The sequence below is a fragment of the Aedes aegypti genome, chromosome 1 (assembly GCF_002204515.2).
Source record: "Aedes aegypti strain LVP_AGWG chromosome 1, AaegL5.0 Primary Assembly, whole genome shotgun sequence".
Lineage (NCBI taxonomy): Eukaryota > Metazoa > Arthropoda > Insecta > Diptera > Culicidae > Aedes > Aedes aegypti.
This window is the reverse complement of record NC_035107.1, coordinates 189348474-189409421: the sequence shown is the minus strand read 5'-3', so window position 1 is coordinate 189409421 and position 60948 is coordinate 189348474. Positions and strand designations below refer to the sequence as shown.

Here is a 60948-nt window from a genome sequence, read left to right as displayed (position 1 = left end):
TGAGCTCAATGACAGGGATCCAATCATGGACCGATGCACGAGTTCACTATCTGACTTTTGAGCGGTGCCGTGTTATTTACGTGACCATGGCAACGAGTGAATCCGGCACCGCTCAAACGTCAAATTAGTGAACTCGTGCATAGGTCCATAGCACAAATCACGCACGCTGAGATCGAAAAATAAGCATTCAAAATTATCCCACTCATTAAGATGGATTCAAAGCATGCTTGTTTAAATCTGGGAGTAGAAGGCAGGGTTGGGAAAAAATCTGAAATTCATTTTACAGTAGCTGAACAAAGCCAATCGCAGTCAGCGAAGCCAGTGAAACTCACTCCTATCGCTGCTGTAGGCAAAGATCCTTGAAAATTGCAAAACACCCGTTCCTAAGGGCAACCCAAAACTAGTGTAGAAAAATGTTCTATTTCCCGCTGCATTTCCCGCATTTAAAGCGTTCAATGACACTACTGACTTAAGAAATTCATGCTCCCAACATAGACTACTTGATGAGATTCACAATTTTGAACTACTGTATCAGAAGAGCCACGTGATTTTCGCAAAAACTCAAGCCTACTACTATTACCATTCCCAGCACTGGTAGAAGGATGCTTTTAGAAAACTGTCCACTGTCATCTCATGTCGTATTTATGAGTTTTGTTATACAAATTAGATGTTTTATTTTCAAAAACAAGTTTTCGAGACAATTTTTTGAATAGGACCTTTAGCGAAACAATAAGTTGTGTTATTAATGATGCATATAACCATTTATGCGATTAACGTTGTGCAAACCATTATAAATGCTAACATCATAGAACATAGAACAAAGAACATACATAGATATGATGATATAAATGATTTAGTGGTATTCAGTTATTCTCTGAATTATTTTTTAGCTATTTTTGATAGCAAATGGTTAAAAATATTGTAAAATTTCAAAAAGCTCTGAATTAAAAAAGTGCAAATTTGTGCAGCTAAATTCTCTACGATTCTCTAGTTTACATCTCAAAGTACTCTTGGAAATACATTTTAGCCTGGGACAACTTGGGACAAAAAAGTATGGGATGTGTAAAGTTTCGCTATAGAATCAAATTTTTTTTTCAGTGCACTCCCCGTATTTTTCCGATCTAAGGTACGAATCTTTATTGCATTTTGTTTTTCAAAGATAGCTTTTTGAATTAGCTTTCGGACAGCGTATAAAGATCTGTATAAAATATTACGATTATGCAGTATATCGTATTCAATGTGTACCTTGTGTTTGCGCTGAATTTTTCATTTTTCTTAAAAACTCTAACTTTGACCTACTGTATTAATTAAAATACAAAAAATCGTGCCCTGATATTCCAGTAATAACTTAATAGAAGTGTTTACTTTGGAATAATGTACAAGAAAAACCTATCAGAAGAAGTCATTTTTTCGATTATTGGCCACCTGATCGCCCATAGTGCTATCACATGGCAAATATTCAGTGTGCTGACTCATTTGTGTATGATAGCTGTGATTCCGATTATGGAACTTCGTATCATCTGATATGTAACTATCCAGTTTTCGTGCAACTGCGATTCCGATTAGTTGGTAAACACTTATTAAGTTGAACTGGTTTCAGAAACCTGAATGTACAGGACGTCCTGTAATTCTTAACCCGCTGTGGAAATGAGCTATAGGCTCTTTTTAAACTCATGCATTTTGCAGTGATTTTTTTGAGGCGCTGTTTGAATCCATTGTGGTATGGAACTACATGCATTCATTCCGCTTCTGCGATTTTTCCTCTTCAAGGGATCCCACCCCTATTTCCACCCATCTTTCCCTTCCCTTTCCACTCCCATCGGGTAGATGATGAAGTAGGCTCAAATAGGACGATGGCACAATTCTCCCAAATGGCGGGGAACGTGCCTCTGAAGACGGCTTACTGATTATTATTATTATTATATTATATTACACCAACAGACAACAATTGTCCCAATGATGCCTTAACCTAAACATAATTTGTTAACAATAAAAAATATAACACATAAGGATATCACTAATCGTCATTTAAATTGGAAAATAGTACATAGAAATTACGACGAACAGTTTCACGAGACAAATTAAAATCAAACACAGAAGCGGCCCTATTGAACGTCCTTTGCATGCCTATTATTGCGCTGTTCGTAATTAGTGCGTTGAAAAGGTAGTCTCAATAACGAATTATTTCGAAGCGTTCTAGGACGAACGTTCAAGTTCACCGCCCGTAGAATATCAGGGCAGTCAATCCGGCCTTGTAAAGTATCGGCTACAAATAGAGCTCTCAAAACGTCCCTTCGCACTTGAAGTGTGTCGATATGTATTAAACGACATCGACTTTCATAGCTCGGTAGATGGAATGGATCACGCCAAGGAAGTCGACGAAGGGCGAACCTGATACCTGATACCTAGTAAAAAATCACGATTTCAACAGCTTTTATTAAAAAAAAAAAATAGTTTTGATCGTATTATAAGGTGTTAATTATAGATTCAACCCTCTGTCTGAGCGATGAGAAAAAATTGACCCCAAAATCAAATCGTAATAACATCACGGAATTTCAATCGATTTTCGATTGTTCTGCTGTTTTGAAAAGATCGTTTAATTCAGTTTTACTTCAAAATATAAGAAAATTCAAAAGAGGGGGTGGGGGTTAGACTTATGCTACACACTTTTTGGTATCTTCTTAAACAGGACAGACGTCATTAGTGTGAGAAAAACCTCCGCAAATCATGCATTTAGCATCCATGTGACAATGTTTAGTATCATGATTCCACTTTTGGCACCATCGGCAGTGGGGTTCTGCAAATTTCTTCCAGGTTTCTGGAATTGTCACACGGACATCGAACATAAGCCTTGCTTTTTCTAAAGCTTTAACATTATTTTGATCACTTTTGTTAAGGTGAATTAATCAATATTCTCGAGAAAGCCCTTTCCGACGAATACCAGATTGAGTTCTTTATTCCATAATAATTACTTGGACTGGGGAAATTACAGTATATAAAGTAAATCATTTTTTTTAATGTTTGATCTCTTCAGGTGACTTAAAGTTACTTGAGAGACCGGCTTTGAACAAACGTTCGATTTTGTCGTCATAGGTGAAAAATTTACGTGTAGATTTTTTTTAATCTTGTTGAATGGCTGGTCGTTTACTAATCTGGACTCTAACTTGTTAAAAACTGGACTTATTCCTTTAAAAAATGTTTAAAAACGAATCATTTGAAAATATTATACTAAGGCATATGACAAACCAGATAACCCTTTGTGCACTAGAGATATTTCTTCAAAACATATTTAAGCAATCATTTTTATTCATTACATTTTATTTTATTTACTTTTGTCCTTAGTTTGTTGAGCTCAAAATACTTCTCAATTAGTACTGCGTTTGGTACATCTCTACGGCACAATAAACAATCACATGGCAAAATACTTAGGTATGTATGACTTAACCTAATTCTGCAACATCTCGATTTCGTCTAAATCGTCTTTGGATATATCTTTGTCACCGAAACCCCACACAGGGTCTTTATGCGCACATTCATCCGTCAAGAAACGAGTGCCATCGCCGTACTTGGCGGCTCGTCGTTCGATGATCTGAGGGGAAACAGATTTACCTAAAGAGAAAAAAATGTATGATTATTGATGAAAAGGACAAAATAAGGCGAAATAATTACGATCGTAGGCCCAGCCTAGTTTTGCAAAGGCGTCGATGAATCCAGTCGTTACATTGAACATGTAGCTGCCCAATTCACCGGTTTTGTAATCCCACGGGAACACGTGGTGATAGTTATGCCAGCCTTCTCCCATGGCAGCAATTGCGACCGAGAGATTCTCAACCGGGCTGATATTCCTAGAAGAAAAATCGTTTTCGATGTTGGTCATCACCTTCTATGAGGATAGCAATTCAACAATCATACTTATCGTACGGCCGGTTACCAAACATGTGAGCAACACTGTTCACGAAGAAAGCAATATTAAGGGTGGTAGTGAAGCGAACTGTGAAGCACACCCAGAATGCTATCCACACATTTTCGGACCAGTAGAGGTAAGGAACGAGCACCGGAATGCCAATGACCAGCAGGGCAAACAGTGGAATGTAGTATCTGAAATCAAAGAAAATAAAAATTAATTAGGGAGAAACTCTTGTTGATGGATTTTTTTTATTTTAGGTGTTTCACATGAAAAATATGTTTTGATAAAAAGTCGGAACAGATTGAACCGACTTGTAACTACTAGTCAATGGACATATCCAATGACGAAAAATCACTTGCCGTTGCATATTGTTGCCTATTTCGAAATCATTGTAAAGCTAGGCCGTATCAGAGCTGGCCTATGTAGTGTATGCACGGAATTACCGTTATTATCAAATAAAATATACCATCCAAACGGCAATCGGCAGTTGATTCCTGACGTACTTTAACTTGTTTAAACAACCAGATCATAATAAAATTTTGTAGACGGTGTTTATGATAGTGATCGCAATTTTCACACGCCAGTTTGTCGCCCTTTTTGTAAATAGGGCAAATAAGGCCTTGCTTTCACTCCCCTGGAGCTGTTCCGTCTTCCAGATTCTGATTATCAGACGATGCGAATGAAACTTTTGCGGGATGCGGTACAGCATCTATTGACTTTCCACCTCTTCCAGGCGGCTCTTCTTCCCCTTTTTCATCAGGCGGGTTTGTACCAAACATTTTTTTGAACTTTGTTCCGCATTTTTGAAAATGCTTTCGGCAGCTTCGTTAATGGATGCTTTGACTGTCCTTCAGAAGTCCTTGAAGAGACCCGTTTCTAGCTCGCCCTCATCCAGGAACGCTGCCCAAAATGCTGGCGCCGTCTGGTTGTTTCAGTTGCGCTAGATTGTACTGAGGTGGGCGTCAATATCGCCATCGTTGACAACAGATAGTTATGAGCGCAGTTTTACCATCACCAGATAGTGGTCGGACTGAATGTTATCGCCACCGTAGGTTTTGACTTCGGCCATGTCAGAGAATAACCGTTCATCCATCAAAACGTGGTCAATTTACAGTTCTGTCCACTGTGGTGATCTCCAGGTCTACCGATACGGGAGGCTATGCTGAAAATAGATGCTACGAATGATCATATTCTTCAAGCCGGCGAAATCTATCAGTCTTAGGCCGTTCTCGTTCGTCAGCCGGTGGGCGTCGAACTTTCCGAACGTCGGTCTGAACTCCTCCTCCTGGCCAATATGAGCGTTCAAATCTTCTATGATGAATTTGATGTCGTGGTTTGGGCAACGATCGTACTCACGTTCGAGCTGCCAGTGTTGATAGCGTCACACTCAAATCTCAATCAATGAGCTCTCCCGCGAGAGCACACTCATTAGATATCTGCTTCGCAAATCTCACACTTGAGATTCTCATGCAAAATAACTCAATATCATTGAAGCCGTCAAAAATGATTCAGTCATAAAACCCGATCACGTGACTTTGCATATCGCCCACCACGATTAAAATTGTTCCTAGCTCACGTGTCCTGCTGTCGCTCTTGTAGATTGTATGTCTACCTTTAAAAGTAAACACCATTTTTTATATATGGTAGGCAACGAAAAGCATCAAAAGCCTGGTATGTTGTGTGTTGTCACGGTGTGGGACTCAGGCGTGCTTAACCACTAAAACACTTTCCCTACTGCTCATGTGCTTTGATCTCTCCCGGAACTACATCACGCAACTTCATCGGGGAAGGGCTGTGTTCATGCACTTCGTCAGTCTTAGGCACTAGCTGGTGGGAAGCTTCGGGTTTACAGACGCCCGACGATCATATGCCGGTGCAACAACGCGATGTACTCGACTAGTCTTCGACGGTGAAACTAGCCTACTCAGGAGCTGGCAGATGTCGAGGTTGGTCCTGCGTTTCCGGTGGAGGGAAACTTCCGATTCACAGCGCCTCGACGACCATTTGCCGGTGCTGTTTTGCGAATTACTCCGACTCAACGTTGGTCGGCCAAGTGACGGGGTCGATTCTGCAATTCTTATTACGATTCTGCAATGACTTATTACCGATACTACGCTACGCCCGCTCTACTCGACGGAGGATCTAGCCCGCTCCACTCGCGGCTCGGAGCTCTCTGGCTTCCCGCCATTTCCATTGCAGTGACATAATTTGCGTTATCCCTCTGTCACGGCGTTCCAAGTGCTTTCATGCTGGCTCATGTTCTGCACGATGTTGTCCGGAGTTAGGACACTTGCGGTTTCAGCCTGAATCGAGGGTAGTCGAATATAACATGCTCCGGTGACTCCTCAGATATTGTCGGAAACTTCCATGGCCTGAGAAAAACTGAGTCAGGAAGAAGTTATCTTCTACGTGTTTTCTGGTCGTCCACACCAACACGTTACCAATGAGCCTGTGGGTCCACCTTCCTTTCTCCGAGTTATTCCACTCTTGCTACCACTTGGTCATTGTATCCAATTTGATGGTATTGCTCACATTTCTCTTGTCCTTTTGCTGTTAGCATGCTATGTCCTCAGCCAGAGTGATGCAGATGCGGATCAATCCGGCGGTTCCAACGATACAGTGTGGTAGGCACTCGATACCCCTATAGCCATGAGCCAGAATGTACCTGCCAGCTTCTCTCGATTGCATTTGAAAATTCATGTGAAAGTCGACCGTGCACGTTCTCATTCATATGATATATCATCCGGTGTTCCGCAGGGAAGTGTTCTCGATCTAGGAGCGTCATGGAATATGCAGTGCGCGTCTGGTCTCCATACCATGCAACGCATATGCTCAGAATTGAGAAGGTGCAGCGCTGTTTCATCCACTATTGTTTAAGGCAGTTACCGTGGAACGATCCAACGAATCTTCCCGACTATGTAAGTCGTTGTAGGCTGATAGATTTGGAAACATTGACGTCCAGCCGAACTAAGATTCAGCGATTATTTGTGTATGACTTGTTGTCCAATAACATCGACTGCTCGGAATTGACCTACGAACTAAGGTTTGACGCATCGACAAGGCAGCTCCGCGAGAGGCAGTTGCTGGTTATACGACCGCATAGAACGACATATGGACAGAACTGCCCAATGTCTAGTTGTTTGCGGGCATTCAATGATGTAGGATGTTATTTTGATTTTAATGTGTCCAAGTGTACTTTTAAACATAGAATTAAGTATTTAAATTAACAGTCTGGCGGATTAAGGTATTGATCCAAGACGTAGCAATTAAATAAATTAAATTAAAAGCTCAATTCAGAATTCCGTATCTCATTATGGACGATGAAACGGTCGCCAGAAGACGCTCCGTACTGCTTCTTGGTCCTCCAATGTTGAGCATGATCCTAGCTACAGTGATAGCTACTTTCGCTTCCATTTAGTAGGCTTAGTCTACATGGGTGTTTAGCCTATCATCGACCATTACTCCGTGCTGCTTTAGAGAGCGTTTCTATGCGATTGCGTGTCCTCCAACGTTGATCTCGAATTGATGAATCGCCATGCACTTGCTGACCAGCACAACCTCCGTTTTATGATGAGCCGACTCCAGTCATCGAGGACTCAATGATTTCTAGCGATTCCGCCGTCAGCATCTCCACCTCGTCTACAGTCTCGCCAATAAGAACAACGTCATCTGCGAACCCGACGATCTCGACTTCATTCGGCATTGTCAAGGTTAGCACTCCATCGTACACATATTTCATAGTGTTGGACCAAGTATGAAACCCTGTGGAACTCACGTCGTTGCTTTGGTTGACATAACTGCTTATAGCATCCGTCCCTGGTTTGTGTCGAAAACCAGTTTCCGATTCTGAAAGTAGCTTTGCAGAACTTAGCACAGCGGCGATATCAGGTGCGTCCCACTCGGGTTCAGCTTGAGTACCACTTCTAGTACAGCATTCGATCCTTGGTACTGCAAAAGGTTCCCAAGTTTTACAGTTCGCTGTACACTTTTCACGACATTCTATATATTGCTCTATTACCTTATGTGCCATAAAATTTTGGAAAACTGCAATGGACATGGAGGTCTTTATTTCGTCTATGGTGATACCCTCCCAACTGGCACTGTTGAACGCGTTCTTAACATCTATCGTTACCACTGCCCGGTTGCCTCTCCTCTTCTCTTTTTAATGTATTCGGATCCTTTGAGCAATAGAGAAAACAAAAAAAGAGATTGGAGTACCTTGTACCTTGTAGTTACTCGAGTAAATGACACTGAAGAAGACTGCAAGTGATAGTCGTAATACGCGTATCTGTCAAAGATAAGCAATTAGGGTGGAATTAAAAGGTATAAGTTACTCCAATCTACTTTTTTGTTATCTCTCCTCTTCTGCTTAGACGCTTTCTCCACGCACGCGATTACCGTCCGAAGAGCATCCACCGTCGAAGTATTTTTACGGAATCCGAACTGCCTTTTCGACAATCCTTTCTAGCATTCCATGTAGACCGTCAGCCTACCGAGAATGACCTTCAGAAATTTACCAAGAGTATCTAGCGAGCGTATTGGTCTATATGAAACAGGATATCCTGGCGGTTCTCCCGGTTTTGGGAGCAACACCAGCTTCTTCATCTTACATCTGTCTGGGAAGCGTCTTCCGCTAAAAACCTCTGCAACGCTGTCCTAAATATATCTGGGAACGCGCTACGTTAGGGACCATCTAGAACCGGGAGCATTGTTCAGCTTCATTCCTTTCGAAACCGTAATCAACTCAGCGAGAGAAACTTGGATATCGGCATTTTCTTCATCTACGTCAGCGTATGAAGTGGGTGGCCGCGCGGTCCCCTATCAACTTCAGTTTGTCGAGGTACATTTCAGGTGGTGTTACTGGGCCCTTGATCTTCGCCATCACTACTCGATAGACGTTGCCCCAAGTATTTGCGTCAGCTTTTCGGCATAACTGCTTATAGCAATTTGATTTACTCGTCGCTATCTCACCTCAACTGATCGATGTCTTAATGAGGATTAATATGGGGAAAAGCTCTTTTGCATGATCTGTAGTCCAATTCAAAGGGCGTAAAAACCCATATCTTTTCAAAACAAAATACAATGGAACGTCGTTGATTCTTAGGCTCCAAATTTCTCAAAATAGTTGCGTCACATTCTCTCGCCAACGCTTCTGTCAGCTCTCCTGCATCCATGTTTGGAGTCAACGGGCTAAAAATGGGAAACATCTCGTCGTTTACTACTCGGAGTGCTTCGATAAAAAGATCCTTGTTAAAATGCTTCGTCTTCCACCTACGTCCACACCGTTGCTCCTGTCCAACACACCAGAGTATGCGTGTACTTCCGCAGATCCACGTACCGAGTTTTCAATCGCTAGTCCATTTCCGTCACTGTGGTCTTTGCCTATTGGTCCTGTACATATACTCTCGCTGACGTTCCTGTGATGATGTACGTTTACGGTTGGCTGACACCAACCCCCTAGATTTCCGGAGGACTATTCCCCCAAAATGTGCGGAGGGCCATAGTGCACAGTTTAGCTTAGAGTCCTTCTGTGGCACTCGAACGATGATCAGCTGCCCTTGACATGAGGAACATACGCTGTTGTAAGCCACTTCTAATATAGAGTACAGACGCTCCAGAAGCAAATAGCACGCTTCCCTGTTAGTATACGACCAAAGTCCCCATGGGTTGGTTAGCCGATCTTCCATAAGGCTTCTCGTACCCCAATCAGTACCATGAGGTGGAAGGACAGGATTTGCTAGGTAGGAGGCTAAGGCACACACAAAGGGGTCTAATATTTTCCTTCATGTACGCAATGTATAAACGGTACGCTACGCCCAGCATTCACCAACAAATAGGATTTTACGTAGATTTTATAGAAGAAGTGTCTAGATCCAGGCTACCCAATGTACGGCCCGCGGGCCGCACCCCATTTTGTGCAGCCTGCGGAAGATTCGAAGATATTTCTCATATTTAGCCCGTTGATTATTTTAGCAACTCTGACTAACATGAGTTCCTTCAATATTCAATAAATAAGGCCTGAGCAAAACTTGTTGTCAAAAGCCTGTTTTAATTTTCAAACATGTTGTCACTGAATTGATACTTTCACAGAATCTTTGCTTTCCCAACATGATCACCAGCAGAATCTTTGACAGGATTATAAAACACAAAACAGGTTTTTCACTAAATCTTGAACTGGACTTTTGAAGAATTCTGGACAGGACTTCCACGGATAGCTTGGGCAAGATTCTTAAAGAATCTTCAACAGGATTCCATAAGCTGCTTGTCAGGAATTCAATACGTAATTTTCTGAAATCCTGGACAATGTTACAATATAACCGAATTAAAATTTTATTTTGACTAGGTTTTTTGAGCATTCTCAAAGATTTCAAGGTAGGAATTCGAAATGATTATTAAGTGAGATTCTGAAGGAAACCTACACACTATTCTTAAAAAATCCTAGACATTCTGACCAGGATTTTTGTAAATATTATTCAGGATTTTAAAACCTTCCGGATATTTATAAAAATACTAAGTTGAATTCTGACAGAGAGCGGAGTATATGATTTAAAAAAAAAACCTGGTCATTATCAGGGTTTAAAATTTAAAGGATTAATTCATCAAAATATTCTGGATTAGATTTTTACATAATTTTGAAAGGGACTCTCGCAATATCAAATAGGATTCTCAAGCAGTAATTATCAGTTTTTCGATTGAATAAAATTTGCCTCATTCACTGATTTTTGTCTGATTTCATGAACTTCATTAACTGACTTTTGTCAGACTTCATGCGAATGTTTGTGCATGTAAAAATGTGGCCACATAAAATTGTTTCAGCGATTTGGCATGTGGTTCAAAAAGGTTAGGCTGATCTAGTCAAGATTTACTGCGTTACTTTATTAATGGGCCAGAGCCTGCTTCTAAATTTCTTGTTCTTATCATCTTATTCATAATTATGAAGAAAAATATTCTGACGAGTACATTACGATTTTTCCAAGTTTTAGAATATAGCTTAGAACACTTAACTTTTCTACCGCTTTCTAAATTAAAAAGGCATAGTTTAACGTGCCTATTCTGCGCGCCGTGTGAGGTGACACGAGTCGAATGAGGTGACAATTGTCGACTCGCTCCCATTTGATTAACATTAGTCGTCTCACGTCACTCGCGGTGAGAGCGACTCGTCTCTACTCACACGCCGCGCAGAATAAGCACGTAATTCTTAGAGAACTTTTCCTTACCGTTTCTGCCACATGACGATAGGGTCTGCCTCCAGATCGCTCATGTCTATGATCTTCCGCTTGGCCACCACTTCCGGATGAGGAGTCAGAAAGACCCAGCCTACGTGAGCGAAAAAGAATCCTCGCTTGGCGTTGTGTGGATCGGCATCCGTTTCCGAATACTTATGATGCACGCGATGATCGTGTGCCCAAGTGTATGCATCCCGCTAAAACAAACGAGCTCAATTTAAAATCTTGATCATTATCTTTGGGTCAGTTATTCACTCACCTGACCACATATTGTGAACAGAAACATTAGCAGCAACCGCAGAGGCCATTTGGCTTTGTAGGATTTGTGCGACCACAGACGATGAGCTCCTGCTGTTATACCCAAACCGGAAGCCCAAACCAAAAATATTGCTAAACAAAAGAAAAACAAATTGCTTATGCTAACTTGAAACATATGAAAGAAAATACTCACTCCATAGAACGGTGTACAATTTCGCCTGAAGTGTCACTAAGTACCACAGACCTATAAGAAAGCCCAAGTGCAGAAACAGTTGGGCAAAAAAGTCTGGCCACCGGATCTGCGGTCGGAACTCCTCACTTGTGGCGTTTTCTTTTGGTTCGATCTGATTGTTATTGTCATCTTTGCTTCTGACTAGATTTGCTTTGGTATCGGAACTAACTATCCGTTGCTGTACCACTGACGGTGCTGTGCATGAGGTGGAAGTATTACTGCTACATTGATGACTAGTGGGATCCACGCTAGGATCTGCAATATCAGGGGCCATTGTTCAACCAGAAGGCACTTTTATCCGTTGCCGCCGATAATTTATGGTCTGTGAATGATAGAATAATCGATACAATCAATTGATGCAGGTAGAAGATAATCACATAAATGCAGAACCCGACTGAACGGGGACGAAGTGTAAACACATTTGTTGTAATTGCTATCGTGTTTCCACACAGGAGTGGTTGATCTTATCTACGATAGGGTGGACAAAGCTAATTGTATCATTAGAATCGAGTGCGGTATTGTGGTTCTTGGTCGGTAAACCGCATTAGGTTGGTGGTAAATTAGACCTGATGATTATCTTGTGCAGGACAAATACCGAATCTCGCAGTATGGATAGGTGATACGAATCACGTGCTTTTAACCGCATTGTTATAATACACGGTTAGCTAATATCATTCTGTATTAAAACCATGGATGGATATGGGTTATGAAAAGGGTCTGCGTGCACTGTTGGGATTTGAATTAGAAACTTGTAATCTTCTGAATTATTGGATCACCAACTAACTTACTCATAAAACAAAGAGGAGTCGTGGGCTCGTACTCCACCCTTTTTTTGGACTTCGTCCATTATTTATCCATTTTTACTATGCGTTATAAGTTAATTAATATGAAAGTTGACTCGATTTTTCTAAAAAATTACCGCTGAAAAACTGTTAGAGAGTGACAAGAATTTATCTTGACATTTATTTGGCAAAAATCTAAAGGATATTAAGAATAATCAAGAGGAGCCGATGAATAAAGAATGGAACAAACTAAATGGAATAGATAAAGGCATTATAGAGTATGTAAAACGTGAAAAAGGAACACCAATTCGTTCACAATTTTCTGGTACCCATATGCTGGTAATGCAAGATAGCCGAGCCTTAACTATAGTTTTGTAATTACATGTAAAAACATATTTGATTCATCCGCATGGAAAATTATGATTTTATGCTTATGAAAATAGAAAAATAAATTTTGCATAAAACTTTGTCTAAAAAATTTATAAATATAAATTCGTTTTTCTCACAGCAGCTTGTTCTTCAACTAACGACGGGCTTTTTCAACCATTTCGCAACTGTTGAATAATTTTCATACAGATTCACTGTGTTATCGATCAAATATTATTTTCAAGCTGTTTCACAGCTTCCGGCACTCAAATTCTGAGTTTAATGTTCCCAAAGTTACACAATTAGAATACCCGCCATAAGATCGAACTCACGATCTCTGCATCCACAAGTCTCGACGCTCTCCTTGCTGCCACCACAGTATACATAGAAAGCAAAGAAAAAACAACATTTCCTTCTACATCGAAAACGGTTCACGTAATATTTTAAAGTGATGTTATAACCATGCTTATACCACTTCATCAAGCTGTTAATGTGTAAGAAACGTCAAACGCAATGTTTACATCCAACAGGCTGTGTAGTTGCGTAACATATTCTAATTATATAGCTTCTCATTTATATATTAAGCAGCATAACAAGACATATTGCATAGAAGCAGTCAGATGAATGATGAAGACTTTTATTCCACAACATTAGATTGCTATTATTTAAGGTGTTTAGTTACAGCTTTATAAAAGCAGCAAAAGCGATAAAAACGAAATATATTCAGCTGAGAGTTGTTGCTACATAATATTTGCATTATTCAACTTCAATTCAACTGTTATACATCAGGAAGTAAATAATCTTAGCTTATAGCGGTAAAATTGTTAGTCAGGAGGTTTATATTTTTACACGATAAAATATTGAATGTATGGACATATGAACATCACTTCTGACAATGAAAACCTTACAAAAAAGATATATCTACTCTATTCTTAAGTGTCAAAATGTTTATCTGAGAAAAGGGCCCCCACAAGACAATGGCCCCAGGTCCGCACATTTGTAAATCCAGCCCTGATCTCGTCTGAATCTGCAATTTTGCTGAAAATATCATAAAGCTGTTTCTTCATGTTATGTCAATTACTAAATTAGCAAAAAATAGTTTTGTCTAATCGTTTTTGCTTTTGATCTCGTGATTAGAAAAATCAGCTAAAAACATATGTTGAAATTCAAATTATTTTGTGACTTGCTGTGTACTGAAATATCAATAAAATCAGGCCCATATATAACTCAGATCTAAGCCTCAAAAGTATACCATTTTGTATGGAAGATCGAAAAACTTGCAAACGTATTGTCCAATACAAAATAATTATGAAACATGTAGAAGCAGCATTATGGTTATAGTTGTCAAAGATAACTTATTACGAAATACGCTATAATTATTTTATTTAGTTGGTATTACATCAATTAATTTGATAAAACCTCGCTAACGATGTTACGCCAATTTACTCGGTCCATGGCTGTGTCTCTCCAACTTCGATTTTGGCCCACGTTCTCCAGATCTTGTTGCACCTGATCAAGCCACCTCGCTTGCTGTGCTCCTCGCCTTCTTGTGCCAACCGGATTCGACGCGAACACCATCTTTGCAGGATTGTTGTCCGGTAGTCTTGCAACATGCCCTGCCCAGCGCACCCTTCCGGCTTTCGCAACCTTCTGGATACTGGGTTCGCCGAAGAGCCTAGCGAGCTCATGGTTCATTCTCCGCCGCCACACACCGTTTTCCTGTACTCCGCCAAAGATCGTCCTAAGCACTCTTCGTTCGAACACTCCAAGTGCTTGCAGGTCCTCTTCCAGCATGGTCCATGCTTCATGTCCATAGAGGACCACCGGTCTTATAAGCGTTTTGTACATGGTACATTTGGTGCGAGGGTGAATCTTTCTCGACCGCAGCTTCTTCTGGAGCCCATAGTAGGCGCGACTTCCACTGATGATGTGTCTCCGTATTTCACGACTAACGTTGTTATCAGCCGTTAACAAGGATCCGAGGTAGACGAACTCATCAACCACCTCAAAAGTATCCCCGTCTATCGTAACACTGCTTCCCAGGCGGGCCCTGTCGCGCTCAGTTCCACCTATCAGCATGTACTTTGTTTTTGACGCATTCACCATCAGGCCGACTTTTGTCGCTTCACGTTTCAGGCGGGTGTACAGGTCTGCCACCGTTCCAAATGTTCTGCCGACAATATCCATATCATCCGCGAAGCAAACAAATTGGCTGGATCTTGTGAAAATCGTACCTCGGTTATTGAATCCGGCTCTCCGCATAACACCTTCTAGCGCGATGTTGAACAGCAGGCACGAAAATCCATCACCCTGTCGAAGTCCCCGGCGGGATTCGAACGAACTGGAATGTTCACCCGAAATCTTCACGCTATTCTGCACACCGTCCATCGTTGCTCTTATTAGTCTTGTGAGCTTCCCGGGAAAGCTGTACTCGTCCATGATTTTCCATAACTCTTCGCGGTCGATGCTATCATAAGCCGCTTTGAAATCGATGAACAAGTGATGCGTTGGGACTTGGTATTCACGGCATTTCTGGAGGATTTGCCGTACAGTGAAGATTTGGTCCGTAGTCGAGCGGCCGTTGATGAAACCAGCTTGATAACTTCCCACAAACTCATTTGTTATTGGTGATAGACGACGGAAGATAATCTGGGAAAGCACTTTGTAGGCAGCATTCAGGATAGTTATCGCACGATAGTTTTCACATTCCAGTTTGTCGCCCTTCTTGTAGATAGGGCATATGACCCCTTGCTTCCACTCCTTCGGCAGCTGTTCCGTTTCCCAGATTCTGACAATCAGCCGGTGCAGACAGGCTGCCAACCTCTCCGGGCCCATTTTGATGAGTTCAGCTCCAATACCATCCTTACCAGCGTCCTTGTCATTCTTGAGCTGGTTGATGGCATCCTTAACTTCTCTCAATGTGGGGGCAGGTTGGTTTCCGTCATCCGCCGTGCTGACGTTGCCACTTCCTCCGCTGTCGTGACCCTCGGCGCCTGTGTTCTCCGTGCCATTCAGGTGTTCTTCGTAGTGCTGCCTCCATCTTTCAATCACCTCACATCCGTCCGTCAAGATGCTTCCGTCCTTATCCCTACACATTTCGGCTCGCGGCACGAAGCCTTTTCGGGATGCGTTAAGCTTCTCGTAGAACTTTCGCGTTTCTTGTGAACGATGCAGCTGTTCCATTTCTTCACATTCCGCTTCTTCCAGGCGGCGCGTTTTGTCCCGGAATAGGCGGGTTTGCTGCTTTCGTTTTCTTTTATATCGTTCCACGTTTTGTCACGTTCCTTGCTGCAGCATTGCAGCCCGCGCTGCATCCTTCTCCTCCAAAACCTGCCTGCATTCATCGTCGAACCAATCGTCACATGTCCTCCTTTCCACGTACCCGACGATGCTCTCGGCTGCGTTGTTGATGGCTGCTTTTATGTTGCTCCAGCAGTCCTCAAGAGGGGCCCTATCGAGCTCGCCCTCTTCCGGCAACGCTACCTCGAGATGCTGCGCGTATGCGGCAGTGACGTTCGGTTGGGCCAGTCGCGCTAGGTTATACCGAGGCGTGCGTCGATACCGTACATTGTTAATGACGGATAGTTTTTGACGCAGTTTCACCATCACCGGTAGTGATCGGAGTCAATGTTAGCGCCACGATAGGTTCTGACGTCGGTAATATCGGAGGAGTGCCGTCCATCGATCAAAACGTGGTCGATTTGTGATTCCGTCTGCAGTGTTGATCTCCAGGTGTATCGATACGGGAGGCTGTGCTGGAAGTAGGTGCTGCGAATGGCCATGTTCTTGGAGGCGGCAAAATCAATCAGTCGTAGGCCGTTCTCGTTCGTCAGCCGGTGAGCGCTGAACTTTCCAATCGTCGGTCTGAACTCCTCCTCCTGGCCAACCTGAGCGTTTAAGTCTCCTATGATGATCTTGACGTCGTGGCTTGGGCAGCGGTCGTACTCGCGTTCGAGCTGCGCGTAAAATGCGTCCTTGTCATCATCAGTGCTTCCGGAGTGAGGGCTATGCACGTTTATGATGCTGAAGTTAAAGAACCGGCCTTTGAGCCTCAACTTGCACATTCTTTCGTTGATCGGCCACCACCCGATCACGCGCCTCTGCATATCACCCATCACTATAAAAGCTGTTCCCAGCTCACGTGTGTTGCCGCAGCTCTGGTAGATGGTATGATTACCTCTAAACGTTCGCACCATCGAACCTGTCCAGCACACCCCCTGCAGCGCTACGATGTCGAATCCGCGGATCTTCAGTACATCGGAGAGTATGCGTGTGCTTCCGATGAAGTTGAGAGATTTGCAGTTCCACGTACCGAGTTTCCAATCGCAAGTCCATTTTCTGTCGCTGTGGTCTTTGCCGATTGTTCCGGTCCGTATTCTCTCGTTGACGTTCCTGTGCTGGTGTATTTTTACGGCTGGCTTGCAGGGCCTGACACCAACCCCCTAGATTTCCGGAGGACCATTCCCCCTATATGTTCGGAGGGCCATAGTGCGCAGTTTAGCTTAGAGTCCTTCTCTGGCACTCGGACGATGATCAGCCGTCCCTGACATGGGGAACAGACGCTGTTGTGAGCCGCTCCTAACATGGAGTACAGACGCTCAAGGTTTGCAGAAGCAAACCCCCCCTTCCCTGTCAGCATACGACCAAAGTTCCCACCGGGGGTTGGTTACCCGATCTTCCCCAAGGTTACTCGTACCCCGGCCAGTACCACGAGGAGGTAGGGATAGGAGTTGCTGGGCAAGAGGCTAAGGACCACACAATGGGGTCTATTTTATTCCTGTAGGTACGCGAGGTACCAATGGTACGCCATGCCCAGCCATTTACCGTGCCAAATACGCTATAAATGCATGTCATTATTGTAGTTTCAATACAATACCATCACCGCGCATGATTTTGATTGAAATCAGAATTTTAGAACTGGTTAAAGTTATTTGAATGCTAATGCTGGAAAATGAAGCTCTGAGAGCTATGTTTTATTTAACTGTCAGCAAGGCATGCATTTTCATGATGCACATCAGAATTCAACCCAGTTTTTGTACAAAACTGTCGCTTACATATTATCCTTTATAACATTATATCTACATATCTTCCAATCAAAATCATCTGATTTAGTACGGTGACTCTTTCTGCCCCATAGGGAGTCCATTTTGCCTCGTTTAGTGTAAAACAACACCAAATTAGTGTTTTGCAAAAATGTTCACAAGAAAATTCTTTTTACCTTTTTTTTACAAAATACATCCGTGATGACAAAGAAGGCTCGGATAGCCGTAGCCAGTCGTGGGTTCGAGTCCCACCGGTCGATGATCTTTTCGGGTTGGAAATTTTCTGGACTTCCAAAGGTATAGAATTTCTGCGTGCTCGTCCAACGATATACAAGTGAAAAAATGGTCAAATAGCACAAAAAGCTCTCAGTTACTAACTGTGGAAGTGCTCATAAAACACTGCTACTCAGCTTCTGTCTCTGTTAAGGTGTAACGCTAGAAAGAAGAAGATGAAAGAAACCATCTCAAATCAATCTTGGGCGACGATTAATTTGTATTGTGTTTCTATGCTTTTCAATAACTTTTCTAGGTGACTCATACTGCTCCTATCGACCCTATTACTAGACAAACCAATTTCGTTTAACTGACTGACTGTTCAACCATGGAACTGCATTGGCCGCTACAAAAATCACGAGTCAGCCACGCTCCCTCTCTTATCTAGCCGAATTCAGATGGTAAGTAATGTCCTACAATCGCATGTAAGCAGCTGTAACAGACCATCCTACAGTTGGTAACGCCACCATTTGTCATTGAACACTATAGGCGAACGTTGAGCAGCCGGTGTCACTCATGATAAGGAAAACTGATGAGTAATCAACCTTCGTCAATAGAGCAACACACCTGTGTTCTTACTAACCAGGTGCCTAATTGCTCGGCCAACATAGTGGAGTGCTCACATCCTGTAGAAAACTGTTTGTCCGGATCGGAAGGGGAGTTCCCTCTTTGCCAATCCTTATCAGCATCGTGTCGTGGAAGATTTCGACGCTTTGCACACTGTCTGTCTAGACAAACGTTGACTCTTGACTTTTAATTGCAAGCGTGATAATAGCGGTGTGGAGAATAAACAAAACATTCAGTTATGCAAACCGAAAAAAAACGAACCATGCTGACTCAGATTGTGGCGGAAAGTGGTGATATAATATGTATTTCTCTGTTTGATAAGAATAAGGACGCGGTAATTTTCTTAAGCTTGCTTCATAGTAGGGCTTAGTTCTACTGCTTCAGAAAATTCAATGCAAATGGGAAGAGAGAATACTCTAACTCCAATCGACATTTCCAATACCCCTCTAATAGCTGATTTGCATCGTATATCATAATATTATAAATATGTAATGCTCGTTAGCACAATTATGTACTTATGAGACTTCATTTACCACTGACTGCTGAAAGAATCCAAATCACCTTAAACAAGTCATAGCCTTGCACTGAAAGTAAAAGTGATAGCATCAATAACCCATTATGGTACCAACGGAAACCTATGACTAATTGATTTTTTTTTTTTTTTTTTTTTTTTTTTTTTTTAAATTCTTTATTAGTATCATTCCAAACATTACATTCATTTCTTATATCTAGGTGTTCTGTGTTATTTGACAACACTATCATCCTAATTTGGTAAAACAAATTTAAGATTTAATTAACATTTTGTTAACAACATATTACATTTCATTTGCCGTAGCAGTTCAGCTATTTTTTACAGGTGAGTTGATGTCACCTGCTTATAAGAGAAAAAAAAATGTTTTTAATATACTTAACCTAACTTAACCTAAACATATAACGCATTAATCGTGGCAATAGAAGATTGTAACGATTTTTGCCTGAAATTATTAATGATTGTATTTGACATTTGTTCCAATGTTTCAACATTGGATATTCTATGTAACTCATTGGTACTATACCAGGGAGGAAGCCTCAGAATCATTTTCAAAATTTTATTTTGAATTCTCTGCAGAGCTTTCTTCCTGGTATTACAACAGCTAGTCCATATTGGTACAGCATACAACATGGCTGGCCTGAAAATTTGTTTGAATATCAACAGCTTGTTCTTAAGACAAAGTTTTGATTTTCTATTAATAAGGGGATAGAGACATTTTACATATTTATTACATTTGGCTTGAATGCCCTCAATGTGATTTTTGAAAGTTAAATTCTTATCTAGCATGAGCCCTAGATACTTAACTTCATCTGACCAATTTATTGGAACCCCTCTCATCGTGACAACATGTCTACTTGAAGGTTTCAAATAAAGAGCTTTTGGTTTATGTGGGAATATTATTAGTTGAGTTTTGGAAGCATTAGGAGAAATCTTCCATTTTTGCAAGTATGAAGAAAAAATATCCAAACTTTTTTGCAATCGACTACAGATGACACGCAGGCTTCGTCCTTTGGCGGAGAGGCCTGTGTCATCCGCAAACAAAGATTTTTGACATCCCTGAGGTAGCTCAGGTAAGTCAGATGTGAAAATATTGTATAATATTGGTCCCAAAATGCTGCCTTGAGGAACACCAGCTCTTACAGGAAGTCTTTCAGATCTGGAGTTCTGATAATTAACCTGAAGTGTACGATTTGACAGATAACTTTGAATTATTCTAACAATGTATGTTGGAAAATGAAAGTTTTTTAATTTTACAATCAAACCTTCATGCCAAACACTGTCGAATGCTTTTTCTATGTCTAGAAGAGCAAGACCAGTAGAATAGCCTTCAGATTTGTTGGAACGGATCAAATTTGTTACACGTAAAAGTTGATGAGTGGTCGAATGTCCATGGTGGAATCCGAACTGTTCATTGGCAAAAATTGAATTTTCGTTGATGTGGGCCATCATTCTGTTCAAAATAACCTTTTCAAAAAGTTTACTGATGGAGGAAAGCAAACTGATTGGACGATAGCTAGAAGCTTCTGCAGGATTTTTGTCTGGTTTTAAAATTGGAACAACCTTAGCATTTTTCCATTTGTCAGGAAAATATGCTAATTGAAAACATTTGTTAAATATATCAACTAAAAATGATAAGCTACTTTCTGGAAGTTTCTTGATGAGGATGTAGAAAATTCCATCATCGCCAGGAGCTTTCATGTTTTGGAATTTTTTAATAATAGTTCTCACTTCTTCCAAATCAGTCTCCCAGGCATTTTCGAAAACGTTCTCTTGATTGAGAATATTTTCGAACTCCTGAGTAACTTGATTTTCAATTGGACTAGTAAGTCCTAAATTAAAATTGTGCGCGCTTTCAAACTGCATAGCAAGTTTTTGAGCTTTTTCGCAATTAGTTAGTAATAATTTGTTTTCCTCTTTCAATGCCGGTATTGGCTTCTGAGGTTTTTTCAAGATTTTCGATAATTTCCAAAAGGGCTTAGAGCCAGGGTCCAATTGAGAAATTTTATTTTCAAAATTTTTGTTTCTTAATTGAGCAAAACGTTTCTTGATTTCTTTCTGCAAATCCTGCCATATAATTTTCATAGCAGGATCGCGAGTGCGTTGAAATTGCCTTCTCCTCACGTTTTTAAGACGGATCAAGAGTTTAAGATCATCGTCTATAATCACGGATTCAAATTTTACTTCACATTTTGGAATTGCAATGCTCCGGGCTTCAACAATGGAATTTGTTAAAGTTTCAAGAGCATTGTCAATATCAAGTTTAGTTTCTAAAGAAATGTTAACATCAAGATTGGAGTCAACATACGTTTTATATATATTCCAGTCGGCTCGTAAATAATTGAAAGTGGAGCTGATAGGATTGAGAATCGCTTCTTGAGATATTTGAAATGTAACAGGGACATGATCAGAATCAAAATCAGCATGAGTAATCAGTTGGCTACAAAGATGACTAGAGTCGGTTAAGACCAAATCAATCGTAGATGGATTTCTAGAAGAGGAAAAACATGTGGGGCTATCAGGGTATTGAATTGAGAAATATCCTGAAGAGCACTCATCAAATAAAATTCTGCCGTTGGAATTACTTTGAGAATTATTCCATGATCGATGTTTGGCATTAAAGTCACCAATGACAAAAAATTTTGACTTATTGCGAGTCAATTTACGCAAGTCAGTTTGGAGCAAATTAACTTGCTGCCCAGAGCATTGAAAAGGCAAATAGGCAGCTATGAAAGTATATTTACCAAACTGTGTTTCAACAGAAACACCTAAAGTTTCAAAAACTTTAGTTTCAAATGATGAAAACAGTTGATGTTTTATACGCCTATGAATGATGATTGCAACTCCCCCACATGCCCCATCAAGTCGATCATTACGATAAACAAAAAAGTTAGGATCTCTTTTGAGTTTAGATCCAGGTTTTAAATACGTTTCGGTAATAACTGCTATATGCACGTTATTAACCGTAAGAAAATTAAATAGCTCGTCCTCTTTACCATTCAGAGAACGAGCATTCCAATTTAAAATATTTAAATTATTATTTGGATCCATTAGAAAAACGTAATCCAATAACAATTTGATTTGTAAATTTTACACCTACTTGGACTGCTTCAGTCATAGTGGTGGCTTTGAACATTGCATCAATCATTAGATTCAATTGTTCAGTTAGAAAATTAAAATCAGAGGCAGACATATCATGTGATTTCCCATTGGAATTTCCGGTAGACGAAGAAGCGGAGTTACCTGTGGCGGTAGGGTTTTTTCCATTTGATTTGAAACAAGTAGAATGGGTACCCATGGATCGAACAGGGGAGGAGTTCCAATTTCCTGCTACGATATCGGCAAAGGATTTACCGTGGGTAGATACATTCGAAATAGAAAGATTCGAACGGCTACCCGACGGAATAAAATTAGTTTGTGAATGAGCATGATTATGATCTTCCTGATGGGTATGATTCATGATCAAGCGATCGTTAACTGAAAAATGAGCATTGTTCGATACTCTACCAGGCAAATTCCGGAAACGACCGTTATCGTAACGGATATTATCTTTCATCTGCCTGGCACGAGCCTCAATGACCTTTTTGCGTGAAGGACAATTCCAAAAATTGGACTTATGGTTAGCCCCGCAATTACAACATATGAATTTGGTGGTATCTTCCTTCACTGGACAGACGTCTTTGGCGTGAGAAGAACCTCCGCAAATCATGCATTTAGCATCCATGCGACAATTTTTTGTACCATGACCCCACTTTTGGCACCGACGGCACTGAGTGGGGTTCTGGTAATTTCCTCCAGGTTTCTGGAAATGTTCCCATGTCACACGGACATCAAACAAAAGTTTTGCTTTTTCTAAAGCTTTAATATTATTTAGTTCTTTTTTGTTAAAGTGAACTAAATAAAATTCTTGAGAAAGCCCTTTCCGAACAATGCCAGATTGGGTTCTCTTTTTCATAATGATTACTTGGACTGGGGAAAATCCAAGTAAATCATTTATTCCATTTTTATGACTAATTGATTAGTATTCCTTCCACACTACGCATGCATGTGACATCAACTATAACCCAACAGTTAGTCCTAGTGAACGAATGGTCCCCATTTCATAATACGAGTAACGCTTTTGTTTTCACTTGCGGCCGGGTTGCGATGGTCACTTGTTTTGGCTAACTTGGGGACAAATGAAACATTAAATTGAATCACGTTCGGCGATGGGTGGCTACCACTCCGAGCGACTCAGCCATCACTGATCACAGCTGGAGCACGTGAGCAAGTGGCAGTCCATTTTTAGGGCACTGTATTCTAAGGTAAGCGAGTTTACGTTAAGACAAAAGTTTTTTTTGTAGAAAACTATTGGTTGAAAATGAAGTTTGGTTGAAAATACTTTTTATCTCTCCATCCTTCTCTTCAAGCTCCAAGTGTTGGTCCAGAAACGGTAATTTTCTTATCAATACGGCTAATTTCGTCCGCCTAGAGAGAAAAACAAACAGCTACATGTGATTTATTCCCATTTTCTCAGTGAACGTGATGACCTGTTCCAACCGGGTTTACTACACATCAGCTTACCTTATCCGCACTAACTACTGCCTCAATAATGATCCAAATCTTTCGACACCAATCACAATTTTGTTTACTATCCCCACCCGCACCATCGACTCACCCGTTCCGAAACGAAACGGCAATTTTGTAGCCGTACGCTGAATTTAATATTTAATGAACAGTGTCATTTGATGCATACATTTATTGCAGACAAACAGACGTGACACTTAGAGCAAATTTCTTTAAAATCCTTCGCCTAGAGTTCACACCACTATCATCTAGTGTGAAAATTTCACGAAGTACTGTTTAGTGAAACAAAACCTGCAGATGGCGGTAGTGTGGAACTTCAAACATGAAACAAAACTATGTGAAATAAGTATTAAATGGGTGGTCAATGAAAGTACAGTGTTACGTCTGTTTGTCTGTGCATTTATTAACCGCCACCTATCGACATGCACGTGCGTTCGACGAAGTAACGGACGACGATTCCTAATTGCAATCAACAATTTATGATATTTGGGTTGTCGGCTCGAAGCGAAACTATTTCTGACGACGCTGCGCTGGAGAGATTGATTGCGCGGAGTTTGGGCCAATTCCAAATTTCGAAATGGATACATACATTGAAGCAGTTGTGAAAGGAACGGTTCTGTGAAAATCTAAAATATAGAGTAAAGCTTCAAACTTCAATTAAATGCAAATTTTAAGATGTGATCGAAACAAGATGAAGAAGCCTCTACTGTGGTGGACATCGATCTTGGGTTCAATTGGTGCTAATTGATGTTAACTGATATGCTGCGTGATTTGCTCTGAGCACGAGCTGTGACAGTCAATTGATAACGGCCGGTTGAGTTTGTTGTTCATTGCGATAAGGGAACTATGCACTAGGTGACTAATTTCAAAATATGTCTTCCATCGATAGATGAACCCCTATAGAACAAGTGACTGACGGTTGTTATCATTAAAAAGGGGATACGGTGCCAGCGTCATGTTTCAGTTATGAAACATCGAGCTCAAAACCGAACTTCGACTGACATTCGAATCGATAGTAATAAAAAATTCTATTAAACCTATAACACATCACGTGCTGTATGTCCGGATGGAAGTGATAAAAAATAACTGTGCTCACTTGGTAAACTGATGATAAGCATTCTTATCTACCATGACAAACTATCACAAGCGGCAACGATGTACACCTGGATTTGTTGAAACCTATTAACCACCTATCTCGCTACCCGCAGTGACTCATACAAAGTTGACACCGAAGAACGCTGTGGAACTTGTATTAGCGCCCAAGTGAAAAACAACATTTATACCGAAATGTGCTAACTAATGCCCATATCTGCAATTGAAGGTAAAATATTTACAAATTTGAATTACGATAGAAGTCTCAAAGGCAATGTACAGTGGTTCAATTTGATCTACGAAGCAGTCATAAATAATCTTAGACTATATTTGATTAAAAATGCCATCAGGTATCCGAGCATATAACGATCTAAGGTAAAATAGTCCTGGATATACTTAAGTTTGGAATTAATTATCCTTCGGATGCATTTGTATGAACGTGTGTGCACTCCAAAGCTTATGAGTAATTATTTTCAAATGCTCCCGTGATAGATTTTTCGCCCCCTTTCTGGATTTTTCGCCCTCCAAATTCTGGTTTACACATTTTCGCCCCCTTGAGACTGAAAATCGCCCACTTTGGGAATCCCTGCTTTAGCTCATTACCACAGCGGGTTAAGGCGAAGTAAACCGTCATTGAAATATGTACGCGTCATTGATGATTGTTGCTAATTCATCTCACGATTTCGAATCAAAGAAAATCAGTTGGTTTTGCACTGACACAGCTGACAAAGTATCAGCATACTTTATGCATGTTAGCGCGTACCGTTTTGATTCATATTACGGACACTTAAGGCCTGAATGAAGTATAACCCATCAGGAAGCTTATAAAATAAATCAATCTGTATGATTTCTCGGCGCTATTGAGGCTTCAAAACACATAGCTTTCGACTGGTGGGCGAAGATTTTGTTTCTGTTACATAAATAATTTTGGACTTTCCATGATTCTTATTCCGGACGCTTCCTTACTTTTGCCTCATACTCCGGACACTTAGATTCAAATTCCGGACAGCTCATGAAAATCATAAAAAGACCAGTCAAATCATTATTTGAAATTGGTAAACAACTAAAAAGGCGTCTAAGGCAGTTGAGTATGACAAATATCCATAGATATCTATAGAAAATTTTGATTAAAACGAGCCTTAAAAGTGTGAACTTTTGAATGGCCAACTATTGAAACATTTCATGCGAAATGTTTCCCATACAAAGTAGAGTGTCCGGAATAAAAAGCTGTCCGTAATATGAATCAAAACGGTACAGTGATACATTTTCAAGTCAACATAAAATATCAAGACTGAGTTTTATCACTTTGAAATGCAAGCTGAAAAGTCATCATTGTTGCCAAAACGAATGACGGGCTACTTAGCCTTAATAATAACATGATATCCTGAAATTTAGGTCTTCAGTATTAGTTTTAGTTAATAAGTGTTTGCCAAGTAATCGGAATCGCAGTTGCGCGAAAGCTGGACAGTTACATATCAGATAATACGAAGTTCCATAATCCGAATCACAACTATCACACACAAATATGTCAGTACGCTGAATTTATGCCATGTGAAAGTTGAGTCGGCAGCCAACGCTCAGACTGCAATTCAAGTGGTTTGGAGCTACCTAGCCAAGGGTGGATTATCTATTGGTGAGCCCGTTTCATGCTTCTATTTTGAATGAGTTAAATATGTACACTCCCGTGCATAAGTTTGGGTTCACCTCCTAAAAAACATGCAAAAGTGTTCTGGTCATATATCCATGATTACACGTCCAATTGAAACTCTCTAAGTCGCATTCGAAAGGCAAAGAGTTATTCTTACTTCGTGTGTATTTTTCCAAAAACATTATTTGAACTTTTTATACTAAATTTTTACTCAAAGTTGTGACATTTTTCAAAAAACACACTGAAAAATCATATCTAATTTCCTCAGCATTGGGTCGACCAAAATTTCAAATCAAAGTGTCATTAGAATCGTAATCTTACATTCTTTGAAGAGACCCCACGAAATTTTGGCGGAAAAATCTGAAAAGTAATCAAAATCAATGAAACAGTCAGTCAAGTCATCGTGCAAAAGTTTGGGTTCACCCCTCAGTATGGTGTATCGTGCAAAAGTTTGGGTTCACCTGAACTTACTTAAATCTGTGAAATATCGAATCAATCATGTACGCGCCATTATTTGCGTTCAAAAAAACTTTTAAATATTAAAATCGGTTGAAAAATGGCAGAGATATTGACAAAAATGATGTGCGTGCGGCTCAGGTGAACCCAAACTTTTGCACGATTTGCATCATACTGAGGGGTGAACCCAAACTTTTGCACGATGACTTGACTGACTGTTTCATTGATTTTGAATACTTTCCAGATTTTTCCGCCAAAATTTCGTGGGGTCTCTTCAAAGAATATAAGATTACGATTCTAATGACACTTTGATTTAAAATTTTGGTCGACCCAATGCTGAGGAAATTAGATATGATTTTACAGTGTGTTTTTTGAAAAATGTCACAACTTTAAGTAAAAATTTAGTGTACAAAATTCAAAAAATGCTTTTGGAAAAATACATACAAAGTAAGAATAACTCTTTGCCTTTCGAATGCGACTTAAAGACTTTCAATTGGACATGTAACCACAGAGACATGGACAGAACACTTTTGCATGTTTTTGAGGGGGTGAACCCAAACTTTTGCACGGGAGTGTATATACCGTTTTGATTCATATTACGGACACTTAAGGCCTGAGCGTGGTATAACCGATCGAAAAGCATATAAATTGAAACATAATATATGATACCTCGGCGTTTTCATGCTTTCAACACACTAATCTTTCAAATGGCGGCCGAAGATTCGGATTTTACAGCTTGAATTACCTGAAATAAATAGAAATTAGTGAACTTTCCATGATTCTTATTCCGGACGCAACCTCATTTTTGTTTCATATTGCGGACACTTTGTTTCGAATTCCGGACAGCTCACGAAAAGCAAAACTAAAATGGTTAAATTATAAATTAAACTTTCTCACCCGTTAGAGCAACGTCAAAACTAATCACGCATTATAATATTTCATGGATTGCTATGGTAAATGTATATTTAAACGTGCCTGAATGTTGTGAACTTTTGAACGGGAAATTTTGAAACATTTCAAGTGAAACCTTTCCCATACAAAGTAGAGTGTCCGGAATTTGAAGCTGTCCGGAATGTGAATCAAAACGGTACACATCTTTATCGTGAAATGGTATGTATTACTTCGACACTCCGAGTGTTGGCGTATTTTTTTCATATTTCACATAATACATGTTGAAGGACACATGCCTTTTCTTCTGTTTTGTAATTCCAAAAAAGAGCTTTGTATAGATTGACACAAGAAATGTCGACGTTGTTTTTATAGACTGATAAGACTATTTGAATCACTTACAAAACGCAACAATCTCTTTGAATGGTTTGTCATAAGAGGTATCGACATATTTTATTGCTCAGAAAATGGATTAGAATAAGACTGCTCATGCTCATGCTGAATTATAGCAAACTGATTCGAAAAGCGTGTATTTGTAAAGTTTAAATTGGCACGTAAGTACTGGGTGGCATTACGTTTGCTGGTATTTGAATTCAAACGGCTGTTTTGATGTTATGAAATAGGAGTAGCCGTTTTGCCCCACGAGTTGGTTAAAGTTTAAGTCTTTTTTCGCATGGAATACAAACTATGGGAGTGCACAAGGCGATTTTCGGTGATAATTGCAAAAGTTTGGTTGTTTATCGACCTTAAAAATGACCTAGAACAGGGGTTTTCAACCTTTTTGGCTCGTGGAGAACTTTTTGAGATAAAATAGTTTTGCGGAGCACCTCTCCTTCATCATCACTCCGTTTGAAATCTGGATTTTTATACACTTCATAGTTCCTGTGAAAATCGAGAAGTAAGATTTATGTGGGTACATACAACTTCGAAAACGATATTATTGCTTTGGTTGGGAAATTTTCCGACTGTTTTTGGTAAGTTCGAACATCTGAGCGAGCTACTGTAGCAAAATATTTCTTTTTATGCCTTTATTAATGTGTCTGAAAGTTCAGCACTGTCGGAAATATTCATAATTGAAAACCACGTGAAATACTCCTAATTTTATATCATAGTGTCAAAATTCCGATTATTATCCAAGTGGGCTCAATTTTTTTAGACGAGGATAAGCATCCCTACATAATTTTTACACTCTGAAACTTCTAAATTTTATATCTTGGAATTAATTAAATTCAAGAAAACTCAATTTTGCAGATTAAACTGTTTTATTCAAAATGCAAGAGAATATTTTCACCGATAGAATATTTTGGAGTTTCCAATTACAAAATCTTAACCCAAATGCTGAACGTTTTCCTAAATATATCAGAGGTTCAAAAAAGTTCGAAAATTATAAATATTTTGACAAAAAAAACTGAGTTTCGTTATCTATCATAACGTCCAAATCATCATAAGGTGAAGATGAATTAAAACCACCTTTAAATTTTCAAGACTACAAATCCAGAGAACATATCAGGACACAAGTTTTATGCTCTTTATCATTTTATAATATACTAAACGCATTATATTGAGGCGATTAAATTAGTTTTGGTCAAACTTTATTATTTCCGACCATTACTGTGCATTGGTCCAAGTTTTTAAAACTGTTGCTGAGCACCTGCAAAAGCTTCACGTAGCACCAAGTGCTCCGCGGAGCAAAATATGAAAACTGCTGACCTACAAAATAACACAAAATTGCAACAAAAACAGCAAAAAAAGTGTTTTAGAGTTTTTCACGGTTTTCGTCAGGAAAACACATATGAATAGAGAAGCATTATAATACATTTTCTATTATCTCTGGAGAAAAACAGCGTCCCAAAGCACGCCGTTCGTTCAAATCGAGGGTGGCGCGTTTTACCCCAACGGTGCATTTTACACACAGTTACCCTACAAGATAAAACAACTAGAAATAATAACATAATTTTGTTAATCGAATAACATTACTATGTTCAATTTAGTAATTTGAATGACAACCATTTTTCAGCTGAAATTATTGTTATTTGATAGTTAATGATATTTCAGGAGAAAAACTTAGTTATTATTCTCAGTTGTTTCAAACCAAATTATTGCAAATTAAGAAAATATTTGCCTTCACATCAATGTATTGACAGATGTACCATTCTTTTTGTCAAAATCCTAATGACATAAGAACAACATCTCTATTTTAGGGGACTCAAATTTAACTTCGCACCGGGCTACAAAAACCCTAGCAACGCTACTGACCTTACGATGAATACCCAACAAAGACGTGCATAAAATGTATGTTTGAACATTCTGGAGATCATATTCGCTTTACGAAAACGTTTCGGAGTATAAACGAAGACTTATTTTGGCCTTTGGGCGGTACCACTATGCAATGTCGTTCAGTGAAAATCAGTATGGATGTAGCATCCCAATAAAATTCAATAAATGCTCACTTAGCGCTGAATATGACTAAACAGTTGAAGATTCTGAAAACTAAATAAATCTAAAACAATATTTATTCAAACTATCAAACGAGAAAGCAAGATCAGCTGTGCTTTCGGTTGACGATATCTCGCCGCGCCGGCAACACCATTGCCAACTATCATTCGTCATCGGTGATGTAATCTTCCCACTATCGCATTCACTAAAGGTAATTCCCTCCCTCTATTCTCCCGAGTAATACATGAACGCAATTAGTATTACGAGTGTTTACAAACGGAACGCACGAAGATACGCTTGCTGAAAACGTAGTCCAATTGATGAGTAATGTCGGATGCTTAGAGAGAATCAGTGACTGACATGTACATACAGTAATGAATCGAAATCCGTTCAGCGCTTGAATTGTATTGTTTGATATCACTGGATTTTAATTTATTTCTCAAGAATACGTATTTTGATACCGGACGGTAATGAATGAAATTGAATAAAGATTGAAAATTGCACTTGTTCTGTCATTCAACCGCGTTACTAACAGCAACAATGTTTCGTGGGTATTTTGTGCATTATCACATATATTTAGCAAGCACTATTGAACGGCTGGTAAATGTGAATGTTGCCAAATGATCGTTCTGCTAACTTGTGCTCCAGATTTTTTCTTCAACACGTGTATACGTTGAACACTTTTTATCAAGAGATGTCTTTCAGTGGATCCATTGAAATTTTTTCCGGATTTGGATGCAATCTATCTTCTTCTTGACATTGCGTCCTCACTGGGACAGAGACAACTTCTCAGCTTAGTGTTCTTATGAGCACTTACACAGTTATTAAGGCTAAGTAGCCCGTCATTCGTTTTGGCAACAATGATGACTTTTCAGCTTGCATTTCAAAGTGATGAAAATCAGTCTTGATAGTGTATATTGTATAAGGGGCCCAGATAGCCGTAGCGGTAAACGCGCAGCTATTCAGCAAGACCAAGCTGAGGGTCGTGGGTTCGAATCCCATCGGTCGAGGATCTTTTCGGGTTGGAAATTTTCTCGACTTCCCTGGGCATAGAGTATCATCGTGCCTGCCACACGATATACGCATGCAAAAATGGTCAGTCGGCATAGAAAGCTCTCAGTTAATAACTGTGGAAGTGCTCATAAGAATACTAAGCAGATGAGCAGGCTCTGTCCCAGTTGGGATGTAACGCCAGAAAAAAAGAAAAAAAAAGTGTATATTGACTTGAAAAAGTATCACTGTACGCGCTTACATGCATAAAGTATACTGATACTTTTTCAGCTGTGTCAGTGCAAAACCAACTGATTTTCTTTGATTCGAAATCTTGAGATGAATTAGCAACAATCATCAACGACGCGTACAAATTTCAATGACGGCCTACTTCGCCTTAACCGAGAGCTTTCTTTGCCAAAGTTGCCATTTTCGCATTCGTATATCGTATGGCAGATAATATCATATTATGATGATACTTTATGCCCAGGGAAGTCAAGGAAATTTTCTTTACGAAAAGATCGAACCAAAACTCCTTCAGCATCGCTTTGCTTTGTAGCTGCGGACTCTAACCACTCAGAAAGGCTCCAAACATGTAATCTGTACATTCATTAATTTGAACGTCTGAAGACTGATCGTCAGTTGACCAAACTGTAATGCGAACCTTGACAGTTTGATTTTAACAATAATTTACAATTTTCAGAGACGATCCAGCTCAGGGCTGAACGTCTCTATATTGAAGCAAAAAAAAAAACTACAACAATTTACAATGGTTTACTCCTGAAAATCAAAATTTCAGCTTCAATTTCTTGCGATGGACAACAATTTTCTTCAGGTTTTGCGCTGTTTACTTTCGATTACACGCAAATCAAACCGTTCCAGAAATTGTAACATCATGCCATAAGCTATTTTTATTTTCTATCTTCATTAACGAAATGTTCAGCCCTGAGCTAGTTCATCTCGGGACCAACGGCTTTACTTCCCTTCCGAAGGGAGTCGTCTCTATAGCTTTTAACGTCATCATTGACTATGTCGGGGATGGGATTCGATCCCAGGTCCTCAGCATGAGAGGCGAGTGTTCTAACCACTACACCAGGTCCGTCCCCCCAAATGCTATTTTTGCTTAACAAATATATAAACATGAATGAAAATCAATTTACCGTAAACTTTTCTCCACAAATCAATTTTAATGCCTGTGAAAGTAATCATTGACATCTGCAGCGGTAGTAAATCATGAAAAATCGTGATTTTCTTTTTGATAATCCGGAACACTGTTCTCGGAAACAATAGCATAGTTCATGTGATTTTTTCACAAACAACAAACATTAGAACTCGCTTTTTGTTTATGATTAATACTAGAATTTTTCATCCCTAATATGGATATGTTTCAGTTAGTTGATGCAAATGATTCAAGTCACAATGTCAAGACTGTAAATTCGTTATCTGCGCTATCATAAAAAATCTTCAAAATTTCACTATAGTAATTTCCATACAAACCTGCCTCGTATTTTTCAACTACTCCATCCGTTAGCAATCGTAGAATACTCGACTAACACACATGTTACAATCAAGGCGTATCAACTAATATATTGGTAATGTAATTATGTTACAATCAAGCATTCTTCATAGCAAGACAACATGTTGTCGATGATTGTAATGTTTGTTTTTGATGATAATGATTGGTGCAATGAAATTGTTCGCTTATTATTATTTGTGATCCGTAGGACTTATTGATAAGGAAGGCAGACAGCCATAGCGGTAAACGTACAACTATTCAGCTAGAACAGGTTGAGGGTCGTGGCTTCGAATCTCACCAGACGATTTCACAGGGCATGGAGTATCATTATGCCTGTCACACGATATACACAAAAAAATGGTTAATGGCAAGAAAATGATTTAGATTCTTCATAAAATAAAATATTTTTCATATATCAGGAAATTCTCAGAGAAACCAAAGCAAATTTTCAAAGAGTTTAAATCCATCCAACACACGTATACTACACACGCGCGCAGAGCGAGTGCGATATATTTATTTATGAAATTGGTTGCCTATCATACGCACATCGCTTCCACAACAACTGTACTGGACCTTCCTACATCTATAAACTTCCCCAATACAGTTGTTGTGGAAGCGATGTGGGTATGACATGCAAACAGTTTCAAGAATAAATAAATCGCACTCGCTCTGCGCGCATGTGTAGTATACCGTCAAGCCACCATTTACCGTGCATTTAAAAAAAATCTGCACTTCCAAAAAATAATATATTTTTTCCAAATCATTCAAAGCGAACTAAAATACCGCTACGAAGCGTAAATTTATACCATAATTCCGAGAAAAATCTAAAATTAGTGATGTACAGCAAATAATTACTCAAAAACTATGTTTACAAATGTCATGATAAGTTCGCCTCGTACCGTTCTATGTCACCATTTACCGTGCACGTTGCTGCATCATTTATCGTGCGTATAGATTTCGTCATGATTTGATTTCGTATATTGGAAAAACGTTGTCGGTGGAGCAACTATGTTGCTAGTAGTGTGCGCAATCATTTTTAAGGGTATTCAAATCTTATTGTACAATAGAAACCACAACAAGTTGAAAAAGTGGCTAAATCATTTATTTTTTCATGAAAATCATTATAGGAGGTTTGACTGTATTGTCCAAACCATTTCGTATTCGCTCAAAAACTAAACATAAAGTTGTTAAATCACGACATAATAATTAATCCAATATTACCCAATAATTTCAAGCCTTTTACACTAATGCACGGTAATAGGAAACATAGGAAAAGCATCCATTCACCATTCATTTGTTTTTCAACTGAAACACAGAATGTAAAAAAAAATCATGGTTCATAAGATAAAAAACAGATACTTCAAACTACAGCAAAAACCTGTTGAAATCATGCTACTCAAACGACTTTTTGGCGTTTCTACTAAGAGTGTTAAAAAATCCCATTATTAAACGGAATTCACATAATACATAAACTAGGTTTTTCAGATGCTTTGTGAGGAGAACAACTTCATTTCATCAGTTTTTTATCATTTTGCTGACAAAAGAATAGTTTGTGAATATTTTGTTGGAATTTGTATATGTGCACGGTGAATGGAGGCCGCACGGTGACTGGTGACTTAACACTTCAGTCATCACGCTGTTGTATTTTGTACAACACTAGTGAAAAAACCTCACTTCTTGTTCACAACAGCAGCGTAGTGGTTCTGACGGTGGCAAACCGAGCGACGACTGGAAGGTTAACAGTACATGAGATGGATGGATGTGGGTTATAAAAAGGGTCTGCGTGATCTGTTGAGATTTGAATTCGATACTTGTAACCATCTAAGTTAGGCTCGGTAGCTTAGTTGGTAAAGCGCTCGTCTAGCATACAAGAATCCGGGGTTCGAATCCAAGCCGAGCACGTGGATTTTTTTTTAAAATTTCACTCATAATTTATCCATCTTTCCAACGCGTAATGAGTTGATGAATTTAATAACAATGCGGATTGGATTACCGAACATTTTAATATATGTGTTAATAAATATTTTTAATTGCTTATTTTGTTTAAAGCTATTTATTTTTCGCATTTTTATGTCTTTTAAAATAATTACTAATAAGACGCTCCAATTCCATATGTATCTACTCAAATTTTACTTTACGAGTCACACATTGTGGCGCCCCCTTTAGGCTGGCGCACTTGACGGGTGCCAACCGCACTCTACGGCATTGTGAATACCTAGTAAAAGTTTACTTTCATTTCAGCAAAAATGTCAGTTTTATTGAAAACTTGAAATAACGGGATCCCGAGACAAGCTCTAATTTCAATTCCGCATTTTGGGACAAGCTAAATGGTCGAGAAATCGACACTCTAGAATATTTAATTCACAAATTGGAATAGTTTCCCAGGGAATCTCAATAGCTAATCAGAACAACAAGGTGCGTAAAATTGTTTGTAGGTCCCGACTGTAGGATAGACTTGATCCCACTTCCTTAATGCAGCAGTTACTCTGCAGGTACCGTCTATGGGGGGGTAATGGGTTGAAACTTTGTCTGTGATGCCTCAGTAAATATTTTGAATATTGAAACATAATTCTGTTCAAGAATATTATTATACCATAACACTGTGGAACATGTTTTTGTCTCAAGCACCAAATCATCACTATTTACTGATGCAAAAAAAATCGTAACTTTTTATATTTTTCTACGATCAACCTATCACAGAAAAAGAACCTAGTGGTATTACAATGATTTCTAACCTGTTATTCCGTTAGTTACACGGAAAATAAAAAATGTACCAGAAAAAAATATTTCATATTTTTAAAAGTACAGTAATTTTTTTTTTTTGTCAAAAATCAGTAACCAGATGAGGCTTCAAGAACAAATTGAAAAATATAGCGATGTTTAAAAATAAAAATAAAAGAAGTAATAAACCAGAATTCATAAATTTGCGAAAAAAAATCATTGTCCAAAACGTGTTTAGAATGATATTTAGATCGAATATAAAATTTGGGTATAAGGTGGTTAATTCAGGGTTGCTGAATCCATATCCGATTTCAGAAATATCATAGCACGTCTAGTTTTTGCGATATTGGCTGTTGAAAATGCAAAATTTGATTATTTTAGTCTACTTAAATGCAAGTTTGTTAGCTTGTATGGCAAATTATTTGCCCAATTTACCACATAATTCATGCTTCATGTGTATAACAATACTTATCAACAAAATTCATAATACTTTCGATTTTCAAACAATGTTTTTTAAATGGTTTAGTGAAGTGTTGCATTTTGCCATATAAGAGAGACGAAGAATTCTTCATGGAGACTGCAAGCATCTAGGAAAAATCGATTTAATCAAAATTTAATCACGCAATTTCAACCAAATTATATCTAAAATGAAAGTTGAAGTCCTATTTGGCATGCTTGGAAAATTAGATCACAAAAAAAGTTTGATAAATCATACTTTAAATTTTAGGTTAACATCAATGAAACCAATGAAACCAGTGTGGCTAAAAATTGTGACGTGATAGAATATTTCTAAGAACGGCATCAGATTTAGCCCAGAGATGCATAATTTGATCCTTGAGACAAGCAAAAATGTCATTATTGTTACGCAGTGTTATTATCATTTTTTATCATTAGACGGTAAATACAAATGATAAGACATTGCGATATCAAAAAAGAACAAATTATGATCGAATCAAGTTTCTTCAAGTGTTTGAAAATATTTTTGAAATAATTTTTGGTTTAGAACTCTCATTGATATGAACATTATTTTTATTCTGCATCAGATTTAGCCCAGAGATGCATAATTTGATCCTTGAGACAAGCAAAATGTCATTATTGTTACGCAGTGTTATTATCATTTTTGTATTATTTTCTGATGTTTATGTTTCAGATACGGGACTAGTAGTTTATCTATCTATCTTCTATCTTCTATCTTCTATCTTCAATCATCTATCTTCTATCTTCTATCTTCTATCTTCCATCTTCTATCTTCAATCTTCAATCTTCAATCTTCATCTATCTTCTATCTTCTATCTTCTATCTTCTATCTTCTATCTTCTATCTTCTATCTTCTATCTTCTATCTTCTATCTTCTATCTTCTATCTTCTATCTTCTATCTTCTATCTTCTATCTTCTATCTTCTATCTTCTATCTTCTATCTTCTATCTTCTATCTTCTATCTTCTATCTTCTATCTTCTATCTTCTATCTTCTATCTTCTATCTTCTATCTTCTATCTTCTATCTTCTATCTTCTATCTTCTATCTTCTATCTTCTATCTTCTATCTTCTATCTTCTATCTTCTATCTTCTATCTTCTATCTTCTATCTTCTATCTTCTATCTTCTATCTTCTATCTTCTATCTTCTATCTTCTATCTTCTATCTTCTATCTTCTATCTTCTATCTTCTATCTTCTATCTTCTATCTTCTATCTTCTATCTTCTATCTTCTATCTTCTATCTTCTATCTTCTATCTTCTATCTTCTATCTTCTATCTTCTATCTTCTATCTTCTATCTTCTATCTTCTATCTTCTATCTTCTATCTTCTATCTTCTATCTTCTATCTTCTATCTTCTATCTTCTATCTTCTATCTTCTATCTTCTATCTTCTATCTTCTATCTTATATATTCTATCTTCTATCTTCTATCTTCTATCTTCTATCTTCTATCTTCTATCTTCTATCTTCTACCTAAAATTTTTTTTCGACGTGTGTGTGAGTACAAAAAGTAGTAGATATTCATCGAGAAAGTCGAGCAAGCAACATAAAACGAAACTGTCAATTTGTATGAGAGTTTGACATAAAATCATCGAACAGCCTACTACCGTTTTGATTCATATTACGGACACTTAAGGCCTCAGTGAAGTATAACCCAGCTTGGACCATACAAAATAAATCATTCTGTATGATTTTTTAGCGTTATCGAGCGTCGGAAGCCCTTAACTTTCGGATGGTGGGTAAAGAATACGCGTCCGCAACTTAAATAATTTTAAATAAATCAAAACGTGTGGCCTTTTCATGATTATTATTCCGAACGCTCCCTTACTTTTGCCTCATATTCCGGACGCTTTGATTCGAATTACGGACAGCTCATGATAATCATTAATGGAACAGTCAAATCATCAATTGAAATCGTTCAACCACTTAAGAGACGTCTAAGGTAGTTGGGTTTTATAAATTTGCAATGATATTTATGGAATAAACCTAATAAAACGAGCCTTGAAAATGACAACTTTTGGACGGCGAAAATTGAAACATTTCGTGTGAAATGTTTCCCATACAAACGAGAGTGTCCGGAATTTGAAGCTGTCCGTAATATGAATCAAAACGGTATATGGTAATACCTACTAAATGACCGAGACAACTTGCTTAAAATTTATCACTGGAAAATAATGTCCTTTTATCGCCCATTTTAAAGTATCATATAACTTTCAGAAGGGTTACAATGAGTCTAGGGGGTGAGAAAGATTTGCTGAAATATCTCAGAAAATATTTTAAGTATTGATACATGATTGAAATGATATATTGTTTCCAGATGTCAATAGTCAACATAAAAATATATGCTCTAGCACTAGTAGTTTATTTTTAATAAATCAGTGGAAATAATGCTTGTTTATTTAGTGTCGTAAAACATCCACGTCCTTAAAAAACATAACATTTTTGGCTAATTTTTTTTGTAAAGTATTTGAGGCATTCCATAGCCGAATGGTTAGAGTCCGCGGCTACAAAGCAAATCCATGCTGAATGTGTCTTTAGAGAACCATAGTAAAAGTTGGTTTTCATGGCTATATCGTTGGTCCTTTGGATTGCAGTTGCACTACGCTCAGAAAAACGGGTAGTTACAGAATTACTAGATTTTTGTAATTAATGACTATTTTCTATCTGCCTATCTTTCATTCTGCAGAAAATTTTATTCCTAATTGTTAATTCGACAGGGTTGAAGCATCACTAAACTTCAACCAAGTCGAAATGACAGTTAGTATTAAAATTTATAGCAGAATTAAAGGGAGTCAGAGAGAAAATAGTCATTAATGCACTTTAGTAATCCTGTGATTATATCTATTACTGAATGTAGTTTTGAGTTCCCTAACTCCATACATCCCTTCAACATCGAGCTTTGAAGATTTGAGTGTAAATAGATTCGTTATTGAACTCTGTTGAAAAGTATATTTCCCATAATGAACTTCATCCGACCAAATGTCCCTTCGACTGAATGTACTGTCGGCCAAATATCTTTCAACCAAATGTCCCAAAGCCAGTTCAATCGAGCATTTCACTGTAAGGTGAAGGGATGGAGAGGAGAGCCAGTACGACTTTCGCGTTATTAAGGTGATTTGTTAAGTTCATGAATCATATCGACATTGTCAATAGAACATTTGCTACGTTCCTGTTGTAACCAGTGAAAAGATAATGATGAAAACGAGAAATAATTGTCTCATAAGCAATATCAAATATTCCGTTACCGTCTGGTACGATTCATGTTTAATTAAGCTATGACTAGGCAAAACCATCGGCAGCACCAAATTATCATTGTTCAAACACAGGTGTGGTCGTCTATATGGGAGAGAGAAATCTCCGCTATCAGCCATACAGCACCACAACCCCTTCGTCAATATTCATACGTTGATAAGGCAGGAAAAGTATGTTGATCTATAGGTAGACGGTAAATACAAATGATAAGACATTGCGATATCAAAAAAGAACAAATTATGATCGAATCAAGTTTCTTCAAGTGTTTGAAAATATTTTTGAAATAATTTTTGGTTTAGAACTCTCATTGATATGAACATTATTTTTATTCTGCATAGCATTACGCAAATATAGTGCTATTATACAGCTGCCATACCTTATATTGGTCGTATAATAGCCTTATAAGGCCAAAAAGACGAGTTAGTGGTTACTTGGGTACTGCTCCTCAGCTTGCGTCATGTGGCAGGTACGATGATACTTTATGCCCAGGAAAGTCAAGGAAATTTCCTTGAAATTCTGGACCGACTGGGAATTTAACCCAGACACCTTCAGCATGGCTTTGCTTTGTAGCCGCTGACATTAACACTACGCCAAAAAGAGCCCCTGTTTATTGTAGTTTCTTCTCTATTAATTCTAGAATCTTCAAATCACTAACGAAAGAAATTCGTTGACCACAGCGTCACCTATTGTAACACAAATTTTCTCATACAAACTCCAAGCTCGTTGAGCCTTTCACAGACTCGATGGATTCCGTTGAAATTTTTAGAGTAGCTTTGGGGGTCCAAATGAACAAACTAGGGGGTAGTAACTTAAGATTTTTGCTCTTTGATGGTTATTGGCCACCATCCACATAGCCAGGTATCCACATAATTTTCCACAATTTACTTTAACATGAGAAGATAGTGAAACTTTTTTAAGACATTTAAAAAAAATGAGACACATACAAAAACTTACAAGTTTGGTTCAAATATGATGAGGTCACTTTTCACCGGATTTCTTTTCAGCAGCTTCTCTTTGCACTAAACTCCCTTACGGAGTGGACACATTTGCTAAAATTTCTTCGTTCACCGTGAGGAAACACCAGCTATCAATTTAGAAAAGCATCGAAAGCAAAAACACTTCTTAAATAATTCTTTTTTCTCCACAACCTGCTACAATTAGTCACCGCAAGAAACTCACACTCTCGACTAAACATACGAGCGGATATATACCGATGGCATCACGTCTGTACCGTAGGTTACCGCAATACAATGCGCGTGATTGTTTGTGCGATTTGTGCGATAAAAGTACCCAAATTATGGATAATGAAGTTCGGAGTCTAGTCTGATCAACCGCCGATGACCGACTAACTTGGTTGACTAACTGGCAACGTTACCACTATGGCTGTGGCGTGGAAAAGCTAAACCAGGCGACGCGAATATTGTACCATTCATTCATTGATGTCACCGACTGATGGATGAAGTGCTGTGATACGAGGTGAACACATAAATGCCGGGTGCTACTTTCGGAGAGCTATCGTACGCTGAGAGATTCTGGAAGCACGTGGGAAAACGCTCTCCTGAAATAGTTAGGATGGTAGACACTCGACAATCTCTGTTAGAGAGTTGAAGACTGGATTCTGTTTTCGGGATATAATCTGCAAAAGTCTGTTTCTTATTTGACAAAATTTACAGTAGACTCTCCACATCTCGATATCGAACATCGAGATAAGGGGAGATCGAGACATAGAACAAATGTTTAATGAATAATTGATTAAAAATCATTCCAATACCAGGGAAATCCAAAACAACCAGACGTCATTCCGTCTTCGTAATTGGCTTTGAATCCCTAAAATCTAGTCTAGTAACCTTTGATATTGGGCATATACACATACGGAGAGAAAATCTAGAATGAAAATCACATCGAGATAGGGAGATATCGAGATAAGGAGGATATCGAGATATGGAGAGTGAAAATGTATGCAAAATGAAGGGACCGAAAAAAAACATCGACATAGGGAGAGATATCGAGATGTAGAACATCGAGAAGTATAGAGTTGACTATTATTAGGTACCGTCGATGGGGGTGACAATGGGTCTGGGGGGTGAGATTGGGTCAAAACGGAAAAATGTGATTTATGAAATATTTAGCTAATAACGCTGATATTACTAAAATTTATAATTCATATGCTAGGGAACATCCCAAGTAACACCGAAAACATAAATCCAAATTTAAAAATACACAGTTTGTACTATAATGGTTGCTAGAAAGTTTTTAAAACATGTCATGTTAGACTGATGCAAATTTTGAAGTTTTTGCTCCCCTATGCTTAACCGATGTCAATTATGATGAAAATGATCCTCCCGAAATTTGAAGTGATTCGGAAGAAATTTGGTTGTGCACACGCGATTTGAAGTTTACATGGAAATTACTATGGAAAAGGCAAACCTTTTGTGTTCAGTCCTCTAACTGCTCGTCATAATAATATATGGAAAAGTGAACACTCTCATCTCATGTGAAAACTTCCTAGCTACAACTTTGCCGACGACCACATTTCGATGGGACGTAAGGATAATTTGTTATTTTTGATAACAAAGTCTAAATCATGCTGAGATGATCATTCAATTACTTTCAGAGCAACACTGCTTTTATGCTGTAGAACATAGTAGCCTGGATTGCTTTGATCTATTCTTCCCGCCAGGAGCACCACTGTTGCCTGCCGAACAGTTGGTGAAGCATGCTACATGCAAACCAAATTTATGATGATGAATAACAATTTATCCTGATGTCCAATCGAAAAGTGGTCTTCGGCAAAGTTGTAGCTGGGAGGATTTTACATTAGAAGAGTTTATTCACTTTTCCATAACATATTATGACGAATAGATAGAATGCTGAACACATAAGAATGGCGCTTTCCATAGTAATCTCCATATAAACTTCAAATGGCGTGTGCACAGTCAAATTTCTTCCGAATCACTTCAAACTTTGGGAGGATGCTATTTACCACAATTAAAATCGTTTAAGCATAGGGGAGCAAACATTTCAAAATTTGCATCACTCTAATGTCATGTCTCACGTAAGTCGCTATTTTGTTTTGTTAAACCTTTCAATATTGAACTTTAATAAAGATGTTCTACTAAGGCATATAATTTGTTTTGCAATACAAATCTACCATTTTGCTGGAAATGTTCTAATTATGTTTACTATGTTATGTTTTATATTTGTCTTCTTATGTTTATCAAAACATGTGTTTGCTTATATGTCTTATTTCGGTTGTTTTAGACTTGTACGACAAATAAACAGTCTCTATATGTCATATTCATGTTACATATACAGTTGTGTTCAGAATAATAGTAGTGAAAGCCGATTTTCATACAAAATGCTCAACTTTGGCATGCTGTAACGTTGTTTTCATATGAGCAATCGGCATGAAATTTTGGCAGTGAACTACAAATATGCTCAAATTCATTATCACAAAATTTAAAAATTTTCACACTACCGGCTAAAAAGTTAAGCACCAGGTGAAATCGCTCAAAATAATAGTAGTTTTAATAATTTTAATATCTGCTGTATTTTGAGTTTTAGAATTTTTCTTTACACATCGTTTCAACTATTTCCACCCAAGCTTTAAATGTATAGACATTACAATTTTTTACTAAATTGTTGCTGAACAAAAATTTAAAAAAGAAAAACTACTATTATTTTGAGCGATTTCACCTGGTGCTTAACTTTTTAGACGGTAGTGTGAAAATTTTTAAATTTTGTGATAATGAATTTGAGCACATTTGTAGTTCACTGCCAAAATTTCATGCCGATTGCTCATATGAAAACAAAGTTACAGCATGCCAAAGTTGAACATTTTGTATGAAAATCGGCTTTCACTACTATTATTCTGAACACAACTGTATGTCATAATACATACTATTTTCCATTATGTTCTAAATAATCAAATAATGTTTATTTTCAGTCAAATATAAGTTTTTTTAGTCGTCTATAAAACAAATGCAACAAAAGTGACATTTAATACTTTTGATAGCATAGATGATACACTCCCGGCCAAGAAATTTGCCATATGGTGATCACTGAATACTTTTAAGCATATGTTTTGAAAAAATATTGTTTTTAAGGTATGCTCTTAATGCCGATCTATCATCAATTTATATTAATGATTTATATTAATGAATAGAGAGTGGTGGTTGTATGCCACTGTTTAGTACGAAAATTGTTCAATGGAATTACCTTACTCGCTCACAGTTGTGTTCATGCAGGGCTTAGGCGTTTTTGTAAAAAATGTAGGAAAAAAATATAAATACTTTGAAAACACTTCATAGACATTTGGTGTAGGATTTCTTCATAAAAAAAATGTAACACGAAGTTTGTCGGAATAGTTTCTGGTAATAATCTGATTAGACTTTTTCATTTCGGGTACACTCAAGATTTGAGTAAAATCATTAACGGTTCGTGAGATTGTCCCTGAAAACTTTGCACTGACTTCAATGGAAAAAATGACAAATGATTGGCAATGAAATTTTTGTCTTTTCCCAAAACACTCATCATGTAGTGTGTCTGTAGGGACCATCTTTAATTTTTCAATTTAGTTTTGAATATTTACCAAAACGATCAGATTTTTGTTCTGAAGCTTTCAAAATAGTTATTATAGTTTAGTAAAAGTTCAGTGTATTAGTAGAAAACAAAACTAATGAACTGATTTGTAAAATGTGATGATTTCTTTTTTGAAATATTAACTTGGCTTGATGTAGAACAATGTATATTAAACGATTTATGAGGGCGAATTGATTTTTTCAAAGCAAAAGTGCATATTTCACTATAATTTTTGATTCGCACATAAATTTACTGTTCAATAATAGTTATCAATCAATGAAAGTTATGCAATTAAAAATGAAGGCTTGTCAATGTTTGCACTTTTACATTTTTCATTGTCGACCATCCAATGCATTTCCACAACAGAAAGTTTTCAGCATTTTGTTGCATTCATGGTGTGTTGGAGAAAGTATAATACATAATTATGTATACCTAAACCCATATGATACATAATTCTGACAACAAAAATATGTTGCACAAGCTCCACCTTCTGCGCTTTTCCAGTCATATATAAGTATGAATTGCAGTTTTTTCGCTATGAAACAGAACATTTTCAGTAGTTATATTGAAGTCATTGTGATTTATATGAGACATGTTGTGTTACTTGGGATATTATAACACATAATCAATCAATAAACAATATAAGAAATAGTAGTTTTTGTTTAATATATCAACAAACTTGTATGTTGAAACTAGACAAAATTTATTAAATCATTAAATTTCTCATGTGCAAAGTATAACGCATGTACCTAATTCTCTTTTGTTACCGTCGTTGGGGGTGACAATTGGTCAAAAAGGGATACGTGCGATTTATTTTTTGAATAACTATCGCAATTTAACTCCAATAAACTTCGAATTTGGTGTGTATGTACTTTGATGGTACATTAACAACTGTTCAAAAAATTAAAGACAAATATTTATTCATAGCGGCACCACAAGTGAATGAAAAATGACCCAATCTCACCCCATAGAGGGGGTGACATTGGGTCACTGTAATTGAAATAACTTGTTTTTGAGAATATGATTTTAAACCATTCACAACTGAAAAATGTTGACAAAAAACGATGCAAACAAGACAAAAAGATATTTAAGATGTTTCACAAGTATGATAAACCCACTTAAAAGAAAGATTATACTGAAAATTGAAGAGCTATGAGAAAAAAACATTTATCGTCAAGTTTACATAAATTTTCTTGGTTTTTTTCCTCAAATTGTCTTCAAAGTCTCATCCTCATTGCTATAAAGCCCATTCAGTTTCCCCAAAGGTGTACTGAAACAGTGATTATTTTAAACCTTCGCAAATAGTTAAATTTCGGTGCGACATTCTACGATCAATAAATTTCAGGCAGAAGTTGACGTCATAATCCCAGTATTTCAGCGATCCAACTCATTTGTACTTCCATGAGATGTTTCTATAATATGAAATCACTGATAAATAATCAAATTTAGAAAAAAAACACCCTTTTGATAAAAATTTACGATGTTGCTGCGCACGAAACACAGTTGCTGGTTTGAGAAGTTGTCAAAATGCGTTGTATTGTTATTCAATACGGAATACTCAAGTAAACTTGTTTGATGTTTCAGAGTTGCTGTATTTAGAAAGAATAAACACATCTTAATGAAAAAAGAGAACACCCGGCACCGTAAAATGTCAAAAAAGTGGACTTGGAATTTCATTTACTATCGTTCTTGCTTGACCCAATCTCACCCCCATTTTCAATGTTTTAGGCATGGTACTGAAAAAAATGATGTTTTTGTGGAAAAATCAAACAGATTCCGGAAAATACATGTGATGTGTAATGAAAAGACTTTCAACATTCTACTAATACAACGATAGAGGCTAGAGTACATGCGTGATACTTTGTACAGGAGAAATTTAATGTTGTAAATTTTATCTAGTTTCAACATGCAAGTTTATTGATGTAGTAAACAAAAACTACTATTTCTAAAATTGTATATTGTTATGAATTATGTGCAATAATATGTTCCCATACATATGAATTATTAATTTTAGTAATATCAACGTTATTAGCTGAAATATTTCACAAAACATATTTTTCCGTTTTGACCCAATCTCACCCCCTAGACCCATTGTCACCCCCATCGACGGTATATTAGTAGAAGGTTGAAAGTCTTTTCATTACATCTCACACGTATTTTCCGGAATCTATTTGATTTTTCCACAAAAATTTCATTTTTTTCGGTACGGTGTCTAAAACATTAAAAATGGGGGTGAGATTGGGTCAAGGAAGAACGATGGTGAATGAAATTCCAAGTCCACTTTTTTGACATTTTACGGTGCTGGGTGTTCTCTTTTTTCATTAAGATGTGTTTATTCTTTCTAAATACAGCAACTCTATTTTTTTGTCGTTTTACGATACCATGTGTACTCTTTCTTCATTTAGATGTGTTTATTCTTTCTAAATACAGCATCGCTGAGCTTGAGCTTCAGCTTGATTGGCCGCCCGTGGTTGCTACTCCAGTATCGCCAGATCAGCTGGACTTACACAAGAAACCAACCGAATGACTGCTTAGGACTAACAGGCATCCTCAGTGTATAAGTGCTGGTGATCTTCTATTTTTAGGCGACAATGGTGCCTGCCACATCAGAATGCAGACCAATGTGGGGAAGGGGAGGAATTGATGATGCATTAAACTGGCTCCCACGTAGACCGTATATACCACTGCATCTACGCCAGTTCATGCGGGAGTGTATGGATTGGGGGAAAGGCATGGCAGAGAGGTTTGCTTTTGTGGTTAGCAGACTGCCTATGAATCAGGCGTAAGGAAAGGCATGCGTGTTGAAGAATGAAAGCGTTAGGGAAACGGTTTCTTATCCGCGGATATCCGTTTCTGGTTCTAGCGTTTGCTATGAACGAATAGTTTGAGTGTGATAGATTAAGAATGGAAGATAGAAGCAAGTGAGAGATATACCACTACAAAGTACGAGGAAAGGGACGGGCCTGGGATTGAACCCACTGCTTATGAAGCAGAAGCGGTAGCCATCAGACCACCAAATCCGTCTCTTTCTAAATACAGCATCGCTGAAACATCAAACAAGTCTGGTTGAGGATTCTGTGCATTGAATAACATTGCAACGCATTTTGACAACTTCTCAAACCAGCAACTGTTTTTCGTGTGCAACACCATCGTAATATTTTATCAAATGGATTTTTTTTTTTAAATTTAATTATTTATAAGTGTTTTCATATTATAGAGACAGCGCACGGATGAGTTGGATCGCTTAAATTATGATTATGAACGTCAACATCTGCCTAAAATGTATTGATCGTGAAATGTCGCAGCGAAATTTAACTGTTTGCGAAGGTTTCAAATAATCACTGTTTCTGTAAACCTTTGGGGAGACTGAATAGATTTTATGGCAATGGGAATGGGACTTTGAAGACAATTTAAGGGGAAAAACAAAAAAAATGTAAACTTGACGATTAATGCTGGGTTTACATATTTTTTTCTCATAGCTCTTAAATTGTTTGCTATAATCGTTCTTTAAAGTGAGGTATAATCATACTTGTGAAACATCTTAGATGTCTTTTCGTCTTGTTTGCATCGTATTTCATCAATATTTTTTAGCTGTGAATGGTTTTACAATCATATTCTCAAAAATAATTACAGTGGCCCATTGTCACCCCCTCTATGGGGTGAGAATGAGTCATTTTTCATTCACTTATAGCGGCGCAATGAATAAATATTTTTCTATAATATGTTGGACAGTTGTTAAAGTACGATCAAAGTACATACACACCAAATTTGAAGTTTATTGGAGACAAATTGCGAAAGTTATTCAATAAATAAATCATACATATTCTTTTTTGACCCATTCTCACCCCGAACGACGGCACAACTTGTTAACAAAGGATTGCATGTTTGCGAAAATGCCATCGGACACAATGACTCATGATATACCGTTTTGTCTCAAATTCCGAACAGACTCATATTCCGAACACTTGGTTTTTGTATGGTGATTGGGTTGAAATGTTTCGCTGAAATATGTCATCAAATAATCAGGAAATGGCATCAATTGCAATTCAATTTGAACTTCTCCAAATCTATTTTATAGCTCGAGAGTAGTGATGATTCTCTAGTTCGAGACTAGTTAAACTAGCTCAGATAAATTTATTTTCGAAATTTTTAATCTGTCTTCGGAATATGAGACAGAATGAATACATTGTTCGGCATTTGAATCAAAATGTTGTTCCATACTTTTGCGTTAAAACAACACTAAACAAGTTAAAATAAACCTTATTAACGGCACACCCAACAGCTAACAGTTAGGCTTTGCGAGGAAATTAAATTTTTCACAAATATCGACTAATTTGTGCCCTTCAGAGGCATGTGAAGTCACAGCTGGCCTTAAGTGTTCGGAATATGAGTCAAAACGGTACGAGACTATCAGGTATACCAGGAATTTAACTGTGTAACGATCTAGTATTTTGCACAACTTATTTTTTTATTATTTATTTATTTTTATTTTTTTACCGGAGCAGGGAAAAGCCCGCTAGAGTAGAATATTCTCCATATTTATCCTTCCTCCAACAGGCATAAAACCTCCTCATCTTTTCAATTTCACAATTCCAATAACAGTAAGATTTTCATATTCACCTCCAGTGAGTGGGATTTTAAGTTTTCACAATAATTGTGGAATGGTAACTAACTTAAAATTATTTTACAAGTGGGATTATTTGTTGGTGATGTGATGCTTTGATGTGGCGTTAGGCGGCGGTGGCTGGCGGTGGCGGGTTGTGCGTTGGAGCGGAAACGAAAAAAAAGCAGACAAGAAACGGTTTGAGGTTTAGCAACCATATTTTCAAATTATGTAGCGGGTTATATGGAGCTTTAAATATTGTTTTTAATCAGTTTTTTCTTGAACAAATAAGGAGATGAAAGGTTCTTGATCGAAGAGGGTAGCTCGTTGTAAGATTTACTACCGAGATAGCTAAATCTCTTTTTGCCCATTTCGCTATTGGGCCGGGTAGACGAATGTTGCCATGATATCTGGATGATCTTGCCGAAGTATTCCGGATTATTTGCACGTTGTGGTGTGTTTTGGCGTTAGTGATAATATTATGCATGTGAATTAAAGTTTGCAGCACTTGAAGTCCGCGAATTGGAAGCAATGAACTGTTCAAATCGTTGTACAATTGATGTGTTGGGAACAAATGGGGTTTCTTGTAGATGATTTTTAAACAACGGTTTTGTAACACCTGGAGCTCACGTAGTCTAGATGCACTAGCTTTTCCCCAATTGCAAACTAGGTACTGAAGTCTTGAATGTACCATTGAATAATACAGTTGTAGCATCCATCTCAATGGAATGAATGAAGATAGTCTTCGAAACGTTCCACACAATGCTGCAATTTTGTTCTTCAGATTGTCGATGTGCTTCTTCCAGCTCATAACGCTATCCAAGGTGAGGCCCAAGTATTGGAAGTTGTCCAATATCATGTAGGTAGTTTTTTGTAGGTTTAACGACAGGACGTTCGATGTGAAATAATCTTGTAGACACTGCAGATCTGTTTGAATAAGCCGCGCTATATTAGCGGCTTCTGTGGTACTATACAGAAGTACCGTATCATCAGCAAAGAACTGCATTCTTCCATGTAGTTTAAGGCGTGATAGGTCATTGATAAATACAAGGAACAATAGAAGCCCAATATTACTACCTTGTGGGACACCAATCGATATATTGCGTAAGCAGCTTCTTTCACCGTTGACGGTAACAAATTGTTGTCGATTACCCAGATAATTTTCCAACAACAGCAGCGCTTTTCCTCGTATGCCGTAACAGTCGAGCTTACGAAGCAGAAGAATATGGTTTATAGTGTCGAATGCCTTTTTTAGGTCCAGGAATAATGCTCCAGTGAACTTACGCTTATCAAGAGAACTGTATATTTCGTCTACCATTTCACACGTGGCGGTTAAAGTACTACAGCCTGTTCTGAAGCCATATTGTCTTTCGTATATAAGGTTATTCCCAAAAAGAAAGTCTGAAAGCCTTGACGCGAGCATTTGCTCCAACAACTTGCTCATGATTGACAGCACTGATATGGGACGATAGTAGTTGGTATTCGCAGAGTCTCCAGACTTGTAGATAGGCACCACACGAGCAATTTTCAAGCACTCCGGAAATTCCCCTGTTTCTATAATCTCGTTGAATATTTCCGTCAAAAACTTTCGGTAAAAGATCCACAGGTGGATTCTTCAGTCCTGCTTTCCCCCGATTTCTTAATGTGGGACTACAATCGCGTATACGGAAACCCGTAGCTTATGCGGTTTGAGCTAATCGTTACAGCTATCCCCTCATGTAAGACGATAATTGGTATTGTGTAGATGAAAACCGCGTAGATGGAGATCCGTGTAACGTATAGCTTATGGTATTTTAGTTGATTAGTTCTCACACGGTACCTTATGGCAACAATGACAATGAGTTCTCTAAAATAAAAACGATGTGGACGCTTGGTAGCTCACATTTTAACAGAATAAACCAATAAGATTTTTATCTTTTCTTCATTAGTGTCATTTGAAACATAACATTTATTTCATATATCTAGGTGTTCTGTGTCAGACATCACTATCATCCTAATTTGGTAAAACAAATTTAAGCTTCAATTAACATATTGTTAACAACATATACATTTCATTTGCCGTAGCAGTTCAGATTTTTTTTTACAGATGAGTCGATTTCACCTACTACATGCTTATAAGAGAAACGCTTTCAATTAACTTAACCTAAATATATAAAGCATTATTCGTGACAATAGAAAATTGCAACGGTTTTTGTCTAAAATTATCAATTATTTTATTTGACATTTGTTCCAAAATTACAACATTGGATATTGTATGTAACTCATTAGTACTATACCAGGGAGGAAGCATCAGAATCATTTTCAAAATTTTTATTTGAATTCTCTGTAGAGTTTTCTTCCTGCTAGTCCATATTGGTATAGCATAAAACATGGCTAGCCTGAAAATCTGTTAGAAGATCAAAAGCTTATTTTTCTAATCGTTTATTTGGAAGGCTCAATTGTTTTCTAAAAACTCTACGAAGCCGATTGACTTGTCGAACAATTCGTTATTCTAAAAAAAATCATACAAATTTATCAATAGCGGGTCTTGCGAGCGACCTTTGTTTTTGGCCCGGCACCTGTACTGGAACCTGTACCAGAACGTGAAGCCGCAAACTCGGGCTGCCGTTGGGCTGCTTTTGAGTTTAACATCGCCTCGTGGATTGCTTTGGCCACCTCTTCCAATTTTTCCATGCTTTCTTTCCGCCGTCGCTCCTTTCCGAATCAGCTTCTGTGTCACATGCGGATTGCGCAACCGATTCCTCCTCTAATGCTTCCGTGGGCTGGTGGATGTACTCTTCTTCTTCATCCTCTTCTTCAAGTACTTCGATTATGTCCTCCTCCAATGCTTCCGAAATTTCTAACGCTTCTGATGTTCTTGCTTCCCCAGACACGACGTCAGCATATGAACAGGATCCAGAGTTTCCAAGTTTCCTTTTATCCTTTTTGTTTCGATTTTGCCGCTGTGGGCAAGAGTCCTTGCGGTGTCCCCCTCGACATAGAAAGCAAGTGTCCTTCAGGCCATCGTAGAAAATCCTCCCTTTCCTATTACCAATATCAATTGATGGTGGGATATTCGTTTTCACGTCCATGTACACTCCACGCACTCCTGTGTACATGTGATCGAGGCCCAGGTTCGGCGGAAACTTTTCTCATACCACATGCTCAATCGTACCAAACTGTCCGAGCACCAGCGACAAATTATCGTCCGGCAGTTCAGGTGGCAGATCGCACACACGGACGTATTGCATATTTGCACCCGCGGTCGACATCCTCACTGCCACTGATTTTCCGTTCCCATAAACGAATTGCCGTGGATTCAAATTTTTGCGCTATTATTCCGTCATAGCCTCTTTGGACGTAAATTTGATGAACAGCGAACGGTCTTGTGCTGTTTTATACGCGGTTTCCATTGACATCAAGTCCGTGTCCAGCTGCTTTAGGAAGGTTGCCACTTCCACCCATGATGGTTGTGGATTACCCGCCGGAAAGCGAAACTGTACGGTATTGATTACTGTTTCAGTCATTCTGTTTCTACAGCACACTAATCAACCACGAGAGATGTAGCAACAGTTAACGACCGTGAAACAAAGCGCGCTTGGAAACTCTTCTAACAATAACGAGAAACCGATCAAGGGGGAACACACTTGATCCGCCCACCAAGCTCGCTGCGCTCCACGCCGTCTTGTAGCAACCGGATCCGAAGCGAATACCATCTTTGCAGGGTTGCTGTCCGGCATTCTTGCAGCATGCCCTGCCCATCGTATCCTTCCAGCTTAGGCCACCTTCTGCACACTGGGTTCGCCGTAGAGTTGGGCGAGCTCGTGATTCATCCTTCGCCGCCACACATCGCCGAAGATCGCCCTAAGCACTCGACGTTCGAAGACTCCAAGTGCTTGCAGGTCCTCCTCGAGCATCGTCTACGTTTCATGCCCGTAGAGGACTACCGGCATATGAGCGTTTTGTACATGGTACATTTGGTGCGGGCGTGAATCTTTTTTGACCACAGCTTCTTCTGGAGGCCATAGTAGGCCCGACTTCCACTGATGATGCGTCTCCGTATTTCACGGCTAACGTTATTGTCAGCCGTCAGCAAGGATCCAAGGTAGACGAACTCGTCGACCACCTCGAACGTACCCCCGTCTATCGTAACACTGCTACCTAGGCGAGCCCTGTCGCGCTCGACCCCACCAGCTAGCATGTACTTTGTCTTGGTCGCATTCACCACCTGTCCAACTTTTGCTGCCTCGCGTTTCAGGCGGGTGTACAGGTCTGCCACCTTTTCAAATGTTCGGCCGACGATGTTTATATCATCCGCGAAGCAAACAAATTTTCTGGATCTCGTAAAAATCGTACCCCGGCTCTCCGCATAACACCTTCTAGCGCAATATTGAACAACATGCACGAAAGTCCATCACCTTGTCGTAGTCCCCGGTGGGATCTAAAAAAAACTGGAGTGTTCGCCTGAAACCTTCAAATAATTTTGCACACCTTCCATCGTCGCTCTTATCAGTCTCGTGAGCTTCTCGGGAAAGCTGTTCTCGTCCATGATTTTCCATTGCTCTACGCGGTCGATACTGTCCTATGCCGCCTTGAAATCGATGAAAAAGTGATGCGTTGGGACCTGGTATTCACGACATTTTTAGAGGATTTGCCGTACAGTAAAGATCTGGTCCGTTGTCGATCGGCCGTCAACGAAGCCGGCTTGATAACTTTCCACGAACTCGTTTACTACAGGTGACAGACGACGGAAGATGATCTGGATAATACTTTGTAGGCCACATTTAGAATGGTTTGTGTTTGTTGTTTGTTTGTTTATTATCGACACTTTACACCAGTGTGGTGCATTCGTGTCCTATTTGATTAAGATTAACAATACAATTCATGTCTATTAATTAGTTATTCTATTAACAAATTCAATTATTAATTATTCTACCTACAGACAATTCAATTATTATTTATGTTTTTACATTTTCTGGATCTGAAGATTCGAATGGCTCTTTTCGTTCTTTTTCTGTTCCAGCTACCATACTATGCGCTCGTTCTCATCGCTTGACGTTCGGGTTGACAGTCGCCGCTTCGTGGTGGTTTGCAATTCGTTATCTGCACTATCATTGCTGTTGCCGTCGTCGTCGTGATCGTCGTCTTCATCGCCATCGTCTGCGTCGATTTGATGCACCCCTTCGCCTATCGATTGGTTGTTATCGTGGTTTACTTGGCTAATGGTAGACACAGAGCTGTGTTGCTGTTGGTTTTGCTCATCTTTCTTATTGTCTGGTGGTGTTCTAGGCTTAACGCTTTTGTGTATGTAACGAGCGAGGGTTGGTTGTCGATAGTGATATATGTATGTCGGCCCAGATAGCCGTAGCGGTAAGCGCGCAACTATTCAGCATGACCATGCTGAGGGTCGTGGGTTCGAATCCCGCTGATCGAGGGACTTTTCGTAAAGGAAATTTTCTCGATTCCCAGGGCATAGAGTATCTTCGTACCTGCCACACGATATACACATGCAAAAATGGTCAATCGGCAAAGAAAGCTCTCAGTTAATAACTGTGGAAGCGCTCGTAAGAACACTAATCTGAGAAGCAGGCTTTGTCCCAGTTGGGACGTAACGCCAGAAAGAAGAAGATATGTATGTCGGCACCGGCTTCTTCATTCGCATACGCACCAATCTCACTCCGTTTGGCATTCCTGCAAAATAATTTCTCCAAACTTCATTGCTGATGGAGATGACTTTGCCGTATTGTTGCAAGTAGTCGGATATAGTTGTGCTCGATATCTGTAGTGATAGATCGTGTATCCTGATTGTGGTTGTTGGGCCATCTACGTATATTGGGATGTAGTACAGTCAGGTCTCCTATTAGACACATGGTTGGGGGGCGTAATAGGAATCTACGTTATAGGAGACCCAGGGCTTATGGGATTTCATCACTTTGGGGGTGTCGTTGAATATCTCGTATGCCAAAAGAGATAGTACAGTACTGTCTTCGGCGAAGTTTCAGTACTAAGTACGATCTACCTTTAGGAGTTGAGGATCATCCTTTTAGTTGAGAACTTGGCCGGTAGGGGCGCTTTTTCTGATTTGCACTATATGAACCATGAGGGATAAGAATGCAAAATTTTGTAACATATGATATCTCTGAATCCTGATGTTTTGGAAGGTTGGTGTCTTCGGAAGAGTTGTTCAGTAGCTCAAGGACTGACATGTGGTGGTCATTCTAATACGGAATTACGCCACCAGGCGGCGCTAGTAGGCATGGAATTTTTGTTTTGCGCATAACTCAGTAGTCTGACCACTTAGAAAGTTGGCGTCTTCGGCAAAGTTGCTCTGTATCACAAGGTCTAACATTATTTGAGCCAAAAGTTTCGAAATTTTGCCACTAGGCGGCGCTAGTGAGCAAGTAATTTTTGTTTTGCGCATAGCTCAGTTGCCTGACCACTTAGAAAGATGGCGTCTTCGGCAAAGTTGCTCAGTATCACAAGGGCTAACATTATTTGAGCCGAAAGTTTCGAAATTTTGCCACTAGGCGGCGCTAGTGAGCAAAGAATTTTTGTTTGGCGCATAGCTCAGTTGCCCGACCACTTACAAAGATGGCGTCTTCGGCAAAGTTGCTCAGTATCACAAGGGCTAACATTATTTGAGCCGAAAGTTTCGAAATGTTGCCACAAGGCGGCGCTAGTGAGCAAGGAATTTTTATTTCGTGGATAGCTCAATAGTCTGACCACTTCGAAAGTTGGCGTCTTCGGCAAAGTTGCTCTGTATCACAAGGGCTAACATTATTTGAGCCGAAAGTTTCGAAATTTTGCCACTAGGTGGCGCTAGCGAAACTTTCGGCTCAAATAATGTTAGCCCTTGTGATACAGAGCAACTTTGCCGAAGACGCCAACTTTCTAAGTGGTCAGACTACTGAGCTATCCACGAAATAAAAATTCCTTGCTCACTAGCGCCGCCTAGTGGCAAAATTTCGAAACTTTCGGCTCAAATAATGTTAGCCCTTGTGATACTGAGCAACTTTGCCGAAGACGCCATCTTTCTAAGTGGTCAGACTACTGAGCTATCCGCAAAACAAAAATTCCATGCCCACTAGCGCCGCCTGGTGGCGTAATTCCGTATTAGAATGACCACTACATGTCAGCCCTTGAGCTACTGAACAACTCTTCCGAAGACACTAACCTTCCAAAACATCAGGATTCAGAGATATCATATATTACAAAATTTTGCATTCTTATCCCTCATGATTCATATAGTGCAAATCAGAAAAAGCGCCCCTACCGGCCAAGTTCTCAACTAAAATGATGATCCTCAACTCCTAAGGGTAGATCGTACTTAGTACTGAAACTTCGCCGAAGACAGTACTGTACTATCTTTTTTAGCATACGAGATATTCAACGACACCCCCAAAGTGATGAAATCCCATAAGCCCTGGGTCTCCTATAACGTCCTGGTGTGTCTTATAGGAGTGAGCGTAATAGGAGTGCACGTTATAGGAATGCGTTTAATAGGAGACCCGACTGTATCTCACTCCATTATACCCGATTGAGTATTTCAGATGATGCTGTTTCGCCAAGCGAAGGAGCAAGCCTGCGTTGTACATTTCAATATACACACAGTTCCGTAGAGTGTGGAGTTGGATGCTCCTAATATCGGTCATATCGATTTTAACGATATTCCTGAGGAACTCCTCCACCTGATTCGTTGGGGGACGCTTCGGTAAAACACTGAAGTCCACTACAAGAGTATTTTTCCGATAAGAAGACATCTTGAATTTTGTTACAGCTTCGAGAACTTTGGGATACGAGTGAATACGTCTGTCGCGCACGAAGGGCAACTGTCAACTGATTTAGAATGGTGATCGCTCGAAAGTTTTATATCCTATATATGAGAAATCTGTAAATACTGGGACGTTTCTGCAGTAAGTATAAGGATGTAAAAAGTTAGGTGTTTGCTGAGTAAAGAGAACGAGAACCAGCTCGTCGGTTCCTTTTATTCAATCACTTTCGTATAAAAGTACATTTCACACATACAGGTATTCTGATTGTTATCTTTGTAACATTTTAAAGGGTGGTAATCACCACAGAAAGTTCTCACAATATAACTTGTCGCCTTTCTTGTAGATGGGACAATGACACATTACCCCTTCCTTCCAGTTGTCCGGTAGCTGTTCTGTTTCCCAGATTGTGCCTATCAGCCGGTGCAGACAAATGGCCAGCCTCTCCGGACCCTTCTTCTTCTTTCTGGCGTTACGTCCCCACTGAGACATAGCCTGCTTCTCAGCTTGGTGTTCTTATGAGCACTTCCACAGTTATTAACTGAGAGCTTACTATGCCAATGACCATTTTTGCATGCGTATATCGTGTGGCAGGTACGAAGATACTCTATGCCCTGGGAAGTCGAGAAAATTTCCAACTCGAAAAGATCCTCGACCGGTGGGATTCGAACCCACGACCCTCAGCTTGGTCTTGCTGAATAGCTGCGCGTTTACCGCTACGGCTATCTGGGCCCCTACGGCAAAGTAAAAACCATATTAAAATAAGAGTGTCACCACCTATTTCTACTCAGTTTCAGTATTATCTTTTCGCAATTACTGAGACCAGAGGCGTCCCTTGAGGAATTTGATTACCTGTGCACTGATATGCACAAACTATTAAAATTAATTATGAATACGAATTTTGCAATTGAGTTTTAAAATGTATTTCAATAAAAAAAAAAATATCTTTCTTATAATGTAATTTCTAATACTGGACGCAGACGAGAGTTGTTTTATAATGCGTGATAAAATCTAAATGCAAACCATGCTTAAAACGAGAATGATAAAATGGCGCGAGAATGAATCAAACCGTGATATAATCGAGATATTCTTCCCCACTGGGACAGAGCCTCCTTCTCAGCTTAGTGTTCTTATGAGCACTTCCACAGTTATTAACTGAGAGCTTACAATGCCAATGACCATTTTTGCATGCGTATATCGTGTGGCAGGCAGTGATGGAAAGTTGCGAACATTTCTTCTGAACTGGAACAAAAACAAAACCAAACGCTCCCGAGCGTCAAAGCGCTGGTTTACTCGCATCTGTCAGCTCCCGAGTAACTGAATCAAAAAGTGATTCACGAACGTATTTGAAGCTGTTCAGAGTCATATTGTGCTTTTGGGAAAAAATCTCCGAGATTTATGGTTTCCAAGGGCTTTTGACTACAAACTAGTAGTTTACTGTCGATATGATGGTTATACAATTAATTTGTCTGTCAAAACCATAATGAATCACACCTTGCACGGTTACTCGCGAGTAAACGCTCCCGAGCTTGTTGCTACTTCTTTTGCCATGTTCTCCCGAGCAGACGGGTGCGGACTTACTCACACCTAGCCAATTCCTGAGTCTGTGATGTATGTTATGCGTTGGTATATACTCGTGATGCGAACTTTTCCAGCACTGGTGGCAGGTATGAAGATACTCTATGTCCTGGGAAGTCGAGAAGATTTCCAACCCCAAAAGATCCTCGACTGGTGGGATTCGAACCCACGACCCTCAGCTTGGTCTTGCTGAATAGCTGCGCGTTTACCGCTACGGCTATCTGGGCCCCAATCGAGATATTAATGTATAATAATTTCTTTCAGCAGTTTCAGCATCTGAAGACACGATTGGGAGTAATGGGTCGTGTGGCCATTGCCGAGCACTGTGTTCATTCTCACATTCCGAACACCTTGATTTAAATTCCGTAGAGCGCCAATAAATCGTATTCAAATGAATAATTTTGAAAATAAATATGTCTGAGCTAGTTTTACAGACCATGAGCTAGAGAAGCATAACAACTCCCAAACTATAAAATAGACTTAAGACATAATAATTGACCTGCAATATACTGCAATTTCCTGGTTGCTTCTCAGCTTAGTGTTCTTATGAGCACTTCCACAGTCTCTGGTTTTATTCTACGAGTTTCGTGAGGTGAGTATTATCGGTATACGATATAGTATCACTGATAATACTCGACTCGAGTGTAGTGACGTAGAATAAGCTCATTTAACTGTGGCAAGTACGAGGATACTCTATGCCCATGGAAGTCAAGGAAATTTCTAATACGAAAAGATCCTGGACCGATCGGGAATCGGACCTAGACACCCCTTTGTAGCCGTGGCTGAGGACGGCCAAGAATACGAAGTATATAAATACTTCTATGAATGCTCACAACAGTATAGCTTAGAACATCTACAAGTTTTGCTGTAGAAGTTCTTTAGGTTTTGCTTCAAAAAATATCCAGAAGAACTGGGATAGAGTAAAAATTCACATAAAGACAAAAAAAAAATTGGTAAAATAGGTTTTGGATTATTTTATTTTTATTTTCAAATTGAAACAAGTTATTGTTGCACCGATAAACTGAACAAATATTATTGGAAACACAAAATTATCCGATGTGCTACCGAGGGTCGTAAATAACTATTTCTACTGTTTCAACATAAAAGATTAGCTCCTACAAACGCACACTTAGAAAACGTAGTGCCTAATTGCAATAAATCGTTACATTTTGGAAGGGTTTCGCCCGCTCTATTCTTCTAATATGATTCGCGTCCTTCACCATGCTCGCAAATCATTTGTCCGCGTCGTCTAGGTGTAGGGTATTTAAGAATCTGCTGAAGGAGGCTGCTGTTGGCCATCATTATTGCCATCACCACCGTTCTGATTGGCCCCTGGAGTGCTTCCTGGCGGAACAACTCCAGATTGTTCCATCTGGCGGATCACGTTGGCAAAGACATCCGGATTTTGGCTGGTCATCTGCATTGCCAGCTGTCGTCCAGTTTCCATGAGCGCATCCACATTTTGCATGCCACTGAGCTGACCGAGCCTGGAAATTAGAGAAGAACCAATAAGGTACCGGATCCTATTGTTGGTATTTTTGATTCACTTCGGCACGGGTTTTTTTTGGAAACCTACTGAACTCATAGGAGCGATTGGAATGGTATTTATACTGAGCTCATATTTGCCCATATTATGCGTTGTGTTGAAGGAGCTTGCAATGCAAACTTTCAGACGATTCGACCGAGAAAATCTCCTATGCCAAAGTGAATCATGGAAGCGCCCACGTTGTTCTTTACTATATCTACATAATCAAATATGAATCTTACATGTTTTGGATCGAGGGATCGCTCATCATCCTGGTGGCCATATTGACTAGTGCTGGGTTATTCAGGGCTGCAGCAAAATCATAATTACCAAGACCACCGGCTCCCAGGTTTGGCAAACCTCCAGCACCAGCTGCACCACCCGGTGCCGATCTGAGTTCTTCCAGTCGCTGCTGTGTGACGCCCATGTTATTTTTGTAGTCCTGGTTATCCGGTTCGATCCGGAGGGCATTCTGGTACGCATCCAGGGCCTGTTCGTGCTTGTTCATCTTTGAATAGGCCAATCCAAGGCGACCATAAGCTTTGCTGTAGTTCGGATCGTATCGCAGGGACATACGGCAATCGTCCGCGGCAGCTTGGTAGTCTCCCAGCCGGCTGTATGCCGCAGCACGGTTACAGTAAAACACGGGATTTGTGGCATCTAGGCTAATGGCTCTGAAAAAGTTGAAATGAAAAAACATTGAGTCAAAAAACTATTTACATTTCGAAAAATTTGCTGGCAACTTATAGGTAACATTCTTAACTTGTGCGTACCCGACGTCTGTTTTTGAGGATTTTCTAATATTCTATTACCATCAGTGCACCAGTACCACGCTCACACTGAAAAAAGATAAGTTTGAACAAAGTACACTTTAGCCGCTAACCATTTCAAATCGGCATATTAAAGCATACTGTGAGTCCGTAAGAGCACTCATCAAATACAATACTGCCATAGGAATTACTTTGTGAATTATTCCATGACCGTTGTGTAGGGATTGAGAAAGGTACTATAGAAGATATCAAATAAGCAGAAGGGCATATGGTCGGCGTTAAGTCATAGGGGACCAAGTACAAAACTTGGGAAAATTTGATTTTTCTCACATTAGATGCGAAATTACCTTACATCCGTTTCACTTTGATCAGATTTCAAGAATGCTGTAAACTGCGAGAGATATGTAACAAATTTACATTGGATGATCGATAAAAATCGATAAAAGTATGCAGTCAGAGTGGATCAAGTGCTTATTACCATACAGCGAAAATGATCAGCGCGCTGAGGAATGCAAGGAAATGAAAAACATTTCAAGAGATTTGTCAGATTTCTCGACATCGAATGATTATTCGTTTTGTCCATCAATAGAAATTTATAAATATTACTTAATTCAATGCATTTGAATTTGATTTTTGACCATTTACCATATTTGGATGGGTGGTCAGAAATTGCAACAATTTCTGTGCAGACAGAGCGGACCAAGTGTTGAAAAGCACTTAACTGATTGATATTGTATTTGTATTGTATTGATGATTTTTGCACTACACTGATTGATTATTGTATTTTTTTAGTCAATTTCAGAGTCCGATAGAAGTTTACGGTAGTTCTATGGTGTATGTATGGAATGTGCTAGAACCCGCTTATTAGACCAGTATATTTTGGTCGGTACTCAAGATTTTCACTTGGTCCACTCTGAC

The 60948-nt window shown here is 38.9% G+C and overlaps 2 protein-coding genes and 1 long non-coding RNA gene across 3 annotated transcripts in view; 1 reads left to right on the top strand and 2 right to left on the bottom strand.

The window, feature by feature from the left end:
* Window positions 1–3306: 3306 nt before the first annotated feature.
* On the bottom strand, window positions 3307–40662 carry LOC5578684 (stearoyl-CoA desaturase 5). The gene is made up of 7 exons (XM_001657033.2): window positions 40180–40662; window positions 11585–11945; window positions 11393–11523; window positions 11125–11330; window positions 3913–4098; window positions 3670–3845; window positions 3307–3609 (listed from the first exon to the last, which is right to left on the bottom strand). Exons 2-7 carry the CDS (start codon window positions 11895–11897, stop codon window positions 3446–3448), a joined length of 1176 nt encoding a protein of 391 aa, XP_001657083.2. The 5' UTR covers window positions 11898–11945; window positions 40180–40662; the 3' UTR covers window positions 3307–3445.
* An 18023-nt stretch (window positions 40663–58685) lies between these two features.
* Window positions 58686–60948, bottom strand: part of LOC5578686 (small glutamine-rich tetratricopeptide repeat-containing protein beta) — a 15194-nt gene continuing 12931 nt past the window's right edge. Inside the window, exons 2-3 of the mRNA XM_001657034.2 lie at window positions 59503–59934; window positions 58686–59222 (exon numbers count right to left, since the gene is read on the bottom strand). Coding sequence (XP_001657084.1) covers window positions 59000–59222; window positions 59503–59934 — 655 coding nt within the window. The 3' untranslated portion in view covers window positions 58686–58999. The remainder of the gene's footprint in view (window positions 59223–59502; window positions 59935–60948) is intronic.
* LOC110679719 overlaps window positions 60919–60948 on the top strand; it is a 2084-nt gene continuing 2054 nt past the window's right edge. Inside the window, exon 1 of the long non-coding RNA XR_002502730.1 lies at window positions 60919–60948. This exon is cut by the window's right edge and continues 847 nt beyond it. This is a non-coding gene — a long non-coding RNA (uncharacterized LOC110679719).

Coding starts and splice junctions, on each gene's coding strand:
- LOC5578684 (XM_001657033.2), bottom strand. CDS start 11,897: ATGGCCCCTGATATTGCAGATCCTAGCGTGGATCCCACTAGTCATCAA. Junction 3,846..3,912: donor GGTAACCGGCCGTACGATAA/GTATGATTGTTG, acceptor TTTTTCTTCTAG/GAATATCAGCCCGGTTGAGA. Junction 3,610..3,669: donor ACTAGGCTGGGCCTACGATC/GTAATTATTTCG, acceptor TTTTCTCTTTAG/GTAAATCTGTTTCCCCTCAG.